Genomic DNA, 59,574 nt, shown 5'->3' on the forward strand with positions numbered 1-59,574 from the left:
GTGTGTACGGTTTGTCCGGGTTGAGTGGTACCACCACGTATTTTTAACCGTATGACGTGGGGGCGAGAGACAGTCAGCAACGGCGTGGATGGTGAACGGTGGATCGTAGACGTGACCGTCTGGTTACGAATAGACTTATTTCCACGGTCGGTGTCATTGGGATCGTGGCCGAGCAGCGGTTGCAGCTGCCTTGGCACGGATCTCTGATCGAGAAGCTAATGGCGAAAATTCATTGTTCCTGCGCGGATTCGTTGTTTCCTTTTTAATGAGACGTCTCGACTAATATGAGCGGTAACATCGCGCGCACGCAGGGCTTCGAGAATGTATTCAAGAGGTAATGCCTAGTCAGCAAGCGAAAAAAATGTGATCTTTGGAAATTTTTTTTTTAAATTAATGGACTTGTTTTACAACTAATTTTTATTGAAAAATGCATATATTGTGCAACTTATTGTAGCTTTTTCGGTATCAAAATATTTAAACATGAATGAGCTAACAGCCACTCTTCTGGAAGCTGTCTTTTTAAAGACGTTTTGCGGCGAGCATGAGTTCACGGTGCTGGATCATCTGACATTAAAAATTCAAAAAGATTCAGTTAATATATATGGCTTTATTTAGCAGGGTTTTCAAAAAATTGATTGTGGATAAAGTGGCAGCCTTTTAACGCAAAAATAGGATCTTTAGATGCTTACGTTTTTCGTTTTTCATTAAAAAGTGTTTTGATTAGAAACAAAAACCCTTCTGTGCCCGTTCTTACTACTTTAGTAGAACAAGTTTAACCATGTTGTTTGTTCTTTCATTGTTTCTAAGTATAATTAATTCATTTTCCTTTTCATTTCAGTGCTTATAACTGATTAATATCTAACCACAAGGATAGTGATCGTAGAAGAAACTGTCGGACAGAACAATACAGTTAATTAAGTCGTGTATTCTGAATATGTGCGAATCTCGTAAAGTAAGGCGTGGACAAGTCATCTCTGTCCTCGACTTCGACCTCGAACCCTTACCGCATTTTCCAAACAATTGAATTTCGAAAGACTTCCAATCACTGGTTAGAATGGAAATAATCTAGGATATTTTTTGTAGGTAAAGGTCGTTTTCGTTTACTATCCCCTTCGCTATTAAGCCTGCCCACATTATCTATTAGGTACAATGGATGGAGTAGTGAGTGGCTATGACCTACGACACATTTTAGGTCCTACATAATATCCATTCAATTATCTTATACATGTATTATTATCCACTGTAATTCCTCCTCTAAATAGCACACAGTATACGGTGATGTATATTTCATAATTGTTCAACAATTGAGTCTTAACACAACGTATATTTAAAATTTCATTCATCCGTGAATCTTACTGCCGCTGTATTGATATCGAATAGAACCATAAATGCAAAGAAATATTTACAGGAAACCAAACACGAAAATGGGTATTATTACTTCGATTTTAACAAATTTAAAATTTGTATCGCATGCGCAATTTGTTCAATCTAATTATTTAACGCTACACGAATTTGTTCAGGAAACTGTTGTTACGGTCTTTTTATTAAAAAAAAAAATACACCGTATTGAGATAATTCAGATACTTCAGACAATTCTGAACTGGACTTGTTTCAACGAAATTGCGCACAGTTAGATTGACAATTTCGGGATGACATATAGGTCTCTGAATTATACGTGCGAATGACTGCTGCGACCTTGCCCCAGGCTTTCAACAGTTGAACCATCTGCATAATTTGCATCGATCAATATTGCAGCAAATAATTGCGGGTCAATTCTTGGTTTCGCGTGCACACGATTTATTGAATGCTCAACATCTTCTTGGGCCTAAACGAAACGATTATAAAGGATACTTCCGGCGCAGTACGGTGTTCAGTAGAGATGACGAAATTCGATGACCGAAAACCTGTTCGGTCGAATATTGACGGGTCTCGTGTCGGAAAAGGAACAAGCCCGAGTATACATTTGATTACACGGAAAGCACGTTGAAAAATGTGCCCCACCCAGAATACTTCGTGAACCAAATGGACTTGGGCGCGTCCCGTCTCTTCTTACAGCTTTGTACAAACTTTTGATCAAAGTGATTTGGAAATTGGTGCAGGATTCGACGACAACAGCGGTCACTTCTTGGTACGCATACTTTCCTCGAAAGAATAATTATAAAAATGATCTCAATAACGTTTCAAGTTGTAATAGGCGGTGATACAGATATTATGTATATAAATAAACGATGACCACTTGTGATTCATACGTTCTGATATCAGTGTTCTGCATACTACCAAAACTGACTTCAAACCAGTTGTCATTAGTGACTCACACGTACACAGAGTCACGATGTGTTTCCTTTCTCTCCTTTTACTTCCTTTCCTAAAATCGCGAACCGTGCGACTCGATAAACAGCCAGGTTCGCAAAACAAAATTCGTTACCAAACAGCACACGATAATCGTTACGTAAGGCCCGCGCACAGCTGTAATTATCGATATTCAATCGAATAATATTCCCCGAATTTGTGACATACCGTCACGACTAAATGCTTCCCCCAAAGGGGGCCGTTTCTGCAGCTCTCTGGCAATTGACGCACGAAAGGATATTTGGAAAACAAATGGGAATCTATCCACACTATTTTTAAAAAGTGAAAAAAAAGGAACGAATGATTCGTGTCACACTGTAGAAATACCAGATGCCAGGTTATTTGGAAAAGTATTAATAAATCTCGACACGAGGGGATTTGAATGGCGATAACTTAATGATATATCGGTACATTTCGTTCTGGACAATTCAATTCAGTTTTTCGGTACCGGAAACACAATAACGGAACAATCGAAGACTGAGAATAATCAATGTAAACGTTAAATGAACTTTAACGTTGTATAATCAGGAATGTGGTGTATACTCGAGAAAAGGAGACCAATACGTTTTCAAATATTTACACGATGTTTTAATGTTCTTCGTAAAGATAACGCGCGGCGCCTGAAAGCCTCGCGTTCGTTTCGACTCCGCCGCGAAACTTTCCGAGGCTTCTCGATCATTTCGTTGAAAATCAACGACCAACTTCTCGTAATAAGTTTCTAACTTGGAACCCAGTAATTACGCAAAGTATTCGCAATGATGCAACGGAAATCTTCTGAAATTGTATAATACCCTGTAATCGAACCGCAAGCGGGGATTCATCCTGATATTTTCAATTTCTGTCGATTGTCACGTTTTAAAATTACAGTTCCCCAAAAAACATAATGTAACTTTACTTGCTTGCATATACTCGTTTTTTTCTTCATAGTATTGTTTAAACATATCCACGTAACAAACGAGAGTTTAAAATATCCTTCGGTTTTAAGAAACATTATTTCTGAAAAACATTTAAAGTAGCATTGTGTTAATATTAATAAGTTACGTTTAAGTAATATTTTGTTGAATATGTAATAGTTTTTACGAAACTACATAATGATTATGATTTGTAAAACATTCGATTGATTGAAGGATAATTAAAGGCCGACAGTGAAAAATTATTATTTATATTGCCAAATGTATTACACATTAACAGTTAGTATACAATAACAAAGAGAATTGTATTTTATCGTTTTTTCCCCCTGTTCTTCTGACCCTTGCGGTTCTTTTTGCCGTTTCTGTTACGCTTTCGTTCCAGCAATTTGCGTGCCTTTAGAATTTGCTCTGGTCGTTTCAGTTCTTTGTTTGACTGAATCTTCTCCTTCAGTTTTTTATTATGACGTGCCCAATGCGTATTAGCGGTCGTTAGCACTGGAAAGTACAGAAAAATGTTGTAGCGTCTATACATATTATGAAATTTTTCAAACATTATTGTGTCACATACGTTTTTGCATTTGTGCAGGCTCTTCTTCGTCGCTATCGTCGTCATTTGCGGCATCAACTTTACTTTTCTCTTTCCAGGCTGAATAACGATTCGTTTTATAACTAGCCGGAATCCAAACGCCTGATTCTGTTCGTATTTTGTTGATCTTTCGGTCCTTCAGGAGAAATAAAAAGGATAAAGATTTATAGAATTTATAGACAATATGAAAAATTTGTCAAAAATATAGAATGCATACGTTATTAATTGTGACCATTTTCTTCTTTTTCCTATCCCACTTCTTAATTTGTGTCTGAAGACGCTGCGATTCCTCATTATCTGCGGTTAGATCCATCTGAACTTTGTCTGCTTCAGTATTGAATGAGTTGACTGCTAATCTATAACACACACATATACATGTGGTTTATTTATTTACAAGAAAAAATAATTATTTATCTTACCCTTCTTCTGTGTGTCTATCTGGGGCAGCATAGGGAATAAAGAACTCTTCATCCTTTGTTGTAGATCGTTTTTTCTTTTTAGAAGGTTTATACAAGTCGTCAACATTTCTTTTCTTTGGCAAAATAACTGTGTTAAATGCTGAGTTAATCTCGTCATTTGTACTCGATGGGAGATTCACCGTTTTGGACTGTTCTATAAAAAGGGACCACCAAAAGATACCACTATTAAACTCATAGTTTTTATCAAATATACATTTCCCTATTTGTAATCGTATTTACCTCCTAATTTCTTTTTAGCTTCTAGTTCCTCTGCTTTTCTATGAAAATTCACAATACTTTGCTTATGAAGCGATCGTTTAGTTTTCATCACTTGATAGTCAGTTGAAGATGCTTTCGCTCCGATTTCGAATATTGTCTATTACAGACAAATATTAATACTTAACAATTAATTATATAATGGTTTATATAAATTTTATACATGTACGTACTCCCTGTGGTCTATAACTCAGCATCTTTGATAATAAATTTCTTGTGTTAGAAGAAACATCAGAATATTCTGGTATAACACCTGCTTCACCAATATGCAATTCCTTCACTCTCTTAATACTTTCAGAAGATGCTGCCGGTCGAGATCTAATATACTGTTTATATGCATTGTCACAAACTGTTTCCATATTTTGCTATAAATAAATTTTACGAAATATTACGATTAAAACACGCGTATCGAGTGTGGATTAAATACATGATTCTTTTTTAATTCAAATGTTATTTTAACGATGTTTTAGATGCACGTACTAAATCTGTGGAACTGTTCTGCCAATTTATTAATTGAGCAAGTTCTTCTTCTATCATTTCTTGTGGCATTTTACCTATAGCACCCTCTGTATTCTCCATAGATCCAGAGGGTGTAATAATGAACAAGGGACGACCAAGGAAAAGATGTAAATCAACAAGGTAAGCATGTTCATCTGGGCTTATAATATTGTATGCAGTTCCAGATCGACCAGCTCTTGCACAACGACCTGTTATCAAAACCGATTATATATAATCATAACTTTACAAAATGCTAAAGAAAATAATCGCTTACCTACTCTATGTACAAAAAGTTTTGATTTGGCAGGAAAATTGAAATTTATCACATTATCCAAATGTGGAATATCTAAACCTCGAGCAGCAACATCTGTTACTACGAGTGCCCTAACTTTGTTATTTTGAAATTTGGCTGCATTAATTTTTCTAGCCGATGGGTCCAAGTTTGAATAAATGAATGTGTTAGAAATTCCTGCCTTATCTAACACCTAAGTAATAAAATATACATAATGTATATGCTGTATGAAGGTATAGTCATATATTTTTTTTAAATACCTGATGAATATATTCTACATGATGCTGTGTTGCAGCAAATATTACTATTTGGGAATCACTTTTAATAACGCTCTTTAATAAACATAATAGTACAGCTAGTTTTTCTTCTGGCCGGCATACTATAAATGAAAGTGCTAATTGTTCAGGTATTTTGCTTTCTACATCTAAACGCAATAAAACAGGATCACTTAATCCTGCCTTTGCAAAATCAACCAGAACTTTAGGTAGTGTTGCAGAAAATAGTAATGTTTGCCTGGACTCTGGTAATCTGTTTGTAATTTCATTAATTTGTTCTCCAAAACCCATCTCAAATAACCTATAAAACAATTTATAAAATACAATTTGTGTAACTTATTAGAGTAAAGACATTATTACACTTTATTCTCACCTATCAGCTTCATCAAAAACAACGTATTCAATGCTATTCAACTGCAAATCCATCTCGATACATATGTGTAGAAATCTTCCTGGTGTTGCAACCAATATATCAGGACTTCCATGAATTGCAGTAAACTGATTTTCCATACTATCACCTCCCAAAATAACAGATGCTTTTAAGCCAGTGAATTTTCCTATTTCCTTTATGAATTTTAATGTTTGTAATGCTAGCTCACGAGTAGGTGATAAGATTAAAGCTCTTGCACCAGCTTTTGCTTGTCTTGCTTTTAATTTTTCAAACAAAGGAATTAAGAAGCAAGCAGTCTTTCCACTACCTGTTCTTGCCATAGCTACTACATCACGACCTTCCAAAGCCAAAGGAATAGTCTATAAAACACAATTTCATCAAACTTTATAGATGGACATAAGCATTAATCCCTTAATGATCATCTATCAATCTAATATATATAGGACTTAACTTTTACATACATTTATTCTTTAATGTGATTACATCATACTCTATTTGAAATAGTAAAGTTTTAGATAAACAGTAAAGTTTCTATTACATTCCACTTGTCATCAAGGAATTAATCATTTCATAATGTTTTTCATAAAATTCATACAATTTACCTTTCGTTGGATAGGTGTTGGTATTTTATATCCACGTTTCAATATTCCTTTTAACACTGGAAAACTAAGGGCCATGGACTGAAATCCTCCCGACTTTTTACATACTTTCTTCTTAATTTTTGTGATTTCATCCTCTTCATCATTTTCGTTCGCTAGATTGGGGTTGGCGAACCCTATAATATCTGTGTCTTTCATCCTAAAGCTATATAAATATATCAAAGTATATTTTAATGACTACAAATACTACAGAAATAACCTTAAGTGTGAATCACCTTGCACGTGCTTTCGTTGACAGGTTTCACAAGTAAATCACAATATATTTACAGTTTAAGTGTTGGATAATGTTGAAAATATTATTCGATTTTCAGAGTTACAGGTTTTTCAGTTTTATAACAAGTATCATTTCATTTGGCACACATCACGCACGTGTATTGTCAAACATCGTCAAATAATGCATATATTACAATCATATTACAATACACAAGTGACACAGAGTACTTAACTATAATAAAGGAATTCTGAAAACATCAGTTACGTCGTCTACAGGAATATGTCCTAACTACTGGTCAATAAGATATCTTAGGAACATTTGAGAGTTCCATGCACTCCATCAGCTTGTTGAAATGTTCTAAATAAATCCATGTACCTACATTTTATTGCATTTATTAATCTGTTTTCGTTCCTCAACTTTGAAATAATTACGTTTTATTTGTAAATTACGAAAATATTGGTTCCGTAATGTTGGTAACAGTTACGTTTTGAACGCGTTGAAGTGGAGGGGATCGGCCATTTTTGTCGCATCCTTCTTTTCGTGATAATTCAAGATGAAGTAAGTGAAGATTTTTAGCATATTAAATATCCATGAAATGTAGTGCAATCTTTAAAAATGTTTTCAATGTGCATAAATAATCGCATCATCCAAATATTGTTAATGAACATGTTGTCCATCTTTCCAGGATCGGTCTTTGCGCGTATAGTGGATATAAAATATATCCTGGTCATGGTAAAACCATGGTTAAAGTGGATGGAAAAGTAAGTGAAATTTAATTCATATATATTTATTGCAGTAAGTCTGAATACTTATCACCATAAGTGTTTAATACTCAATAAAATTAATATTTTGTTTAGTTTGTATTCATGTGTCAATTTTAACCTCTATGATGCTTTCAGACATTCACTTTCTTGAACTCAAAATGTGAGTCCGCACATTTAATGAGGCGTAATCCTAGGAAAGTTACATGGACTGTACTATACAGGTATTACTATTTTTGTTCTGAGAAATCTCTGAAATTAAAGAACAGATCTTAAAACAATGCAATGTTGTAGGCGGAAGCACAAGAAAGGTCAGGAGGAAGAGCAAGCAAAGAAGAGAACAAGGCGTACTCAGAAATTTCAGCGTGCCATTGTTGGTGCATCTCTTACAGATATCTTAGCTAAACGTAATATGAAACCAGAAATTCGTAAAGCACAAAGAGATCAGGCAATTAAGTAAGTACAGTTTGTTTTCATAACAACTATGTACATATATTTATTATTATAGTTTTTAATTGTTCAGAAATATTAATATTATAGACATCTGTTCCTTTGACGTGATATCTCACAACACGTTAGATTTCAGTATGTCTTAGATCAATTGGACTGCTTCACCCAGAATTGTTAGTTAATGTTCACACTGTCTGGCTTTTGCGGGTTCATACAAATTCTATAACATCATATTCTGTGACCTCTAAGTTCTTCAGTTACTTAATTTGCTTCGATCTCTGATTTTAGAGCTGCCAAGGAACAGAAGAAAGCAGCAAAAGCAACAAAGAAAGCAGTTGTTGCTCCTAAGGCTAAGCCTGCACCAAAACATAAAGCTGCGAAAGTAACACAAAAATCTGCACCACGTGTTGGAGGAAAACGTTAAATTCTGACACGATATAAATAAAATAAACTTTATGTTTAAAATATGCATCTTTCAATCATACCTGATTATTATTTTATACTAGTCTATTAACTCTTTAGGGTTAGGTGGGTTAAAAACTGTCCCACCTTTTGCTTAACGTTTTATGCATGGTGGGATATATTTTAACCCACCTCAAAAAGTTGAAGTTACTTATAGTCATACAGTTTGATATTTTATTTTTATATAATTTTTTTTATATTAAAAAAAATTCTGTGCAACTAGGGTCTTTATTTTCTTTAAAATCGTGTGCTTCAATTAAGCACTATTCCATTTAACAGTAAAGTACTTAAATTCCCATAACTTGTATCTTTATTTAAAACAAAAAAATTGTAAAATATTTATACTTTTTACACAATATTGTTTCAATAATTCATTAGTAACTTATACTTTTTTATTCAGTTCTTTCTTTAATACAGATAGTTTGGTCAAAGCTTCGTCTCTCCAGGCACGTCTCTCTTGAAGTTTGTTTAATGGGCACATTTCATTAAGCTCATTACTAATCTTTTCTGCCATCTCGCCTTCAAATTTAGGAGTTGGACCGAAAGTCATGCTGGTATCGTAGATCGAATTTTTGTATGTTTCGCAATATTTCTTCATTCCTGAAAGGACAAATATCATAAAATAGTTCAATAAATTTTTCTATTTTTTTCTTTGTAAGTAATAAAGTTTACCTTCAGCATTTAAATGTGCGGCTTCAAAGGCACCAAGGAAGGCGTATCGCATTCCAAGACCCTCGCTCATAACTGCATCTACATCTTTCGCGCTTAATACGCCATCAGCTACCAATCTCCATGCTTCGTTCAAAATCGCGTATCTAAGTGTACATGGTTTTTTTGGTAAATAGGTACATTCTCCTTGACACAATATATTAGTATAACTGCTTTACATACTGTATACGGTTAAGCGCAAATCCATCAAGTTCTTTATTAAATACAACAGGTGTTTGGCCTATTTCAGTCATTATAGCTTTCACCTGTGTTAGTAGTTCAGGTCGAGTCCATGGTGCAGGAACAATTTCTACCAGCGGCACATAGTATGGGGGATTCACCTATATGCATAGTACCACGAATAATTAATTATTCATAAATACTTTTTTTTACTATAAATTCAGTCGGTCTTATTTGAATATGTACATACCGGGTGCGACACAAGTAATTGACCACGATGTTTTAATTTCTCGCTAATCAACGAAGGGCGGAATGTAGACGTAGAAGAGGACAGAATTACTTTGTCGTCGACTATACTGTCAAGTTCATTGTAGAGTTTCAGTTTCATTGGTAAGTTCTCAGGTACACATTCTTGAACAAGCTTAGCCCCCTTTACAGTTTCGGTCAAATTTGATGACCCTATTTGTAATATTTTATGATTCGATTAACGAATATTCGGAAACAACTTGTAATGTCAATAGTAACTGCAATTTCAAGTACTTATGAATCATAAATAACAGGCAAACCTTTAATTAATTGAATTTGTTGATCCGCGGTAAGTGAACCTCGTAAAAGACCGCTATTTTCAAGACGTTTCAATTGCTGCTGAATGTCTTCAAGAGCCTTCGTAATTTGCTCTTGTACAATATCGTAAATAATTACTTCATATCCTACGCTTGCAAAAAGCATAGCCCAGCTACGACCAATTAAGCCGCTAAAATAATGATTAAACAATTAATACACTGTAAAATAAAAATTAATTAAATAAAATAGCTACTACCATCTTAGAATTACTTTATTTTAAATCATGTACCTTAAACGATAATTTTAGATTAATATTTGTGAGACGTATTACATGATCTTTGCTGTTATCATTTAAGTTTTCTGTTGTTATCTTATCTACAGTAAACTACTACAGGGTATCATTTCTTTGACATTTTAAATGAACAGTCGAATAAAATCGGCTTGCGATATATATACAGATTTCGAATTTTTATAAGTAACACGTTATAAAACTTTCAACATAGTTATCCTTATTAATATATCATATAATTATACATCCAGTTATAGTTGAATGAAGAAGTTATAGCAAATAATTCTTAAGAAATAACATTCTCATTTATTGTAGTTGGAAACGTACAGTCATAAGAGCATGGATACATTATCAATTAATATTACGTGAATGAGAACCACTGAAAAATATTAAATACAGGACACAGTATTTTAAATTTATATATATCCAAAATTAAATGTATATATTGATTGTTACTGATTATGATTAATAATAACATTAGATGCCGGAATAAAATACATTTGTAAATAAGCAAGTATAGCGTATGTTCAATAGAAAACTTGGAAATATAAAAAATTGTTTACATTTTAATTGTATTTGAATTAATGAAATCTTGTTACCTGCCAATAATACCAATTTTTTCGTGTTTAACCGACATCGTTAACATAAGATATAAAGACCAAAGCTCGCGACTGAAGTGTAACAAATGCGTTGCTGACACCACGTAACTTGCCTTTCTAATATATATATACACACAATATCTCACCAGGTTAGCCCCCACCACTCCAGTTCGATAGTGTTAGTCTGAAAGATATAGTCCCGTCTACATACGTTTAATTACCTCTTATGATACATTTGAGTATTATAATTGCCATCTTTAAACTCGATAACGTCGAAAATTTTATCAGGACATGAATTCTCGTTTAATAAAAATAAATTATCATTATAATTTAACAATTATCATTGATACTGTTATATTATTATGTATTTATGTACATGTACTATATATACTTCTTTGACAATACAGCACAAGTCTCTGCTACTAATGTCATGAATGTATGCAAAAATGAATGAAAATGGAAAAATCAGTATACAGCTTTATATTAGTTATGTATATGTATAGGAATATAGAATTAATTGAAAAGTACTCAGAATCATAAGTAAAGTAAATTTTTATTAAAATATGTAAATAATCATTTTAATGAATTGTTTGTAAGTTTTGGAACAAATATTAGGAATTTGTATTGTACGGAAATAGTACATATTTTTCTATTCATTTTTTTTTATGGTAGTAATGCTCTACTTTGAGTACGGAAAAAGTTGTCGATGAAATTCTTTGTTCCTTGGGTTCATGGTGACCATGTAGCTGTAAAAATATTTCGAATTAAGTTGAAATATTATATGCATAATAATATTGTATTTAAATGAATTCTAGCTGAAATAAATAAAAAAATGTATTCGTAATTAACAAATGAATGTTGTTACAAATCAAAATGTCTTCCTTATTTATACATAATTTGTGAAGTTTTATGTGTCATTCTTTCGTTGATATTTGCAATAAAACTTACGAAAGCCATAATGAAAGAAAGTATAATCTAGTAAGGAGGAATCGTAGTCAACGAAAGGTGATAGTTGCAACGATGAAAGTAATTGTAATCATTAATAGCAATATAAAAGGAATATTTATTATACGTTAGGAATTAACAGATAACAGAAGATTTTCTGTTCTGTACGTAAACGTGCACGGGGTTGTTGATGCGTTGATACGATCCTTCTTTACGGATAACTCCTCCCAACTACTCCTCCGTACAGAATGATTGGTTAACAACACTGGTGACACTGGGTTTCTACCGTTTCTACGACGGGGAAAAACCTACAACTGCACTCAAGGTTATATACTGACGCATTATCGAGATAAGTTGCGATATTCATGTACGGTGAGTACGCGGAATGTCTACAGACTCTTACTGGATAGTAACAATTTGTTCACTTTGAGAAAGTTTAGACATAACGATTTCTGTTCCAAAATTTTTGTTTATCAGTTTCTTTGTAACTGATATAGTGAATGTTTGTTTCGTTGCGTGGCATCAATAAAGCAGTACACAATGCCCGAGGTTTTCGAAAATTACATGGTCTTCCAAAATGTATCTGAAAACCAGGATTATTTTCCTTATGGACACGGTAATTTTTTATATTTCCCTGAATATTTAAAATGAATTTATTAATAAAAGTGTGTTTGTCTACACTAATACCGAATGATTGTCAGTTTGATCGTAATTTCAGTTTAATAAATAAATTAATAGTTCATTCAAAGAATGAAACTGGTGCATGGACACTTTCATATAACAATAATATCACACATCGTATCATTGGTGTTATAATATTCTTTTAATATTTACTTTACATTTTAATTTATCTTAATTGGTATTGAGTAATGTTGTGTGTATTTTTTTGTTTTCAAGATTTACAGACAATGAACAATCAAGGTATGTTTAGTCCATTTAATGGATCACAAGGAACAAGTGCTGCTTCACCTATATCATCTTCTTTATCACCAATGCATGATATTGATTGTATGGCGTCTTTGAAAGATGTTACAGGTATATATATACATATATATATCAATTTTTTAGTATTATTTATGAACAGTGAAAAAAACTGTGTTTAAGAAATGTGAAATTTTTTATGTTCTACTTTTTTAGTGATTGGTGAACCATATATTAAAATTTTGGAGCAACCAGTTGAAAAATTTAGATTTCGATATAAGTCAGAAATGATAGGAACACATGGAAGTTTAGTAGGCACAAATTCTGGTAGTAGTCGTAATAAGCATGCACCAACAGTCCAAGTATGTGCATTGATAAAATTGAAGCAATAAAGCAACTAGTTATGGATTGTTCAATTTATTTTATTTTATATGCTTCTTAGTTTTTTCAAGAACATGATACAATTTTCTAAAAATTATAGCCTTCTTTTAGTAGCTGATAGACCACTTTATATTTTTTAGTTACATAATTGTCCTACCAGTGCTGTAATACGATGTACACTAGTTACATCTGATGAGGGTCATAGAATACCTCATGCCCATAGATTGGTGCGTAGAGTAGATGGTGTTGATTGTGATGATCCACATGACATTAAGGTCACTCCAGAAAATCGGTTTATTGCAACGTATGTTATATTTTATGTATAAATTAGATTTGTGATATTACATCTATCTTAAGTAGCATCAACAATGACATTTACTATTTTTTTTATTGTTCTCCATTTGTTATTAATTGTAAAACATATAGATTCCATGGAATGGGAATTATACACACAGCCAGAAAACATGTTAGAGAGGAACTTATTAAAAAAATGCGGAAAGAAGCATTGGAGAAGAATAAAAGAAAACACGCAAGTGCAACTCTGAGTACTCGGGAAGAAGCACAAGTATGTTTTTTTTTAATAATATATGCAATATATTGTGATAGCTTAAATATATAAGCCAAATTTAATGTAGATTTTCACCTTAATGAACACTTCATGTTGTAGATCAAAGCTGATGTTGAATGCTACCAAAAATCTGTGAATTTAAACACTGTTGCACTATGTTTTCAAGCATTTCTTTTGGATGAACGTGATGTTATGATACCGTTAACAGAACCTGTTTACTCACATGCTATTAATAATCTCAGTAAGTGCAAATACCACTCTAAATATATTAAAATATTTTACATCGGAAAAAATTTTTTGAAGTAATATTTGTAATGTATTAGAAAGTGCATTGACAGGGGAACTTAAGATATGCCGAATGGACAAATATACTAGCAGTGCTGATGGAGGAGAGGAAGTCTTTTTACTTGTAGAGAAAGTAGGGAGAAGTGAGTATGCTTTTTTAATGTAAATTGTAGGAAAGAATGAGAAATGAATTATTTTTAATTCATACATTTTTTTATTACAGAGAATATAAGAATCAAATTTTTTGAAGTAAATGAGGATGACAATGAAATTTGGTGTGCATATGGACGTTTTTCAGAATTGGATGTACACCATCAATTTGCAATTGTATTTCGGTACTTCAGTAATTAGCGTATGTAAAGTTTTCGAAATTATGTCATGAGATAATTTTGTATATTTTGTTTTCGTAGAACACCACCATATAGAGATCAGAATATTACATCATCAAAAGAAGTATTCATACAATTGGAACGACCGTCCGATTCTGACTGTTCGGAGCCAATGAATTTTACTTATAAACCAAGTGATAGAGTTATAGGTAACTTAAATGATCAAAATGGTTACTACAAACTTAAAACAAAATTAATAGTACATTAATGCACAGGCAGGAAGCGGCAACGAATGTCACATTCTGGAAGTACTGAGTTATCATATATATTACCAACTTTTAATGTTGAACCAGGAAATATATCTGCAAACTTAAGTGGTGATAGTGGAGAAGTGTCTAAAGAATTACAAAGGATGTTATTAGAGAATAGTTCTTCACCAGAGGCAAAAGAGTTTCTTAATCATATGGACATTGAGGGTAAGCATGAAGCATGACTCCATAAATTGCGATTTTTAAAAATTATTTTCATATTTTTCACCAGCTAGTTTTTGCAGGTTATCTAAAATATGTTGAGTGCAATGATGAGAATATGTTAACCGCTGATGGTCCATCATCTAAACGGGTATGTATGCGTTGTTCTTTAATAATTTAACACCTCATTTAATACATTTCATTATGAAACAAATGAATAATACAACAAATTTTACTTTATAGTACGAAGATGACATAATGTTCCCTAAAAGTATACTTGTCGAAGTTACGAAATGCATAAAAATGGATTCAAAAAGTACCGAAGAACATGTACGAAAGCTACTTAGAAATCGTTCCACATATGGAGATTCGCCGTTGCATGCAGCACTACGATATGGTCAACGCGATATCGTCAAGTATATACTAATGTTGATAAGCACTGATAAGGATTGTAAGACGCTTGTCAATGAACAGAATAGCTCTGGAAAAGTAAATGTTTTTTCAATACGATCAATTAAATTAAATTATTTCTTACTATAATTACTTTAATATGTTTGGTTATTACATTTTATATTGAAAAATGAATTTTATTTACTAGACACCATTGCATTATGCGGTTTTACAAAATCAACCGGAAATTACAAAAGCACTACTGATGTTAGGAGCCGATCCAAATCAATCGGATGAACATGGATGCTCTCCATTACACGCTGCTGTAAAAAGTAAGTTGAAAGATAAATTAAAGTTTTATCATTTAATTATACATTTGTATACATTTTAGACCCCCAAGCAGCTGCTTGTGTGGACGCTTTACTGTCAGAAAAAAAAGTTGACACTGAAACTCATAACGATGCCGGATGGACACCATTGCACCTTGCAGCAGAAGCAGGTTCATATAATGCAGTATGTTTACTTGTTCAAGCTGGGGCAAATGTAAATAATACTGACATGTCTTATGGTCGTACTGTGTTACACATTGCCGTAGAAGGTGGACACAAAGAAATTGTTGAATATTTATTGAAAAAGGTATAGTCTTAATCTTTACTTCAACGAAATTACAATAACGCTTTCAAAATATCTCGGGACCAGTTACTTAAAAGTTGTGAAGTAGTGAACCTGACAAGAATATAAAACAAGGCCCATCAAGAATAAGTTAAAGCATTGTCGTATAACATATCGCTGTGACAACTATTAATTTAACATTTTAAATTTCTCTCATTTTCATTACATTGTTATGAAACTTTTATGAGATTTTTTTTATGAAAATTAATTCATACATAACCTTGTGTGGACAATTTTGAGTTACACTTATGTGGAATATTATTCGTTTAATAGCACGTACTGAAAGAAGTATAATTTAAAATTATATAAATATTGTTGTACTTGGTCTCATTTCCATGTAAATGTAATAACAAATAATAAAATTTTTATGTTGCATTAGAAGTTGTCACACAGGTCCATTGTGTGGCACCACTTTGAAATTTTAAGTGACAAGCATAGTTGTTAAACAAGTCACTAGTAGATTGTCATTTAGAAATTAGAGGGATGTACAGTTCTACTACATTTCTTATAAAAATAAAATGTTCGACTCTTGTAAGCATTATTTACGCAAATTAACGTTACATTACATTTTCCTAGACAAATATAGCCATAAACAAAAGAAACTTCAGTGGAAATACTGCCTTGCACACTGCTGTTGTATATTCTGGAGTAAGGGCGAAAGAATTGTGTGCACTGTTAATCAAATATGGGGCCGATCCACACATTCAGAATCATAATAGAGAATTGAATGATGTATGTGTTTCTTTTAAGAGTATATTTTTAATCATGTTTTATCCGAAAACCATATTTCTTTCACATACTCAATGTGTTCTGTTTGGTATAATTCCAACAGGTGGAGAAAAGAAAAGGATCACATATACATGTGAAACAGGAAGTAGACTCTGACGATGAAACCACAGAAGAATGTACTGGACAATCATCGTTTGATTTGGCCATGAGTAAACCAGATGTAATTTGTTACATTTTTTATATGCGTATATATATGTTTACTAGTCACACGGTAAAACGTTCTAAACAATAAAAATGTGTTTAATATAGATTCTGCAGCTTCTTAATAGCCAAACTGGAGAGGTACCAAACGAGATGGGTTTGGTTTCCACGAAACTGGAGGTGGTAGACGAGGAATTACAAAAAAATTTGCTAAATACGGAACAGAAAGAAAAATTATCTGTTATTCTGGATAAAACACAAGGGTGGAGACAACTAGCAAAACGATTAAAATTTGATTATTTTTTAAAGACACTTCAACAGTGTTCATTGAGTCCATCCCTACTTCTTTTAAATTATATCGATGTACGCTATAAGTTTGTTTATTGCAGCACACCATTATACTGTAACTTCTTTTAATAATGTATAAAAAAAATTATTTTTTAGGTTCAGACAACAATGTCTTTGGCTGATATGGAAAGTATTTTAAGAGATATTGGAGAGAACGAAGCAGCAAATTATGTTAATGAAATCTCATTTACACATCAATAAAATTCATTTATTCATTGATAAATCACAATGTTACGCATACAACACATACAGTAACAATATTGTAAAATATATGTAAATTTTTCTAATTCTACAATGATTAAGTTCTTAGATCTTATGTATATAAAAGTATGGTATAAACATAAAATATATATATATAAATTAATACATATTTTTTAAATTTATAATCCGCACGTTATATAAATAGTTCACAATTTACATTACATAATAGTTAATATTTTTCTTCTCATTATACATTATTATACGATAGGTGTATTTAACCACACATCTGCAAATCCTTTGTCGTTACAACCTATTTATTATTGTACGTTCTTTTGAAAATAAGGAAGTTAGTTTGTATCAAGTAATTTTTACTATTATATACCTATGTTAGCGGATGTTCACAGAAAACATCCTGAGTATATTTTTCTATTCATTTACAAAAAAAAACAATACTTACTTTTTAATACAAATCGTTCGGTCGGACCCGTTCGGACCGACTTCAAAGTAAATATGTATGCATAGGGAAACAGCTGTTTCGTGCAATGTATTACACTAGTGACACATCTCACTTTACCAGGAAGAAAAAACACTTTATGAGATATTGTGGTTATACTTATACTCTTCTGTTGATGTTTTGTATTAATATCAGTTAAATGTATAATTATTATCATATCAAAAGTGAGCATTGAAATGAATCATATATTTACGGGAGGCGGATCATTTGTAGTTTCATGAAGAAACGATATCGTGTCAATTTAAATAGTATTACAGATAAAGTATTATTTTTGAAAACGTACGGTTAATTTAATGCAGAAAATGGATAAACTAAGGAGAGCACTAAGTGGCAATGACCAATGCGATGAAGAAAGTGGTATTATTACTCAGGTAATTAGTATTATTTTTAATAATATTCGTTGCATACGTGTAATTTTATTTTGCTATTGTATAAAACTATTATTTGGAATGCTTGCAATTGTTAATGGAAGGCTGATGTGGACTTTACGGTAAGAATGTGCACTTAAAAAAACATAATGTAGGATTTCAACATTTTTTATCAATATTGTTTATTATTAATAGTAATCTCGATTAAAAATAAATTAACATTTTATTTTTAGGTTATGGACCAAAGTTCATTAAGTTGGTCCACTCGAATAAAGGGCTTTGCTATTTGTTTTATTATTGGTATACTCTGCTCCATCCTTGGATCATTTGCTTTTTTTTTAAACAGGGGATTTGCAGTATTTGCAGTGTTTTATACAATAGGGAATATTGTTTCAATGGCAAGGTAAAATATCATAAAATTTTCTTTTTATTTCAACATTTTTTATCTAAACACTCATACAAATATATTTTTTTTCTTGAAATTCCCTGTAAGTAATTTAATGGTTTATTCTGATCATTAAAATATTTCTTTTAGAATTCTTTCAATTTTCTTCTATGTTTACTTTATAGAATAATTATATGTATAAGAATATATGCAATGTATAATTATTTTGAAAGTAAAATAGCGATTTTGTTTGTAGCACATGCTTTTTAATGGGTCCATGCAGTCAATTGAAAAAGATGTTCGCTGCAACAAGAGTAGTGGCAACTGTTTTAGTGTTTGTGGCAATTGGAATGACATTATTTGCAGCTTTACATGTAAGTATAAGATTATGAAATTTCAAAGTACATGTGCCTTTAATGATAACTTTCAACTAATGTTTATATTTTCAGCTAAAAAATCCTGGATTAGCCCTTTTATTTATAATTATTCAATCATTGGCAATGACATGGTATTCCCTATCTTATATACCATATGCACGTGATGCTGTTAAGAAGACTGTGGAATCATGTATCACGTGAAAGAAACCAGCAAAAGACAGTGAATACTTTACTTAAAATATGTTCACAGTTTATATTGCACATGTTATGAACTGAACTACAAAATTAATTTAATAATGTGAAACATAACAGTAACATACCAGATATAAATAAGCTATCATGCATTTTGTAAATGCTAAATGTTTATCTATATTTCAATGACAATACAATGGAAATGTTTTTTGACTATAGACTCAATATTATAATATTTAGTAACAATACTATAAGTGAATGAAACTATATTGCTTACATAAGATTTATAATATTTCAATAACCTTATTTCTTTTGAAATGCTTGTTATGTGATTGTTGTACAGCGTCAATAATTTTGTACATTAAAATGAAATTGAACCAATCCTTCTAATATAAATTTCCGTCTATCGGTTATATTTATATACTAGATGTGGAAAAAATTTGTTTAAAATAATTAATGACTAATGACATGGTTACTTTATTTGTACACAATTTCTTTCTTCATACTGTTTTCCTAGTAATATAAACAGCCATATCTTACATTTTTAAATTTGTTGTGGCAAACCTACTTTTGCAAACCTACATTTTTGTGAACAATTTCTTTGTGATTCATCGTGATAATTTTCAATATTTCTTCATTTTTCCAAATACGTTTTCTTTCATAAACGATTACATAGTTATGGACAAATTACAAAATTTGAGAAATCGAGCACCAATGTAAAGTATTAGCAGAGCTGGTATTAGTAGGTATTAGTAATATAAATTTCGTTATATAATATAAATAACGATAATAATTAAATAAAATCACAAGAGCCTATAAATAAATTATTTGTTATGAATATCAAATTGTATACATTTTATAAGATCTTGAAATATTATTAACCGTATTTCGAGAATTGAGACTTTAATTTAAAAATTGAACGTTAAATATTAACGGACCAATCGTGCATCCTCATCGTTTCGTCCGCCAATCGTACTTCCATGCCGTCATCGTCGTACAAAGAAGAACGTTCTAATTGGACGAAGATAAACAATAATTTCTTTTTCGTCCTCCGATCACTAGCAACAGGTTCTATGTAAGTACAAAGAAACTTCACGAGCAGCCATTGTACATTTGACGCGCGGGTCGCGATCAGTTCATAAAGTGTCTGATAATTCATGATTTGTTTCATTTAATCTTCTAATATTTATTGACGTATTCACGGTAAGCAAAGCTCTTTAATTCGGACGGCACATTAATCTGTATTTTAAGTATAATTTGTGAGACATATAGAAATGTTGCGAAAAAATGGCAAATAACCGTTAGAAGATGTAGGTTTAAAAACAGCGTGTTATTTAAACGTGATTTATAAGATAATAGACACATTTTTACGAATTTCCTTGTTCTGTGTAATGAATTGATTGAAAATTTTAGTATTCTTTCTTGAAATTTTACTACATACCGTGGAGTAATATTAAGATGTTAGACAGTTCTCTAGTTTGTCTTTTTTCACAACGTTCTATAATGTAATTAATTTACAAAAAATATTTTTTTATTATGTAATCTCTACGTTATCGACTTATTATTATATATTTTTACTTTTTACAGAGAACATACATACCAATTCTATTAAAAAAATGCCTGCACCAGAGATTGAGGGTCATCAGGGCCGCAAGGCTAACTTCAAATTCAATTCTAAGCATGAAGTAAGTTAATTGAATTATATCTTAAATGAAAAGTCAAAGTATAAAAATTCAAAAAATGTGTTACTGATCTGATAGGCACTAAATTGGATACAAGTGCAGATAAATTCATTATGTTATCATTTATTATATATAATCATACAACCTGCTATTATAGGAGGCACGTAGAAGGAGAAATGAAGTATCCGTGGAGTTGAGAAAAGCTAGGAAGGATGAACAATTATTGAAACGCCGTAATCTTAATATAGGGCAAGAACCACAAAGCCCCACTAATGAGACAACTTTGTCACCCCTTTCTACATCAATAGACGAAATTGTTGCTGGTATGAACTCATCAGATCAAACAATTCAGCTCCAAGCCACACAAGCATGTCGAAAAATGTTGAGCAAAGAAAAGAACCCACCTATAGATAACATGATAGAACGTGGAATTGTGCCACGCTGTGTTGAATTCTTGGACTATCATCACAAGTACATATACATCACAGAAACTTTATTTTACTAAATATTAAAGTTAATAAATTATTTATTGTTTTTCTTTTAATTGTTTTTAGTCCTCCATTACAATTTGAAGCAGCATGGGCACTGACTAATGTAGCGTCTGGAACATCGGAGCAAACCAATGTTGTTGTAAAACATGGTGCTATACCAAAATTAGTTGCATTGCTCAAATCTGCATCACCCAATGTTGCTGAACAAGCAGTATGGGCGCTTGGAAACATTGCTGGAGATGGACCAATGGCTCGTGATCTTGTTCTTGGTCATGATGCCATGCCTCTCTTATTGGAATTGATCAAACCCGATACTCCTGTATGTAAATCATACATAAATTTTGCGTGTACGCTATTGATTAAAGATTTGAGATAACTTATTCAATGAGTTGAAAACTTGAATGTTTTAATGACGATTTTAAGTTAACATTTTGAACTAGGGAGATGCTATAGTTGTAAGAGGTTGACATATTTTTTTGTGTAACTTATGAATATCAAATGATTCCAAACATTTAAGCTTTACAGTAGATGCAATTACTATCGAAACTTATTATTGCTGTAGGTGACGTTCACTCGTAACATCGTGTGGACATTATCAAATTTGTGCCGCAATAAAAATCCGCCGCCTCCGTTTGAAATTGTACGAAGTGCACTGCCAGTATTAAACCGTTTACTCAGTAATACAGATAAAGATATACTTTGTGAGTGAAAATTAGTATTACTACTATATACTGTTTAAACATTTAGCATTTCGAAATTAACCAGAAATTTAATGTTACAGCTGATGCTTGCTGGGCTCTTTCATATCTCACTGACGGTTCGAATGGCAAAATACAAGCGGTCGTGGAGAGCGGAGTTATTCCAAAACTTGTAGATTTACTTGCCTCAAGCGAAGTAACAATTTTGACTCCAGCACTTCGTGCAGTTGGAAATATAGTTACAGGCAATGACATGCAGACAGACGCGATAATATCGGCAGGAGGTTTACAGCATTTGGGGGTATTATTACAACACCATCGTATTAATATTGTCAAAGAGACAGCATGGGCTATTAGTAACATTACAGCCGGTAATATGGATCAAATTCAACATGTCATCAATGCTGGATTACTACCTCCTTTAATAAACGTTCTACAAAATGTATGTAAACTGTACACTGTTTGCGTTATATGTAGTAGTTTAATAAATGTAATAATTAATCTTATAATTATTATGATACAGGGAGATTTCAAATCTCAAAAAGAAGCAGCATGGGCTGTAACCAATTTAACTTCAGGTGGATCTATACAGCAGTTAGCTCAACTGGTACAATTGGGAGTGCTAGTACCGTTTTGTAACTTGTTAGACGCCAAGGATTATAAGACTGTGGTTGTTGTTTTGGATGGCTTGACTAACATATTGAATGCAGCGGAGAAAATGGGAGAAGTTGAACGGGTAGCTATAATGATAGAAGAAGTCGGCGGTTTGGATAAACTCGAGGCTCTTCAGCAACACGATGTAGAACAAGTGTATCAGAAAGCTGCTGCCATGATTGATACTTTCTTCTCGGATGGGGTAAGCAGATTCTACGAAATCTTAACATTTAATTAATAAGAACCAATATTACACGTAAAATTATTATTCGTAGGATGCTGAAGAATCAACATTAACACCTGCAGCAGCCGATGGTCAGTTGGAATTCAAACCAACCGAAGCAACGCAAAAAGGTTTCAGTTTTTAAGATCGATCATTTTCTATAAGTTCAGTATATAGCGTGTGTTTCAGATCGTTTTGTAAATAAGTATACAATTGTTCGTCATGAAAGATAAACATTAGACAAATTTCTTTGTCTTTATCGCAATTTTTCTTTTTATTGATATTTTATGTGTTCCATGACAACAGCTTCATTTAATGTTCCTTTTCATAGATAGTTTTAAAATTGTCGAATGATATATTACTCCTTTTCTTCGTTCCTTAGAATATTGGATTATTTTTCCTATACGAATTACGCGTTTTGTGATCATTGGACCAATCACTTTCAATCAATTTTATTGTTGTGAGTTTTTCTTCAAATCAACAGCATTTTCAAGAACAATTTATTTTCAAATCTAAACGTCGTTGATATTTCATTTACCAATTGTTTTTAAGTTTCTATTTTTATTTACAAACAAAGTATCGTAAGCAGCATTATTCATCACATTTTGTATGTACTTTTTAATAAAATTTTGATACAAAAGTCGACAGGTATACATAATACTTCGGTTCCTTCTAAATAATATTATGCATGTACAGAGTACGTTACAATGATGTACAAGGATTAAACTTAAAATTACCTCTAGGCAGAAATTAAAGTTATTGTTACAGTTCTAAACATTTAAAATTTAAACTAATATAAAATTAATTTTTTCAGAACTTATTTCTTATTATGAATAAATTTACATATTACGTACTTAGCCGTTTTAGGCTACGAAGACTAGATGAAATTGTAGCTTGGATTATTTTATTTACTTAATATCTAATCACGAGTATTTCACACATAGCGCATAGTGTTATACTTTTTTTTTCAAATAAGTTCTGGAATTGGCAAGTTGTATTTTTACCATACAAATATTTTCGCATTATTGTTAAGTACTACGATAGCAGTATTAAATGCCACAAAATATTGACGTAATTATGTTGCTCATTAAACTATTTTAGTATTTCCTCTCTGTAGGCTGTTTCGGCTCTGTTCCCTGTCATTCGGTCGTGACTTGCTGTAGGTATATAGAACCGAAGCAAGGACCGCTTACTTTTAGTTAGCTCCAATATATGGTAAAGGTAACGATGTGTTATAAGCACAACCATAGAGAGGAAATATTGTTTTCCTAGCTAGAGAAAAAGCATTTACCACATACATTCAATTCAAATTTTTTTTAATATTACTATCGATCATGAATAAAATCACTTTGATCGTTCACCAAGAAGTGATAAACAAATGCTGCTTTTTTCCTGTCAATTGTTGCTTGAACAGTACGACTCCTTTGATTTCGATCATCCCTACTTCTCGGCGGATCTCTTAAGAATATCGATCCAAATAGTGTCGCTACAAATAAAATTGTATTCGTGTATTTATCTATTACTGTACTAATTAGTTTTAATGAAGTCTTACCAAGAGTTTTGGCATCCAATTCATTGTCTTGCGTGTGATTCAATAATTCTTTTAAAAAATAGCATATATAAAGAAATACTTTTCTTCTAATCTCTGGCAGCTGCATCACAATCTGTAAAATAATTACAACAATGATTAATTAGTATACACAGAACATTCTTTTCTGTATACATTATTTTTTATTCGTTTACCTGTTTGCATTGTAAGTAATTTACTGCTGCAGATAAGCACACGCTGTGTAGATTATATGGAATTAATGGTTCAGCGGTTGATTCTAATAGTAAAAGTAATGCTTCTGCTACAGAGTGTACGCTACCAGCTTTATAATTATTAAGGAATTATAATGATTTTATAAATCATCGGAAGCGATTATAATCTTTTCGATATTTAAGTTTTACGTTCAGAAAAGGATACGCATTGGGTCTTGACTTCCATTGTCTAACCAATCTCTTATAGTTATAATTTCACTGTGAAGTCCCGGTGTTTCAAAAAGTCCCGGTGTTTTTATACCATGTCGATACAATCTGTCAACTAAAAACCATATTTCCTTCGGTATTTCATATGGATCTTGAGAAAGATTCTTATTATTTTCCTGTAATGTAAAGATATGAGAAAGTAATTTATTGCTATGTCTTCATTTAACTTCGTGTTTTATGTAATCGGCTTACAAGTTCCATTAATCTTCCAATAGGAATTTCTCTAATTGGCACTCGAATGTGGACTAATGCTTCTATTGATGATCCGAAACAACTTCTTTCGTAAGTACCTGAAAAAAGTGATCCATGTTACTTTCTTCGTTTATTTGTCATTAAGGTAAAATAAAATTGTATTACCTGTCACAGTTATAAATATATCCTTTCCACTTTCGAGATGTAAAATCAAGATATCATACAATTTGTCTTCTCCAGAGTTTAATTTGCAAGCCGATCTTTTATCGACATATATTTCAAATCTAGTGTCACACTTCTCTCCTGAAATACAATTAAGACCAAATCATAAAACAGGCTGCTTATATTTAAGGAAAATTGACGATACAAAAATTGTACCTGGTTTTATAAAACCTTTATAGGGTTCAATATCTAACCAATCTTTGCAGTAACTAGTATCGCCTAATTTCTTTATGAATTCAAACTGAACTGGAACCTACAAACAATATAATTATTATCTGTATAAAGGATTTATCGTTTTAATATTAAATCTACTTACCTGACCAGTATTTGCAATAATAAGTTCTTTGCTACTAGGTTCTAGAAATTTCAAGGTATCAAATATGATTTCGGTGGTATCAACCATTACTTGTGGCAAAAATTCGTTTTCCAGTTTATCAAGTTTTTTCATGACTTCCTCATGAATTTTACGATATTTTGCCATGTCTATAATTCTGATCTGCAAATGTTTAAAAAATGTGAGACTTATTGAAGCGTACTTAACAAGTTGATAAATTTAAACATTTATAATTACCTGAGAATCAAAAATAGCACTGACTGGTTTGTGATCAGAGATTTTTAATTCAGGATGACTATTGTACTCAATTGACGTAATTGCTGCTCCTTTCCACAGTATACGATCACACCATGCTGGTGCTCTGCCCTTCTCACTGTAATTTGTACATTTTTATATAAAGAAAAAGGTATATAAATGTCGATATAAAAGCAATTTTACCTTGAATCCCAATTATCAGTGCCTGGATCATATTTATACGTTGGCTTAAATGTAATTTCGGCTTCATGGAATCCTTGTAAAACACGATTTAATTTTCTTTGTTGGCACAGTTGATCTAAATCCAAAAGAGGAGCATAGTTCTCTGCTTCTATATGTTGTTTAGCAACTGCAACGTCCATATCTGTTATTCGATAATTCAAGTCTCCCAACCAGTAGATCTGGCTACATTAAAAATTTTGTTGTTTAACTACGACAATACTAGAATATGTTCTATAAACCAATATTTCACTCAAATACATACTCATGATCTTTAAAATTTTTCGGTGGAACATATTTTGAAAAAGACAATCGTGCACATATGTCTGCATAATCTTGATTTCGTCTTTCATATTCTTCACAATGTGCTGCTAAATGAGCATTAACAAAGCAGATAGATGTGTTGTGAATAGAACAACTTACTGCTACTCCTCCTTTGTTACCCTATCGGAATTGTTTAAATTATAATTAATTATATATACATATTAAACTTCCAATTTTCAAATTCTATTGGAAAAAGAGTATTACCATTTTACCCATAATACCAGTGCCTACAGTATCAACTGATACATCTTTTATAAATGGTACATGACTATTTAAAGCATACATGAGTAACATCATACCCACTAATCTCACAATGGCCACTTGTTCGTATTCTCCATCTGGATGAAGAGATTTTGCTACAACTTGCCTAGAAAAATAATATTCGTACGAGTTCAAATATATCATTTAACGAATTATTCTACTGTTTCATGAAACATTTAATTATAATTTCGGCACCTCCACTCTTCTTCTCTTGGAGTATCATTGAAAAGAAATGCTTCTTTGGTTAAATCTAATTCTTGGAATCCAATTACATACACATCTGGTGGTGTTTTATCGTAACTTAGCCATTCATGCAATGTAATACTATTTGGTGGTTGTCCATTTACGTTCCATGTACCAATAAATATACTGTAACAAATGAAGATAAGAACACGAACAACATTAAACTAAGCTCAATATATAAAACACAGGGTAACTAACTGGAATGTTTTACTGTATGTATAGTCATCTTCCTTGCATGCCATTTGATAATGTACTAACGCTTCTCTGGCAGTTACTGGAGATTTGCCAGAAGCAATGCTACGTCTAGTTACAACTAAAACTGGACTTTCCAAATCCACCAGCTGGAAAACAATTTTTTAAATTAGGATTTTCATTAGTTTAAAAATAAATATAGTTATTTCCATATAAAATGAACCACATACAGGGTCAGTAACATCTTCTACTTCCTTATTAGTGGCACTCAAGTTACGTGTACTTCCTGTTAACTTTTGAATCCATAAAAATTCTGATGCTGGATTATTTGTTTTCTGATATACTAGAATCATTGAAATATTCGTTAAAAATTAAACATAAAATTCAGTTATAATTTTCAATTTTACCCTCTATAGCTCTGAATATTTCAGAGACTAAGGTACTGGTTCCCACTCCAGGCGTCATTTCAAATACTAAGTGTAATTTCCTTGATGTCACATTAAGATAAACATCTAGACTATCTTGCTGTTTTTCATCTGTATCTTTAAATATATCATTAAATATCACGATATTATAATTATCATTAATAGTAACATCAAAATTACATACTAATGTTGCATTTGAAATCCTGATCAATGGGTAACACTCTTTCTATAGTAAGGTCACTGTAACCTTGGGGTGGTGTTCTGGAAGTGATTAAAACAACCAATGCATGAGTTCTTCCTTTATTAAGGAGTGCTACAATTCTTGCAGCTTTATCCCAACCCTGAATTAATGACGCTTCCATTGTCTTTATAACTGATTAAGGTCTTATATATGAATATTTTGTCTTATATACTTGGAGAAAAAGATACAAAAGGATACAATTATTACAGTCTCCCCCGAAATGAATTTTGATTGCACAATCATAGATTGCTCTTGTGATGTCATATTTGTTCATATAGTATTCTGTATTCTTCCCAATACTTTGTACAATGTTTTTATATGGCATGGGAAAGCTATTCAGCTGAATAATAAAAATGTTAATAAGTCATTTTATGCTGTACATACTACTTTACCAGATAACATAATTCTGTAATGTTTGCCACCAACATTTATTTATTCACTGCCACCAATAACAGAACAACAAGTAACAATAATGCACTTGCTTTGTTTATATTACTAACAACGTAGTGAAATAACTTAACGTTAGTAGCAACAGAGCTATTATAAAATTAAGTTACTATTATTTAAGTTGATTGGTTTTCGTCATAAATCGTATGAATTTTTCACGTGCATAAAATGCGTCAGCTTATTGCACTCATTACTAAAAAATTTAGCTATCGCTGCATTTTCTTATGGGGACTACTTCCTGATACTAGGATTCGTCCTAACACTATTATCAAAGCATTTGTACTATACTATTTAATTTATCACTGAACAAATATGAGTGACAGATAATTGTAATTGACTTTAGACATGATTCAATTTGTTTCACTAGTGTGCGTTAAAGGAGTTAGTAGTGGCAATCAGTGGCGATTTTGATAGTGCTTCTGAATGTGTGTCCTTTGTATGTGTCAGTGGTATCAGTATATACATCCATACATAAAAGTGCACCAATGGGAATTTTTTGACACATGCAGATTGCAGCGTGTCTTTTCACATTAAGCGAAGAGTCACAAGAGGAGTTTATTATATAAAAATTCTATTTTCATTGTTCGCAGTATCATAAATTCGTTATTGATTAGTTTAGTATTTCCTGTAATCGATAAAAGTTTATGTCACGGTATAGTGTTACATTATTAAAACAGACAGCACCTTCACGAGAATATGTATAAAAACAAATTAGGATTTCTAAAGAATAAGGAACTAACTGGTGGCATCATCTTTTGATAACTGACTGAACTAATCCTTATTTCGATCACAGACGAGATCTAATATGTGTAGGATCCTTGACTATACCGTCATAGCATATATAGACGAAGCATTAGCTACCTATGATAACCGCCCATTTTTTCTACTGTACCCCTAACGGCAAACGGCATAAGCTTGGAAAGCGTGTAATTTGAAATATTGGAATGTTCATACTGTGAATGTTTCATAGACATGGTCGTGAACGGATTTTCTTCCGTCCGTTCGGTGTAAAGTGGACGTATTAGAAAGAAGTCTTGGGTTCCCGTCCCGACGGACCTATTGGTTTTTTTTCGCGTACAAAAAAGTTATTGCGTTTAATATTGTTTTTATTAATATGTATATGTATTATTATGAACATTTGAGTCAATTGTTTTATTATTCCATTGTTATTACAACAGTTTAACAGTGACAACGAACGCATGTATATTTTTAAATATCGGATTAGTAGTATATTTTTATTCTATGTTATTACATGTAAGTGAGTAATATGTATCAAAAACGTAATCGAAACACAGATTTTTATTACACCACAAACATTGCATAAAAGATATGTTGACATTACATTGACATTTGTAATAATTATGGATGTTGCGAGGAAATCAATATTATTGACATTATGGAACATATAACGAAATATCACTGTAACACTTAAAAAAGTTTTAAACTTCCATTTATATCATTGTTCTGTGAAAATGTTCATACTTCCAGCAGCATTCATATTCCAAACAAAGAGTTTACAGAAAGTGAATGTTCTATCGTACATGAAACTTAGATTATTTTAAAGCTAAATGTAAGATAGAAAACCGTTGCTAATTATAGGAATACGTGAAACTGAATAATGACGTGCAAGAAGTTATTAAATTCAATAAGTTCAATAAATCAATAAATTCATTCCCTGCCTTCATTTTCCTACGATTGAAAGAAAGATATATAAAACTGAAGATTGCTTCCCATCTTTAATTTCTATTACTCTAAATCAGCAGGGTCGTTCTTGGGTTGTTGGCCGCCCAGGTGCAAAAACAGTATCGCCGCCTTTATTTAATTAAAAATTTGATGTGCAGTGTTTACTTTTGTATCCTGATTTTCGGATGTATGAAACACTCTTATAGCCGAACTTTTGTTGAATTGAATGTAATTCCCGAATACACCATTCTTATAAAGTAGAGGGAGCAGAAAGTCTCTGATTTTTGGTTACAATATTGTTGTATTTTTAAATTTGCGTCGTCTCCGAAAAGGCTACAATGTATTTATGTAATATACTATTCAGTAAGGGAGAATAAGTTCTCTCAATTGTAGTTACATTTCTGTATAAATAATAAAAAAAATAGCAATTATTTTCTACTTTTTAGCGCATTTCGAAGTCGATCCATATTTTTTTATAACAATTTGATTAATTATGATTCTTAATCTGAAATTAAACTCCGTTTTCTGCACTGATGAAACACGTCCATCGATATCGTTTCCTAGACGACGAAACCCCGCGCAAACGGTAACAGAACAGTCCTCGACACTGTACACCTTGGACAATCAACCACGGTCTCGCCTAGTACCACGTAGTACCAACACACTGTCCCCGACTATTTCTACGTCGTTCACCTTTCGTTATCGGTGGTGTGTGATCCAGTGTTCCAGTGGATCCGTCGATTGGAAAATGTCCGTTATCGAACAGTCGACCGTCGGTCATGAAATCATCGTGCCGGCAAGTTTGCCAATAATTTTGAAACAATTTTGCAAGGCGGCCATACGAACGCAACCGTACGATTTGCTGAAGTGGTCGAGCTCGTACTTTCGAGCGTTGGCGGACGGCGAGGAACCACCGACTAAATTGAGACTCGAATATCCACCGCCGAGCACCGTTTCCGGATTGACCCTCGGTTTTCTTAGGATTTTACTCCGACAGTTCGGAGGTAGGGCAGATGTCACAATTACTGCCACCACTTAAGTCTGTAGCCTAACTTTATTTAATCATTTCATACGTTCTTTAATTTTTGTGATCGTAGACTTTTCCTGTTACACTGGCTTAAACTTCTATAAAGTCACCATGTTTTTTGATGAATTCTTATAATTATTCATTTTACATAGTAGCATTTTGGAATATAATTAAAGAAAACGTACACATCGGTTTCAAAAAATAAATATAACATTTATTTAAAAAAAAGGGTAGTGTAAGTGTTTCGATTAACGAATAAACTTTTCAATTTAGTTTTGCTGTTTTAGGGAGACTGACGGAGGGCCACTGTATGAATCTATGCCGGTTAGGGATTGATTAAGTCAAACAAATTTATCTCTATTTAGAAATCCCTTTAGTAACTGACCACCTTCCGTCTAGTAATCAAAATCATCCCCCTCTAAAGAGTTATTCGGTTAGGGATTGGATTATAGTATTAATTATTTTGTTTCGTTCGGTTATTTTCCGTTGATAATAAGTATCCGTGCCGATACGGGAACAAAATTACAAATATCTGTCGTGTGTGGATTACAACGAATCGTTGCAGATTACAACAAATCGTTGCCTGTCGAAACGATCCTACGACGATGGGACTGCTTGTGCCTGGATCGACGGGAATTGAATCTAATCATGATGATCGGGAAGTTTCGACGAAGGTGTCAAGTGAAGAAGTTTCTGGCGATAGCCGTAGGCCTTTTAGGATCCAGTCTTTTCGAGACGATGGTCCTGATTTGTGAATTATTCACCCTTGAACCGGAAGGCGGATCGGCCATGGTCCCTGTTACGTTGTTCATGGAAATCTATGGGTATGTTCGATGAAGTAGAATAACACAGTGTGTAAAAAAATGTCTGCTGATAAGAAGCTTGATCACTGTGATAAGACATTGACCCTTGAAACACCCCGAATCTTCTTTCTATTGTAATTTGTTGTGGCACAAGAACCAATGATTTGTAATCGAAACTAGAAGAGGATTAAGAATATTAATTTCACTTTAAATTATTTGTCGTCGCATTGGTTTTAAAAAGAAAAAAACTTTCACTATCGTGGAATCGTGAACTGTTACAGGTAAGGATGCGTTTCCCAAAACGTCGAAACCCGGGTAAGGAAAAATATGAAATCGATGAATAAATCCCGAATATTCGGTTCAAGGTGCTTCATAAATGTTCGGCGATCGGTTTTTGCATTTAAGGATAGAAAATATAAGCAGATTAGCGATCGATGGTGATCGTAGAAGTGCAGATCGAGAGTACGTGATTCTTTTTCCTTTTTCAAATTTTATTTTTTAATTACTTATTATAGTATTATTTAGTGGTAGTAAAAAGCAGGAATTGCTAAACTATCGAGTGTTGGTGTTACAAAAAGAACAGGTGAATACATTGTTATATTTGTGTTTTGTTTAACTGTGGTCAATAAAGATTCAAATTTTTTAAACAAAATCGGCGCATCAAGTTTCGAGAGTTTCGAATTTCGAAATCTGACAAAGTTTCGGATTCGAGTTCCGAGAATTGAAAAATTAGATTCCAACCCATCCATAGTTACAGGAATTAATATTCGATTTTCCGTTGTATGCGAAGATAACAAATTACAATTCTGCTGAACGTATATGATGATTCTAGTTAGAATTCAATAACGATTTTTTCGGTTGAAACGTTGCTTCTTTTTGCAATCGTTTAGATACCTAGCAGGACTTCGATGCGACGGCAGCGTAAGAGATTCGTCGGACGATGATCCGACGGAATTTATCATGTGTAGCGAGGCGAACGGCTTTGGATCATTAGCCAGTCAAGATCCCAACGAAGGAAAGTTCTTCGTGGATCGTGTTTATTCGGTCGCAAGCCAAGACACGGAGGCGGACGTGAATTTGGATCTGGAGTTGGTGTCGAAGGAGGACGTTGATTCTTCTAGAAGTACTTTCCATCAAGGTTACATTATTATTGTTAGAAGTGTTTTTCTTTTATATATTTTACACAGAGGCATGCACTGTCTTTTCTAGCTGATACAACACCGAACTTGAGCGAGAGTTACAAGAAGATGACCGACGACAAAACAGAACAAGAATCGTCGAGCGAGGGAACGCTGAAAGTCGAATGTGACAATGAGACTTCCGGTGGGGACGCGGAATCGAGTAAAAAATCTCCGTTGAACGAAGAAAGAAAGTCGAACAAAAGTGAAATCGCATCCGAAAAGGGCACGACTGGTAGTAGTACCGCAGGAGGAAATGCAAGTAAAAATCGACGGGTGTTCAGTGCAGATGAGAAGAGAAGAAAGAAGAAAATTCTAGATTCGAGGTTGCTCAAATACTATCCGAACGTTCCTGGTGAGAACATAAAAGGATGAATCATATGAATTGTACAGCTCTGGTTCTTTTAGTTTTTGCTAATTTTCTTTCCTTTTTTTAAGCATAATTTTACTGATATTACCACTGTGATTCTGACGTTTCTTTTTTGTTTTTATTAATGTCAGGTATTGGACCTCGTCTTTCAGCCGAGGAGGTAGCAAGCGTAGCAATATGGATGAGCGAGTGTGCAAGAGTACAGGAAGGTATGGTTGGCCCGCGAAATCTTCGACACATGAATTGTCCATCTTTAGATAGGCAACAACAAAGTTCGAGCTCATGACGCAGTTCGTAATTATGCAAATTATGTTTTACGAATTACATAATATAGAATGTATACTGTCTGGTTACAAAGAAACATAATAGGGTTTTCTTTACGTACACATTGAAAGTGTATTAGGAACGTTATTCAATAGGATTGTGTTCGAACTATGCTTTAGAAAGTAGGAAGCTTGTTTAAACGTTTCCAATCTTGCATATTGTTGAATATTTTTTATCTTTAAAAGTAACGAGTAAATTTGTTCGGAACACTTTAGCGATATCGTTGTATTGAATTGTTTGAAATTTTTCAGACTCTCATCTTATCAGTTTATTCCTTTTTTTTTTATTAACACAGCAATATACAGAATAATCAAATGTAAAAGTCACAGTACCGTGTATAAGGTTAGCATGCTATCGAACGGTATTAGTATCATAACATTACTCTGAGCAGTGATACCTTTCACAGATACCAACAGTTGTATACCTTAACCGCATCTTCGTTGATACACTTCAGTTAAAAGAGGTAACGTACAAAATAAATTGTACAAGTGTTGAATTTGAAAAGACGTTTAGCAAACCGACACTTCCCGTTGATTGTACTTAAACGTTTTAATAAGTACAAATTTGGTATAGAATAAGTCTTTAACGTTTGTTGGGTGATTTAACTTTCTAGTAGAATGTTTCGATGCGCTCCGGAAATAGGGGGTAATAAACTAAACACTAAATATAATTGTAACAATGATCAACCGCTTATTTAAAATTTACAATCACTAGTTGTTATTATATAATAAATTTATCGAAAAATTTGTCAGATCTATGCTTTTACTTCTTAAAAAGAAACATCAGTACCTAGTCAATATCACAGGAACATTTTACTTAATTTTAAAACATGATGTTAAAAGTCTATCGTATGCATCTCCTTACATCGAATCTTACAAAAAAATATCGCTTCTTGGCAATTATTTACGTTCTTTACAGAAACAGTATATAAAAATGATGGTAGTGATTTGTTTATATAAATCATGGTACTTTTTTAAAAGTGGATGGACACTCAAAATTAAATCATCTAACGAGAACACCACAAAAGTATAAATTATTTGTAAAAATAATAACAATTTGTAAAAAAAAAAAGAAACATAGAGTGTAAAATTTTATATAGAAAATCTAAGATAGATTTTCAATTATCCTATTCGCAGACTTACCTGTATTTGCGTCATTTACACCAAAAGGGTGGGCAGTGCTCTTATTCTAAACAATCGTCGCACTTGATGATAAAATAAATGATAGAAAGTTGTAACGAGCAATAAAACGATAAGACATAGTAGTAGATTCCTAGCTCTTGTGCGATTGGCTCTCCACTCGAAAAGTTCGTGCCGATGGGTGAAAAGATTTCGATATTGCAGAGGTAATTCGAACGTACTGCGTAATGGGTAAAGTGAACGGTAAAAATCATTTAACAATGCTCGAACAATTTCATTTTCTGAACGACGAAGAGGATCCATATCATCGTTTAAACATACAAATTTTCTAAAATCAACAATTACTTGAAATTCTTTGGTTATTTAAAATTACCTAGAATTAATAATAATTAATATATAAACTTACTTTGGATCCCTACGAATTTCGTCCAAGAGCTGCACAGTTAGAGAGACATTGCTTGTCAACATTTCGAATATCTCATTTTTCCCTGCCTTTATTACTTCATGTGGATAGTGTTTCCTTTCACCAAACTTCACTTCGATCTTATTTGAAACTGTTTTGCATTTTGCTATTAATTCTTTAGATACAACTGGCTGTGAAGGAAACATAAGGTGTAAACAATTTCATTCAACGTTAGTTTGAAAATTATGGAGGTTAATAAGATATATTTACAAGAGATGAGTCCAAATATCTTTCTCCAAGCGGTGGATTTGATATTTCTGAGATCTTCATGACATTTGAACAATTCGTTATTGCATTTTCAAATTCTACAACTAGACTATAATCAAGAGGTAGTGGATATAATCTGGACAGAAGTGTTCTAATTTCTCTATCTGACCAAGTCCTGGAAATTATAGTAATAGTTATAAGAAATAAGAAACAAAAGCCCATTAAATTATGACTGGTGTTTCACGTAATACTGTACCCTGACTTGTCTGTGTCAAATGCATCAAATATCTCTTCAACTGGCACTTTACGTTTTTCACTCGTTAAGAAATAAAAATAAGAGAACGCAAATTGCATATCTTCAGAGTTTCTAACTTTGTGACTAGATGTTTTCTTGAATTCATATTCAAATTTTTTCTGCATATCAGCAACGATCCATTTGTCTATTAAATGAGGCATATGAGCAGGTACTCTTCTACGCTCGAATCCATATGCCATATTGTATATCTTATTCACATATAACAGAGATTCGGCATATGTATCGAGTTGTCTAGTTCTAAGTTTCCACTGATCAGAATAATTGGGTTTATTATTTATGTTGACGGTACTATTAATTTGCAGTAAATTCAAAATGTCGTCATTTAAATAACGTTTTAGCTGTATACGTCTTTCGGTAAGGTTCGAATTCGGAAATTTCATTTTATTTAACATATTCGATAACATTGCCTTTTGAGTGGATAGGATTTTATCAGTTCCACGTTGGTTAATGAATCTTTCAATATGACTTGTGTACCTATTGGTTTTAAAATTAAAAGACTTATTTACATTGAGCTTCGAGTGTACAGTCTCGTGTGGCAAAGTTTGTTGAATTACTGCTTCTGTACTGTTCGGCACAGAATTATTTTTGTTTCTCAATATATTTAAAATTTTCAATCCATAATTAGTATTATCTTGGGTATCCTGTAGAAATTTTTGTGGATAATCTTCTTCATCAAGTGCTTCACTATCTGTAGGAACTGGTGTACTATCACAGTCTCCTCCTATAAATAAATTACGAATATTAACTCGAATATATTTTCAAATTATTAAATCGTGATATGAAATCTAAAGACTTAAGAAATAAACAGCAACAATTACCATCAAATTCACAGAGCGTTGTATTACAAGCAGGATCACACGATCCATCACCTACCCAAGCCCAAGGACAAACATCTGAACAGTCAGGAACCCACCACGCAAGATATACTTTTTGGCCACCTGCTTGTGTAACAAAATCTTCTGGCCATACTTCTGCTCCTAACATCACATCATCATTGAAATATAAAAACTTATCTGAAATTCCAGGAATTCTGCAGAAGTGAAAGGTAATATATCAAATTCAACACAAGTAATAATTAGCTGATACAAAATCTATAACTTTGATATTACCTATGAATATGACTTTCAATAGCAGGACTAGAAAATGTAGGTAGATCACTTTTGTTTAAAAAAATGTCCTCATGAGTAATTAGGGTGACTCTAGGATTATCCATATCCAACCAACTGGGTATTTGGCCGTTGGTGACAATGTACACATGTCTGACCCATGGTGCATACATTTCCAGTGAACGTAACGAATATCTCAATTCATCTTTGTCACTAAATCTAGAAGCTGCCGTGTTAATGTCCAAAATAGGAACATGTTCTTTGAGACTCTTTAAAAAAGTGGGGTCTGAACCATTTACCCAAGTATATACAACATCTATTGGGACATGCTGACACAGTTTCTTTTGAAAAGAGATACCCAATATATTATCATTAAATGAATGAAATACCGCTTCGTACTTTTCCTTACTCCAAGCAACCCAAATCTGAAATAGTATACTCCAAATCATGGACTGTATTATCACATAAATTTAGCAATTTCATTAATTACAAAAGAAGAATGAAACAATGCAATCAATTCGATGACAAAAAACGGAACAGCAATTTTCAACAATCAGTACTGTCAGAACAATAATGTAATATTATGGGTTTCCTAACCTCTCCGAAGTGAATGATGCCGATAAAAATGCAGGTAAATGCCATTAATATCACCAACAATGAATATTTGTACGAGAGTAAATCGTAACATCGACGCTGTAATAATTTCCATGTGCTCATTATATTAATGAAGATTCTACATGCGATTGGCATCGCTAAAACCCGCTTTACGAATCCATATAAGTATATGTATACTACTGTTTACGATTGCAGCTGATTCCGGCTGATTTCAACCATCGAAGTCAATTATACCGGTACAAAGACTAATTGTAAGAAATAAATGCAGCGCGTGGTTCATTTTTACTCAAATATGCGCAGACTTCAAATCTTTTTTACATATTATTGAGCACTGAAGGGACTTATTTCACCGTACGTATATTTCACCCCCTTTAATCTTACTTTCACCCTTTAGGGTCAAGAGAGAAAAAACAGATTTGAGCTGCATTTGATTATTATATCATGACTTTCGCAATTGATTAACAATAATAATCATTAATCACTTAATCAGCACTGCAATAAATTAGTAATTACTTATATCTTTTTTTATTGTTCATAATTATGGACTTTAAAATGAACGTTAAGTAGAAAAATATAATGAACACATTCTTGTATTTTCACTGAATAACAGGAATTAATTTTTAAAAATACACTCCTTTATATAATACTGTCCGATAATCATTCGGAAATAAAATTACTATCCAAAGTATTACTTTTAGAAAAATAAAATAATGTTTCATAATATATTTAGAACGAATTTATTGTTAGTTATAAATGTAAATATATTGAACGGAACAAAAAATATAAAATGTTAAAAGCCACATTTTTTTAATTTGCTAGAATAATTGTCAATACGCATAAGGAACTTCAGTGAAATTCATTTTTAGATTCCTCGTCTCTTTTAATTAGTTTTACGTAATTTTCAATACTTGTTGCGACCCAAACCGTCATAAACAGGGATTCCTGGACAGCTGTACTTACATCACGTACAAAACATTCGCGGTTTTGGCGCTGACTTCCAGGAATCCAAGAGACAATATATGTATACGCCAAATCTCACTTCATCCAACTCATACTACCACCTTTTGAACCACTTATACCAACCCAAATTCTGCATTTTCCACCAATCACGAGTCGATCCGTTCCAGCAAGCATCTATGTATAGATTCACTCATTCACTAGCAGCACATTCAACCGTCAACAAGAACACATTCGACCGTCAACAAGAACACATCGATCAGTCAGAACACACCAGTACACACATACACATACATCGCATTGCTAAGTTTATATTAAAGTCTAATTGTGTTACTAAGTTGTGTCAATCATTTAAAAAACACATATTACCACACACCATCACACCATCTTTCCAACGAGTTCCGCGGTATTAATTTATCAAAGAGCAGTGGCTAATCACAAGCTTATCGCGAGTACGCCGCATCAATACTTTTAAAGAGGCAGAATGAACATGCAAGTAAGTTTTTTTTGTTAATACATTTTTATTTACAAATGTGTAATGGAATATATCATTGAATGTAATCTACCTGTTTGTATAACAATCGTACATTGCCATCGATATATTAAGATGTTTGAATATATACTTATGCATTTACTAAAAATTATATTTTTCGTAAAAACTGTTCTTTTAACTTTTTTCTTTCAGTATCCAACTATCGTTTTGTATTGTACGTAAACATTTTTATGCATCACGTCATTAGTTTTTCTTCTTTATCATACGGTCTGTCAAACATGAAGTATACAAATTCTCCGTTGGTAATAGCGCCTACAATTGTTTCTCATTATTTTAAAATAACGGAAGTAACTTATGTATGTCATTATTCGGGTAATAACAATCTGTCTTTTAAAAATTGGTTCTCATCGCCTAAGGGTTTTCATTAATTATTTTAAAACTTTCTTTATGCGATAACTTAAGAACTAGGCTTTACGGTAGCTTTTTTAAAAAACTACTGAGCAAACAAAGTGTTTCTATTTTTATAATTTTAAAAACATTTATTTTAGCTACAATTGAAATCGATATCGTAGTTATTATCATAAAAATTTAAAAAGTGGGGATTGAAGGGTTGATGGTTCGTAAAAAGTAGTCATTTAGATCTTATCACGAGATACTGTAAATTATAAAACAGTCTGATATGTTGTAGGAATATACATTAAACATTTTGAGTAAGATAGTTTGGAAAAAGAAGTCTTTCTCATCCAGTGCGTTCGAGAACAGTACCACAACAATTTTTCAAGCTTATTGAGCTGTATATTCCACGATATGAAAGTAAGAACGGAATATCGAATAAATAAGCCATGTGCACTATAATATCGCTCATCACAGTATCTAACAAACACTAATAACAGGCAAGTAATGAGAGATAATATATGAATGATACTAGGATGAAGCGGTTGATAATTTTTTTTTCTTCACAAATTCACACTTTTTCACGGCCTGAACAAGAATAACCGAATGTTGTGGTCAATGACTGAAGCGTTTTATCAGTACCACTAACACGATTATACCCGACACTTGGATGAAACGATGTAGAAAGTAGAGTCTGAAATGAAAGAAATTATTCATTAATGTTGCATTAACAGTACGCTATTGTTATTGTACGTTACAACGTACTGTTATTACGTTTAGTTTCTTTTTTTCTTCAATTGTGTTTCGAAGAACTTTTCCGATAAAAGTGATTGTTATTTTAAAAATTACCAAATAAATATTTGTTAACTTTACTGAGACCATTTAAGGTCAATTGTTCATTTAGATCCTCTAACGTGGATAAACGGTATGCCACGTCGACAATAATAAATTAGATGAATAAATTTCAAAAAGAGGAAATAGAAATCATTTATGATACACAATTGTTGGGATACGTACATTAACATTCGCCTTTGCATGTTAGTGTCGGTCGAAGGTTTTTCCTGCATAATGAACTTCTTAATCCCGGACACGTAGTTACGTACGAAGATGTCCATGTCATAATCACGCAAGTCGACGTTGAAGTTATCATAATCCTTCAGTGCTTTCAGTTTCTTCGTTAGATCGTCCATATTGTCTCTGTGGAACTTCCATTGGTTCAAACCGAAGAACGCCCCAGTCTGTACGATACGATTAACATGCGTGACGTATTTGTAAACCCTGGAACAAGAATTTTATGTAGTTTTACTTGTTCCACGTTTGCTTCTGTGTCTGGTTTATCGAACAAGTATACAGAATATAAATAAAACAGGAAAGATCGGTTCCTGTACGATCTAAAATCTGCTTAATCCATAGTTATTTAAATTTGAAACGCCATTTATATTTAAACTGTTTACACTTAGGGAATTACAAATTTATACGGGTTGATTTACAGAAATTGATATTGTAGAGACATAAAAAATAAAAAATTATATTAATCTTTATCAACTCCCTACGGGTTTCGAATCTACTTCGACCCAATCATGTTTTCGTTTGTTTAACGTTGTTACGATTTTACAACACTTCTCTCACTTAATCTTAATCCCGTTTCTTCAGAAGTATTCGTAGGGTTGCGAAACCTATGACGAGACTGTTACTATTCTAAGTGTTCCTCCTTCCTCGATGTTATTTCGAATGTATGATTGGATTGAGGATCGTAGCAGGATTGTTAAATCGTGAAATAGAATTTCTTAATTGCTCGAAAACTACTCAAACATTCTGATTTCATCGTAATCATAAACATTATATGTACGCAATTACTTACCAGGGCTTCTGACCCACAAGTCTAAGAACGGAATCCATGAGAAACGCTGGGCAATAATAGACAATGAATTTAAAGAATTCATATACAGATCTGTATTTCACGTTCGTCACGCCTGGATACCACGCGAGATGCGTCGATGGCGTTTCAACGGCGTATTTTAGGGTAAGGTTCCAGAAATGGCCCCACCTAAGAAAAGAAAACATTATGGTTGGTAAATAGGTTAAACAAGAATCGGTGCTACCTATTTTCTTGAAATACCATCACATGTTTATGTAATTTTTATTTACTTATCCTTGTTATCTTTACTTTTATCATCCTTGTGGGATAAATCTTACCGATAAGTAGTACCAATAAGTAATCCACTATTTCTTTTCAGTAAACTTGTAACATTATTTAGATATAAAAAAAATTTCTACCATTTTCTTCTTTCACAGTAGTGATAAACATCGAAGAAAAAAGACAAATATCAATGAAATTACATAGACTTCTGATTAAGTATCGAATTTAACAAAATATCGCGGACTACTTATTGGGACATCCAATAGAAAGGAAGACTAGATCGAAATTGATTTAATTTCAATTTTCACCCGCGCGTAGAAAGATTTTTCACAGAAGAATCGAATTATCCAAAATCGACCCATGGGGTTAAAAGGGTTAATTTCGGAACGGAATTTTCATAATTAATTTGTTTCTTGTTGTACGCTTCATTACCTCGGGGGATCCTTACAGGTGCAGTTGTAAATCGGAACGGAACTGCTCCGCTGCATCGTGCTGTGCCACGCGACGCAGATCAACGTGTCGATAACATAGTCAACGGGAACCACGTCGAGGTACATCTTCTTGTCGCACATAACTATTCTGTAGATACCTTTGAGGATTTCTTTCATGAAACCTATAAAATTGAAACGAATGTTTATTTAGCCACCTGAATTGGTAATCGATCTACTGTGAATGGTTAGGAGAGTATCGATTTTTATGGATTAATTTGCAAAAACTAGAATCGAATAGAAAGTTTGCCTTTGAACTTTTTACTATATTGTGGCTTTAGGTAATTGTGTACACATCCAGTGAAAAGTGTCCCACAATTTTTATAAACCCGCTCAGTGCATGATTTTGGTATTTTGTTCAAAAATTGGTTTCATAAAATCAAGAACTAGTAGTCATTTTAAGGCAATTTAAAATATTACAAAATTTTTTTATACAGGCTGTCCCAAAAAGATGGGACAAACCGTAACATACATATTTCTCATGCAATTACAAATCGAAAAGTCTTTAATCGTTTTGTAATATGAAGCTCTATTTCCGAGATATTAGTAGTTAAACGAACTCACACGTACGCGCAGACACAGTCAAGAAGCGCACGACCCAATCAATGGCGTCTGCTACTTGAGTGGTCCATCGCTCAGCTGATTGGAGTTCGTTTAACTGGTAATATTTCGAAAATAAAGCTTCAGATTACAAAACGATAAAGGACTTTTCGATTTGTATTTGCATGGGGAATATGCATGTTGCGGATTGTCCCATTTTCTGGGACACCCTGTATAGACAATTTATTTGCTCACGATAAATAACAGCACTAGTAGTCACGGTAACATAGTTTTTCTAATGTTTGGATGTCATTTAAAGAAATTTCATACTGCCAATCGTAAAAAAATGTTCCAACTATTGTCAATAAAGTGATAAAATAGGTGTCTAGGTTAATATTGGTGGACTGTAACCACCTGTCTCTGATGAATTGCTTTGTTTCTTAACTCTTCTCGGTAAATATGTATGTGTGTGTTTTATTTTAGAAAGGGTGGGTAATAGTATGTATGTCGGAGAATGGTGTTGTGATAATTTTTCTAGTAATGTCTGAAGATTATAGTAATATATAGAAATTATCAAATTTCGAAAACAATACCCGTGAGTCCGGCAGAATTGTCCACCCATCCAGGGTATGGATCCTTCTGCGACGCGGCGACTATGCTTGGCCTGACAATAGCCACTGGCAGATCAGAAGCTTTCAATACTATCAGTTGCTCCGTGAGACTCTTGGTGAAGGTGTACGTGTTCGGATGTTTCTCCAAAATTTTCTTCTCGATCACATTTATCGTGTCGTTGTCCAAATTGTCGCACATGTCTATCATCGTGGAAGGTTTCACCTCTGAGCTGTAACGAAATCAAATAAATGGGAATACTCGAGGAAAGAAAACTGAAATCGCAGACGTGGAGATATTTGAGGAATGAAAATAAAAGCCGAAAGAAACGGAAATACTTGAGGAAAGAGAAAAGATACCGAAAATATTGAGATACTCGAAGAAAGCGAATGGGAATCATAGAAGTGGACGTACATGAGTGATGGAAAATGGAAAACGAAGGAATGGAATTATTTGTGGAAAGAAAATGGAAAACGATAAAGCGGAAATACCAGAGAAAAGAAAGCGGAACCTAAAGAAATGGAAATATTTGAGGATAGAAAATGGAAAACGAAGAAATGGAAATACTTTTGGAAAGAAGACGGAATCTGAAGAAATGAAAATATTTATGAAAAGAAAACGGGAAATGATGAAACGGAGATACCAGAGGAAAGAAAGTGAAACCTAAAGAAGAAATACTCGAGGAAAGAGAGAATGATACCCGAGAAATGGACACTCACAAATAAACAGATTCGCTGATTTCGTTCCGGTTCGCGTTACTGTAAGCTGTACTGACGTGGACCAAGCTGACTAGGTTCTTTATGCTCTTGCACAGTTCTAAAACACGATCAGTGCCCTTTGTGTTCATATTTATCGCCACTTTTAACGGCTCATCGAATCTCACAGTGGCCGCGCTATGAAACACTATGGTCACTTTTTGCGTTAACGTTTCCCTGTCCTCCGGCGAGAGACCAAGATCCGGTAAAGTCACGTCGCCCTTTACCGGCCGGAGTTTTTTGAACGCAGCTGGATTCTCCGTTCGAAGTTTCTCAAAGATCTGCGAACGAATTTCTATTATCAAGTAATGGTCGTTGCACCTGTACAACCGGACATTTAACAATATTAAATTATGATCGAATGTGTTCTAGAATGGGTCAGAATCTAATAATCGAATATTAATAATAAATAACAGAGCCTAATCATTGAAATACTCTACATTATTTGATTCTTAATCGTGATAATGGAAGATTAAATTACGGGATTCTGTAGCAAATGCTTCAGTCTTTGATCGACCGTCTGGTCCTTCTTCGGGCGAATCAGTAGAAAAATCGCCGCTAGGCTGGAACAAGAGCGCAACAGCTTTTCCACAAGTGCTTTTCCCAAGAAACCTGTCCCCCCGGTAATTAGTATCACCGAGTCGTCGTAGAACGACTCGATCGAGTTCCCGTGGATATACGTTCCATCCTTTCTGTGTTCCGCCTTCGTTTTTACGACGGAAGTGGTCATTATGTGAGACATTAGGTCCAACGATGACATCCGATCGAGATATCTGCAATAGAGAAACAACAGGCGATATTTAACTAGTGGAAAGATATTCTAATATAGTCTTGTTATTAGATGCCCACTTGTTTCACCCTGCTGTTCTCCTCGGCTTTACATGACCGGAAATGAAGATAATGTTTCAATAGGTATTATGTTTGTAAATTTTTAGTATCCAACGTACTTAAATTTTACGTCTCATTTTTGTGTATTTCCCATTTTTTCAGAACAAATCACCTCGAAATTTGAAATGATTGAAGGGATACAAACGTGTAGAATAAGTGAGAACAGCAGGGATAAAATGTTAAACAAAGTGTGTCCTAGATTCTTTGGTGTAATACGATCACTCAAACTCCTTTAATTACAGGTAGAATCGAATCAGAAGTTTTTCTTGTTTCAAATTTTTCTTTAACAAATTCAGAACGATTAAATGTGGTCTTATTGTTAGACCAGGAAATCACTGATTCATGATAGTATTGAGTGTCTAGTTTACTATTAACGATCATTCGATTTTTTCTAACGAATATTAAGTATCTTCTTGCTTATTGCTACAATATTCAATTCAAGTAGAATTATTTTCTAACGATTTATTACTGGTTGTTTATTGAGTACTGTAGATTGAAATGGCATAACGATGAAAATTTTGATCAGTCGTACATTAATGGTAATCGCTTTTGATGAATAACCGTTTGCAATCTCTTTCGAGCGAATCTGTTACCTTGTCATCGAAAAAGATATTAATAAATAAATTGTTATGGTAAGCAATATATTTGATTTCGTCGAGTAAGAACTTAAACATGCTTTATTCCAATAATTCTAAATTCTCTAGAGTCGAGTTTTTGCTATTATACCGGATACTCTGATGGGACACGTTATGCGTATACTGCTCAATTAATCTCGACATTTGGCTACCTTTTCATTAGGGAGTCAATATCCATGAATCGTTAAACGTCCATTAATATTAGATAGCGTGTAGTTTATAAGGAAATGTCTCCTTCCTTTTTACTAGATAATACAATAACTAATATTATTTACTATCCCCCATAATAAAAAATCGAGAAACAGCTTCAAAATTCGAAGATAAGGTCCAAATATTAATATTAATGAATAAGTGACATTGAGTTAACTGCGTTGGAAAATTAAAATTCACATTTGGAATGTTAAAACTGAATATTCAAGTTGATCGCAAGCGAACACAAACGGCCGCGGTAATAAATTCTCGTCACGGGAAATAAGTATCCATTTAATAGCCAACCAACTTCCACGCTCTCCCCACGTGGCGAGTAATCCGTTAAACGAAAAACGATTTTACACTACAGAAGCTGCGTTGAAAGTGACGCCAGTTCGCTTCGTATAACGCTTTCTTCTTATAGGACAAGGTCACCATGTGTTAGTTCCTCTACAGCTTTCTTTCATTGACGGACATCGATTTTGTGTAACTTTGCCACGATGTCAATCGAGACTTGAAGCGTCTAATTTTTGATCCATAAGCATTACAGTGGATGATCAAAGTATTATGAACAGATGAAGAAATGACATATTTTATGTTTTCGTTGTTATTATGACTTCAAGTATATCATTTCTTTTTTTTTCTTAACATATAGATACACAAATTAACTACATTTTGGTACGTTCGATTATTTTGTCTAATCAATGTACAGCAAGATGCACACTTGGAACAAGCTTCCAATTTTTACTATCGTTGATAATTCGTGAGTATGGCTTGTTACTACCGATTTATCTGCTTTCGTTGATTGTTATTTATTCTGACACTGTTAAATTATATTGTGCCAAGAAAGTACTGCAACAACAAGACGAATTCAAACAATTACAAATGCGAAAGGTGACGTGACAAAAGATTGATGTATATATATATATTTTGAAAAATTATAGAAGATGAAAAATCGTTGCCATATGTCACTAAAAACATAACAATATATTTCGTAATAAAGAAGGTATTAGTATAAGTGTATTTTCAATTTCATTCTTGATCAAAATTTAAATGAGTGGTAATTTCGAAGTGTTCAAATACTTTGATTACCCACTGTAGGTGTGTCCAAAAGTAACGGTCGTTTCTCTATTATACTTAATTATTTAATAACACACGATTATGATCTCTCTATTAATATTTAATTGTTTAATAAGAAAGTATTATTAACCCCGTAATGGTAAGGTCCGGTTCGAATCCGACCCCACTTTAGCAAGAACGACTTTCAAAACCCACGTTACCATTCGAGAGTTAATAATAATTGGTTAATAACAATTGTCAGAGACTTTGTTAGTCAGGATGGTTTCCCTAATTTTCTATATCATGTTGCCATTTTACTGGGAAAAATGTGGAATTCCACGTGGACGAGGTAAAGTGTAACCAGAATATCAAGTTAAAATCGAAGGTTATTACTTTTCAATTACACCTTATACATTAGGATTTCGCTTAGCCAAATGAATGTTTTCTGAGCACCTTGCCTTACTGAACACATTGTTGCGTGACTCTTATATCCGAATCCGTGCTTCGAGGCGTGCCATTTATTTATAAGTTTGTGTCGTTGCGGCGAATGATTACTATATCGAGCTGAAGTAGTCCAAAAGAAAACTGAGAAAATTGAATACCTGAGATTGACACTGTCACAGAAAGGATCATATAGCTATGAATAGACCGAGGATTTTTATACAAAATGATGTTTTATAAAATACTAAAAAAAAGGGGAGGAAGTACAGGTGTTTTTTTTTAATTATCTTATTGAGTTCAGAATAAGATAGAAAATCAAAATCGTTGCATCTGCAGAAAGTTTTGCCTCTTGCTGCACAGAGTACCATATTGGAGAACTGTATGATCCATATTGAACTACTGTCAAATATGACGTAACTTCAACAGAAAAGAATTTATTTATTTATTCATATACGGGTATGTAACCCTTTAGTATACAACCCAGTTTGAATTAGTCAATTGTAGATAACAATCTGTTGTGTATTGTATGCCATTACAGGCACAGAACAAGCCCAGAAGCTTGGGAACTAAAGAAGTCCAACGATTCGCAGAATTTATTGACATTCATAATTTTATGGCACAGAACTTATTGACATTCACGATATAAAAATGGCTGTCAAACAAAATGGCAACACTTATTTTACGACACCCTCTATTTCACAAAGCCCTACAGTCTATAAATGCAAAAAAACCGCAGTCTACTTATGAAATCGTCGAATACACTGACTAAGACTTACGCTTTGTGTTATGAAACTACAGAAACAAAAAATGAATTATCATTCTCAAGTAAACATTATTACTCTCGCAGTATACCTTGTCAACATAGTGATGTTAAAGTACATTTTCTATGCTCGGAATGTCAGCTCTTATTATTTGAACTGATAACCAGTGATACGAAGATCAATAAGCAAACTGTTCGAAATGTCTTGTTATCCTTGGATAAATGTCCTACTGCACTTTGGACAACTGCTACCCAACATAATGTCACGTTAAAAATTGATAGTTTTATTATTTTCGTGAGAGTGAAAAAACACTATTGAGAATTTTGTAGAGATCGATAATAGTAATGAGCGCGAAGAGATGATCCTTGGGACCATTTGCAGAAACACATCGCAGCCGGTGTTTATTCACGGTGGGGAGAACGTGGTGTACCGTCTTCAGGAAGAATTGATCGGCCCGTACATGGACATTCTAGGTATCGATCGGTCCACATTCTACATAACCTACATAGAATGGGCACATGTCATGGACGACTCGCCATAGGTTGCTTTTGATATTTGTCGCAGTTGATTTTCGCGGATCGATGCTTCGTCTACGGGTCATGAAATGCGCTGAATATCCAATTTCAAGGGCTCTACCCCCCCTTAAACCCTTTAAAATCTGAATTTTCTTTGAAGAGTAAAGAAATTAATTTTAATTACGGTTTAGATGATATTTTGTTCAAAATCAATATTTATATGTCCCATAGTTTTGTAGATATTAAATGTACACAGATGTGTACATTAGGACACAAGTATGACACCTAAGAGAGCAGAAATGAGGACAGAAACATACACAGCACTTTATAACACTTAATAATAATAATGTATTAACACTCGATACCGAAGAAGACAGGTGGCAAATTGTACTGCTTTCAGGTTCAATTATTTTATCTTTCAGGTTTGTTATTCCATTCTGAAATCACTGAACCTACTAAAAACATTCGGAACTTTAAAAAATTCACATTTATAAGAAAAATATGAACCTGTAACACACTGTACCTAAGGCTTGGTGTGAATTTGTAAGAAACTTCGTGTACACAAATGTGACCACCGGGTCTGAAACGGTTAAACCATCAATGCCAACCGGTACGTAAATGTATCAGCTTACAAATCATTTTTTGTATGGTACCAAGTGGCAGTAGTTGTTCAATAATCATTTGAAAATCGGTTGAAAAAGAAAGATGAAGGTTCATAGTAATGGGTTACATAATTGTCCAGGAAGCTTTTTGTTAGGAATATTATTTGTTAAATTATTCATTCCTTTAAAGAGAAATATTCCTATTAAAATGATCTTTGGTGAAGGTCACGTTTTATTCGTGATTTTTATGAAATCAACACGATGCCAAAAGACTTTAGAGAAAGATTTTTCTACTATAGATTACGCCTGTGTTAATGCTTTTAGGGATATTTTCTAATAGGGCGTGAATATTAACGACTGTGTTTTTCGAGAAATAAACGAAAGTGATAGTATTTATTATAGGAATATTAATAATCGAACATGTAAAGTAATTTGTAGACTGTGTTGAAATTTTATATACGTAAATGAAATAGAAACTTGTTTCCCATACTAAACATGTTTTATTATGTTGATAATAATATTTTATTTTTTATTTTTTATTTCGCTGGATTTTTACATACATAAACATCCGTAGTCTACTAATCAGAATTAAAGAAAAAAAAATACAAATAGCAAACAGTAGTCTTTTGTCATGAGGCTTTTTGTCTTTCGCAATACGCCTTTTCGTCTTTTAACAATAGACTGTCCTTCGACAGTTCATTCATTTTGTCGTATTCACGCAGTACGGATGTCAGGTCCGAGGATATTTCGTCACCGAAAAAGTTTTCGCTTAACGCTTATTATCGGACTCTCAAAAGTTTCTTTAGCAGAAGGTCTTTTTTTCTGACACGAGTCAGAATTGGAAAATTCCGACACCAAATTTTTAAAAACACCACCATGAAATTATATTATTCATTCGTCACGATAATGCATTATATATTGATCTGATAGCAAACAACAAGACGTTACTCTTCGGAAAATAATATGGAATAAAGTAAAACGATATTCTAATCGTTACAAGTAGAAACAGTGAGTGATAGACAGACAAGTGGATTTCCTCGAAATCAAACATTCTACATCTTATACTTTAATTCAACTATGCAACATTTTACGTAATACAATGTGCAAAGCGAAAGAATTAATATACCAAAAAAATTAGAAAATAATCGACATAATGTAGGATGTCGAGCGGGGAAAAGAATCGGACACGTCTTAAATATTGAAGTCATTTATTCTCCTATGTTCGACGGATTCAGCTGACTGCCTCGTGTCCTCGCATTCATTCTTTATATCTATGCTCTCACAGCACACACATACACGCTGCCGCCGAATTCGTCTAGTGACTATCGGCTATTGCGTTTAGGGCGGTATGGGTCTTTAATCGACGCTGAAACGCAAGATTCGTCGAAACTGGCGGCTCGACAAAATCACGCGCCGACTCGCTCTTTGGTGACACCTGATGCGATCGCGATACGCGCGGTTCTTGCGACCGTCGGTCCGACGCGGACGCGTAGATTCCTTACAATAATAATAAAAAGAAGATAATTTATATTAACTTTGATAAATTAAAGGATTTGATTGAATTGTTTGAAGAATTTGGAAATTGTTTTTGTTGAATTGTTTTGTTTTTAAATAAAGTGCATCTCGACCGATTCTATATGAATGTAAGGGTAGGAAGAACAGTGATCCATGTGCAGATGGTGTTTCCGAAATTGTATTAGAACCCGAAACTATCGATTCTACATGGAAAAATAAGTTGAAAGTATAGAACAGGATTTTTACACACGATGCTTCGATTTTGAGAAAACTCGACTTGGCTAACGCGTGTCTGTTCATTGAATTCTGTTTTTACTTATTGTCGCTGGAAAACTTGATTACCATGGTAAGGAAACATCGTACGAAAACATGTTATTCCACATTTTCGACTTATTTTTGCATGTATAATCATATTTTTTCGGGTTGCACCACCATCTCGGGAACACCCTGTATACGTGGCGAATCACTTTCTCTCTCCGCCACCTTCGTAAACAAAACTTTACGTAAGCGAGGTTGGCGTTTGATCCTTTCTAACCGCGCTCAAGTCTCAAGTGCACGTATTTGACACTGTCATTGGGGGCTGATAACCAGTAATCCACTTGGCACAATGATACCTCGGCACACGAGGAGAAAGCGGGAAAAAAGATACAAGGAATAGAAACAGGAACATAAATAGGAAAGGAAAAAGAGACTTGCTCCATTTCACTTTTGTTTCATTGCTGAACCAGCAGCATGTTCATAAACTCGATAAAATATGGTCGAATTCTATGTAGATATTTTGAACTTTGAACATTTGTGTGTATACAAATGATCATTTTTTATTAAAACGTATGTATTTCGACTACACGTCGGTGTACCTTTCGTTTCGAGTAAAAGAGAAATGTGGAAAATAATCGAGACAATGTTTCTTTAATTCACGAAAAAGATTATCTATTTATATATATTTTCTCAAATATATTATATTAAAAGATTATGTATGTATGTATGTATATATATATTTTTTTTTTACATCCCCTGGAATGCGTTGCGATAATTCTTTAGCATTGTGGGAGTTCTCCAATTAAACGCAATACGGTCTTTGAAGTTTATAAGACAGATAAGTTTTAAAGACAAACAAGTCGATTACAATGTTGAAGACTGAAACTCCACGTTTTCAGTTGAGAGATTCAAGTATTCCCTCCGAAAATAAATAAAAAAAGAAACAATGAAAAATATAGGTCTGTTTTATATCGATATGTTCGTCTTCAAGATAAGAAGATACAACACATATATCAGTCTCGTAATTATGAAATAATGATTTAAGGGTCTGGGCGTTAAAGGGTTAATCGGAAGTACAATTTTCTATCAGTTATCGGGTATAGAATGCGTAAAATGACGAAAAATAAGATAGTCTACGGAGAACTCACCGAATCTGACACGGTGATGGAATTCGTTTCCTCGCGAGGTCACAGTTTTCCTTGATCTTACGAAACCGACGGGAACGGCCGATCGATCGCCGGTTCGATCCACACGCGCGGATTTTCGTGAGGCACGTAACCTTCGGAATTCGTAAATCCAGGGTTGCGTACCCCGAAACATCGCCCTCGAACTGTTACTTTCACTCGTACACCTTCCCGTCACTCTTCTCTCTCACGCGATACGTGACATCCTTTTTTTCTCAATATTTCATATTTGTTTTGTTTTGAAATTACACGCGTAATAGATTTCTATAAACGTCATCCACCAGAGAAGTTCCCTTGGTGACAGAAAGTACGACACTGGCTTTGACGTTCTTAGGTGGGTTCTACGCGACTGACAACCGGTAGATGCCGACACTCGTAAGGGTTGCGTTTTCAACGTAGGGATCGGATTAACATGATTTACGAGTGAACGTTGTAGATTGCGTTTGAAGCTAATAAAATTTTACATTGTTTATACAAATGTAAAGTTTTCTAGCTTCAATTTACCGATATTGGAATTGAACAGAAATTTTTTGTATCTTGTTAGGAGTTTCAGCAGGTTAAACACGTTGTTACGTCTTTTGTTGTACTGAATTCGAGACTATGAAAAAATTTTATTCTACGTTTTCGATTTACTTTTTCGTGTAAAATCGATTCGATGCAGTTGTAAATCTTAATTCGATTTAGTGAAGGATTCTGCGACTAGATGGTGCCACTTATAAAGAATCACGAGTTAGGGGTTGAATTCATCGCCAATTTGCATGAGGTGTGTAACAATACTAAATGTTACAGAATATAAGTACTTTCTTGAAATTATCATTCGAACTATCTAATAAATTTCATAGTACTCTTCTACTGTGTATCACATTTCGAAAAGCTTGGCGTCACACAAATGTAAATGTTTTTTATCTTCCATATTTGAGAAATAGAGATACAAGAAGTAATCGATAAAATGTCTATTTGTTAATTGCATTTTATTTTTTCTTCTGCTTGGAAGAATTTCCTTACCGAATCAATAAAAAGTCGGACGTGAAAACGAATGTGAATATGAAATGTAACGTTTTATGATACACGATCAAAGATACAATCGTAATTGATCTAATTAGAAAACTCGAAATAGACCAATTAAGAAAATGCTTGCTGTATATACCAAGCATTTATTCGTATTTGGAATAACTCCAAGGGAACATAATCACCGGAGGCGTGTACCATTTAAAATAGGAATTCACAATTGAAGACGCTGGAACCACCTGTTCCACAGATTTAATTACTGTTCTGTTTGCTCTTCTTTGCTGAAAAGATGCTCTTCAGGAGACGTTAGAGATTAATCTTAACGAAATTCGCTGCCCTTAATTGAATGCAAATTGCAGTAAGCTTTTAAGTATTCGCGCGCAGCGTCACAGGAACGAATTTCCCGTTGAGACACGATAAATTCATCATACGTCTGACGAAAAAATAGAGGATGCAATTACTTTCGGCTTACGCAACAGGCAACATTCTTTTGATGAATTCTTAACGCTTCCTGTACCGTTTAACAAACAGCATAATTTGTCTTTTCTGGACACTAATTTTATACTTTTGAAGCAGTTATGTACGTGAGTGAAAAAACCTGTTTATAGAATTAATTCAAACGAAATATTAGGAAATGAAATAGCTTCAATTAACTTTTTCCCGTTATTTCGAACCAGGCGAAACATTCTCAACTGTAAACATAAATATGTATTTCCGTGTCCTTGTTAAAAAAAGTCTCAAAAATTCTAAATTCGCACATATTTACCAACAATTCGATTATAATGTTAAAGACGTTAAAAATGTTGTAACTTTCAATATTTGTTTATTTATTTAGTTATTTAATTATTTAGTTATTATACGGGTTTAAACACAGTATGCATACATAACAATTAAATGAAAGTAAAATTAGAAATAGTTACAGCAACATATTGTACACTAAGGAATTAATCGTAATAGAGAATTTTTAATTAATCATTAACTTAAATTAAACAGTTCTTAGTGCCCTATGTAAGGATTCCTTAAAGTAATCAATAGAGTCACTGAAAAAGTCAATCTTATCCATAAATTTCTTGACTGATATCAGCATTCGATTAATTGAATCACTTGAACCATATTTAGTTTTCACCGTAGCATAATAAAGTATATGACTCTTTTTAACACACCTTGAGGGAGCAAAAAAATGTATAAGCTGTAACAATTGAGGACATGCGAACTGACTATCTATAAGCTTGAACAAAAAAGAGAGATTCTTGACAACTTTGCGATCAGCCAAAGAAGTCATATTGAGTGTGTTTAGCAGTGGTTCAATATACGTTTCTGATAGATCTTTATAAGCTAAATATGATTCTGAAAAAAAAATTTATTGAAGATATATAGTAATTATACGATAATAACAGTGATGAATTCTATGCTTTCTTTCTAAATAGGTGAATAATCTTAAAGGTTGACATCATTTATCTAAATCAATTCCTTTACAGAATTATAGTAAATGCTTCTCTATTTTACTGTGATTTCTTTCATTATCTGGAAATGTAATCTTCTAGAGTGATCATGTTATATATCAAGTAGCGGACTATTCGGTTCAAGTCTTGGACCAGTTTGTCGAATTTCCACTTCGTCTTCGGTTCGAAAAACGGTTTTCCGGTGCTATCGACCAGCGACGTCGGGTCAAGGGAAAACGCAGGCTATGTATTGCGTGAACGCTGCACCGAAGAAAGTTCTTCCGCGTTTCCCGAAGAAAGGACGTATGCTGGATTATGTAGTAATTTCCGTGCAATCTCTTTTTCTTCCTTCGGTCGCATTTCCTTCCCGTTGCTTTCACGGGACCTGTTTGCGTTCTACATGTTGTTTTGCCAATCGAAGATTCACTTTTTACCAGTGATTTTATACGTAACCAGCCGTAAAGTAATACTTGGAAGCTTTTACAATCACTTGCACCATAAAACTGTACTTCGACACTTAGAAAAAAAAAACGCGTGTTGAATTGCTGAAGTAAAATTAACGACATTCTCAGACGCAATTCAACAGAAAGTGTTGGATATTTGAAGTTACAATGTACCATCACTACACGCAGTGAAGATGTACCTTAACGATAGCAAAAAGAGCCCTGACCACTTTCGTATACTTATATCACGAAAATAGTTCGATATAAAATATGACAATGTAAGTAGGATGTAAGTGCTTGAATTGAATGCAAAAACGGAAATGTGGGGATAAATTAACTCTTTAAGTTAAACAGACATTCCGTTGATTCTACTTTTCGTGTGAACCGCTATGTGAAACGATCGGTGAATGGTCCAGAATGAAAATTTAGCAACATTCAAAAGGGTCAAAAACAGATTTCTACAACTTATTACTAACCATGCAAGATTTCATCCATTATTTTTCTTCTTTCGTACCATCAATCTCAGTAAAAAGATACCCTAAAAAAATCACACTTTCATGAAGATGTCGAGAACACTGTCAGTGAATGCTCACGTTGTCAAAGAGGATCCCTAAAGTGTATAAAACTTTTCGCTTATTTATCTAACTACGATCATGAATACAAATTATAAGTATGAAAATTTTGAATTGCTCGAGCTGCTGAATTCTGTTTCTGGACCACTTGTGCTCGAAACGAGAAAGTCGATGGTGTCTTTGCTTACCGGTCACTGGTCGCGCACACTGTCCAAAGGAAAGAGCCAGCAGCGACTTTGGCGAACGGTGGATTTCGCGAAGCTCGACTCCGTAACACCGTTCTTGTACAACTGGGTTCAGGGCCAGTGTCGGTCTCCCCTAAATATACTTACCTGGCCGGCTACCACTAATCGTCCCCTACTACTAATCCATAAAACGAATCATTATCGGAAACGTGTACTTTGTACAATGCAAATCAGTCGTCCATCTGGCATTGATGTTACAGGTGACCCTGTCCAACAGACTCGCCAGTTTCGCACCTCCGCTCCTCTAAAGACACGGAAGACTTTCTGTTTATTTTTTGTCTTCTTTTTTCTTTGGACACACATTGGAGAGACTTTTTTCATACATATGTTTATGCTTTGTTATGAGGTTTCGACGGCGAGAACCCTAGTAGTATTTATGGTTGGCCAACGGTATCTAACAGTTGGGAGTTAGTTGGGATATAGTTAGTGTTTTTGCCTACAAATTTCCAAAATAGGGCCTACGACGAAAAAGTTATGACAATTTGCCAACGAATATCCAATGTTGGGCCTACAATTATTACAGTTGGTTAATTAACAAGAAAGTTACAATTATAATACAATATTGACCCACTCAAAGTTTGCCAACATTTAAATATCGTCACGTCAGAAACATTGCTACCACCAAAAACTTGTTGTTATATTTTAAATTGATTTTTTTGTTTTCTTATTTATTAATATACTTACAATTTGTTACTGTCGCGCAACACGTTTGATATTTGACATTTTGTGAAAATAGAGTCAGAAATTGGTTGGCCAATCAATAGTGCATCAAAGGCCCATCAAAATGCCAACAGTAATTGCTACTAGGGAAGAGAATGATTTGTGGAACGAAAGTTCAAATTCGACGGTATTTTAGGATTCGTAAATATCGATGTTTACGGACCTAGTGTGCAGAAATAGTGTGCAAAAACTTACTTACAATGTTACAGATTCTATTGACCTCGAATCCAGGTTGGAATTTAATCTTGTTTTTTAATTCTTGTACTGTGCTCTAGATAAACGTGTATGTTAGAGATGCATTAAATTTACCGTCGAATGGACAGAGTTGTCAAACGTAGACGTAATAGTGAAAATGCTACAGCATTTCTCGATAATGAAGAATCTATTGTAGTTCTATTTTACTGTACGGTGTTTTAAATAATTGTTTATGGTAGAAATAATTAAAGTATAGTTAAGAAATAATTATTCGTTGAAAAGGAAATATCGTCAAAAAAAGGATGGAAGTATTGAAGGTGATAATTTACTAATTTCACGATAGGTGATTACTGGATTATAGATTTTATGCATTTATAATATGCATAAGTTGTAAAACATAATGGTGCAAAAGTTATAATATACGTCATAGTGGAACAGAATTTCTTTGAAATGAACAGTGGGGTCCCAAATATCACGATATTTTTGTGATTTCACTGCTTTCAGAACCATTTTCAAATGCTACCAAAATGGCTACTTACAAGGATGGAGGAAGAACCATAGAAATCAAAAGACCAACTAGAATTTCGGTACTATATCACACTAAACCACAAATATGTATGGAAATTCGTATTTTCATATACTAATTCAGAATAAAAGTAGAAATCGATTACAAATTTCTTTACAGAACTTCAATAAAATTTGATTGTTTATGCTGTTCTGCATATTGTGTTGTTATTATAAATGCATATAATGTGCAATCTAATTATAACGATAGTATTTTAACGTATAATGCATCATTCTATGGGTCGTCATTATTGTATATGAAAGTTGTATTATAGTCAATGCTTGTCTATAAATTAGTTATACTGTAACATGATTCCAAGTTGAACCAGCGAGTGATATTTTTCACGCATAATCGAAATAGGAAATCTTTGTAGTATATATCAATACTATAGTATTGATTTTGAGAAAAGCTGGCGTAATAAAGATAAAAGTTTATTCATAAAGATATCAAAAACTACTGCAATTTGAAGGCCAACGTTTACGTCATGTACGCGTCATAATGGATTCATGAAAATGTGTATTCAACGTAAACATATTGCTTCAAATAAAAAATATTTTACGACACGTGTACAGTATTAATACTGTAGACACGTTTTACAACAACAAAAAAATGAACACTCGGACAAAAACTGATAATATAGTATAATACGTCGCTATGTACCATGAAGTACGTGCTCGAATCTAATCGAAACGTTATATGAACTTTAAATAATTATATCTTAAACATTAATTTTTAAAGCTTTATATTTTAGCAATTATTATATCATGATTTTTCGTTTCTTTTGATTAATTGCGTTTAAAACTAAGAATTCACTTTGCTAAATAGTTAAGAACTTCAGAGATTGTGAAAGGAATATTCTTCTTGCTGACATCCTGAAGAATGATAACCAACCGGACACACGCGTTGAGTTGTCACAGTTTTATCAGGGGAAGGCAATCTGCACATTGCTACTATCGAGCAAATAATATTTCCATTCATTGTGCCGGACTAACAGCTTGTGTTTCTCTAATATTCTATCTTTATTTGAATTTCTTTCAAAATGCCCACGAATTTAATAGACAAAATCACAAGCCTTATTGAATTTCGCGTTACTTTCGAAACAATTTCACGGGAATATCATGAAAATGACACAAAATTTGGAAAATAAAAGACAGGATCAACGTGATATAGATCTTTTATTTTTCTGTCATCCTTACGAAGTCACTATAATGGAGAAATGATGGAATAAACATACATCAAATTCATTTATATACATACAGGCCACATGCATGTACATTTCATTATTATAATATGTATTTCTTTTAAACTCTCTTTATTATTGATACCTATTTACAATAATAATTATAAATAGTTGTACAGTAATGTCTCGACGAATGTGACGAGGAGCATTTGCGCGAGAAACGATCGTGGAAATGAATCGTTCGGTTTTCCTCTTCCCAACTCGATCAATCTCGCTTGGTTGCACTCGTGATGAATACTTTCAGAGAAACATCCGCGTGAGTACCTATTCTTCCTCGATGGAATTTAATATCGAGACCCGTAACTGAGGAACATCGAGTTCCTTGACACAGTGCACAGGTATTACGCTGATCTTATCAATCTTATCGGACGATATCTGTTAGCGTTACGTCGATTCGCCTGTAATACTTGTGACACATAAGTGGTGACGTCTCCGTGACGACAGCGTTACTGAACTTATGCCCACGTGTATAGTGATTTAGCAAAACTGAAGTGTCACGCATCGAACTCGATAAGTTCTCTCAAGAAACAATCTGTGAGTAGTAGAAAATTGATGGTGGACGGGAAGACTGAATTTTCAGATGGTAGTTTTTACTGATTATAAAGCGTACAATATAATAATCTTTGAGTTTTGTAATATCTATACCATTTATAACGTATCGTTTTCAATTTTAAAAATTGGGAAAATGGTAATTAATTAATTATATTAAAAGGAAAATACAGATTTCACTTGTGAATAAACAATATTAAGTAAATGAACATTTCTAACTAATGACGCGACAATCGTTTGAATATGAAAAAAATCAATATTTAATCATTTGCTTATTTTAACCCTACTGTTCTCCCTGGGTTTATACAACCCGAAATAAAGATTGTATTTCGATAGGTATTATATTTTTAAATATTTGTCTTTACCATCCAACGTATTTAAATTTCACGTTTACTTTTTTGTGTATTTTCCATTCTTTAGAAACAAATCATTTCAAACGTTGAAATAATTTTATTCAAACGGATACAAACGTGAACAATAACAAGGAGAACAACAGGGTTAATAGTTTAATTTACTTGGTTTTCTATATAATGTTCATTCACTGGTACGTGTTCATTTACTGGTTGCATCCACTCCATCTTCTCGACTATCCATCCAGGAAAAATGGGGAATA

At 33.3% G+C, this 59,574-nt stretch overlaps 10 protein-coding genes across 11 annotated transcripts; 5 read left to right on the forward strand and 5 right to left on the reverse strand.

Annotated features, from left to right (window-relative positions):
* Positions 1-3,570: 3,570 nt before the first annotated feature.
* Positions 3,571-7,089, reverse strand: LOC107193640 (ATP-dependent RNA helicase DDX54). The gene is made up of 12 exons (XM_015583129.1): positions 6,911-7,089; positions 6,639-6,840; positions 6,019-6,395; positions 5,631-5,946; positions 5,353-5,563; positions 5,061-5,287; positions 4,754-4,945; positions 4,545-4,680; positions 4,266-4,458; positions 4,064-4,202; positions 3,829-3,982; positions 3,571-3,755 (listed from the first exon to the last, which is right to left on the reverse strand). Exons 2-12 carry the CDS (start codon positions 6,831-6,833, stop codon positions 3,571-3,573), a joined length of 2,325 nt encoding a protein of 774 aa, XP_015438615.1. The 5' UTR covers positions 6,834-6,840; positions 6,911-7,089.
* A 326-nt stretch (positions 7,090-7,415) lies between these two features.
* Positions 7,416-8,571, forward strand: LOC107193678 (60S ribosomal protein L24). Its single transcript, XM_015583169.1, has 5 exons — positions 7,416-7,467; positions 7,595-7,670; positions 7,809-7,894; positions 7,965-8,126; positions 8,409-8,571. The coding sequence occupies exons 1-5, from the start codon at positions 7,463-7,465 to the stop codon at positions 8,542-8,544; spliced, it is 465 nt and encodes a 154-aa protein (XP_015438655.1). The 5' UTR covers positions 7,416-7,462; the 3' UTR covers positions 8,545-8,571.
* A 384-nt stretch (positions 8,572-8,955) lies between these two features.
* LOC107193689 (lambda-crystallin homolog) lies at positions 8,956-11,096 on the reverse strand. 2 transcript variants are annotated; one of them, XM_015583182.1, is made up of 6 exons: positions 11,069-11,096; positions 10,037-10,224; positions 9,721-9,929; positions 9,474-9,631; positions 9,255-9,397; positions 8,956-9,182 (listed from the first exon to the last, which is right to left on the reverse strand). In XM_015583182.1, the coding sequence occupies exons 2-6, from the start codon at positions 10,197-10,199 to the stop codon at positions 8,965-8,967; spliced, it is 891 nt and encodes a 296-aa protein (XP_015438668.1). In that variant the 5' UTR covers positions 10,200-10,224; positions 11,069-11,096; the 3' UTR covers positions 8,956-8,964. The 2 variants fall into 2 exon arrangements, with proteins under 2 accessions (XP_015438668.1, XP_015438667.1); XM_015583181.1 differs by lacking the exon at positions 11,069-11,096 and adding an exon at positions 10,923-11,007.
* Positions 11,097-12,219: 1,123 nt separating this feature from the next.
* LOC107193668 (nuclear factor NF-kappa-B p110 subunit) lies at positions 12,220-17,399 on the forward strand. The gene is made up of 18 exons (XM_015583157.1): positions 12,220-12,483; positions 12,765-12,902; positions 13,005-13,150; positions 13,310-13,473; positions 13,596-13,734; positions 13,837-13,978; positions 14,061-14,165; positions 14,246-14,357; positions 14,433-14,560; positions 14,627-14,827; positions 14,905-14,972; positions 15,065-15,310; positions 15,420-15,543; positions 15,603-15,847; positions 16,460-16,615; positions 16,716-16,832; positions 16,922-17,176; positions 17,258-17,399. Exons 1-18 carry the CDS (start codon positions 12,408-12,410, stop codon positions 17,360-17,362), a joined length of 2,667 nt encoding a protein of 888 aa, XP_015438643.1. The 5' UTR covers positions 12,220-12,407; the 3' UTR covers positions 17,363-17,399.
* Positions 17,400-17,871: 472 nt separating this feature from the next.
* On the forward strand, positions 17,872-19,213 carry LOC107193686 (vesicle transport protein SFT2B). The gene is made up of 4 exons (XM_015583177.1): positions 17,872-18,247; positions 18,478-18,647; positions 18,886-19,003; positions 19,079-19,213. Exons 1-4 carry the CDS (start codon positions 18,170-18,172, stop codon positions 19,205-19,207), a joined length of 495 nt encoding a protein of 164 aa, XP_015438663.1. The 5' UTR covers positions 17,872-18,169; the 3' UTR covers positions 19,208-19,213.
* A 1,098-nt stretch (positions 19,214-20,311) lies between these two features.
* On the forward strand, positions 20,312-23,312 carry LOC107193677 (importin subunit alpha). Its single transcript, XM_015583168.1, has 8 exons — positions 20,312-20,401; positions 20,786-20,883; positions 21,038-21,351; positions 21,435-21,690; positions 21,934-22,072; positions 22,153-22,511; positions 22,593-22,925; positions 22,999-23,312. The coding sequence occupies exons 2-8, from the start codon at positions 20,815-20,817 to the stop codon at positions 23,089-23,091; spliced, it is 1,563 nt and encodes a 520-aa protein (XP_015438654.1). The 5' UTR covers positions 20,312-20,401; positions 20,786-20,814; the 3' UTR covers positions 23,092-23,312.
* Positions 23,313-24,271: 959 nt separating this feature from the next.
* LOC107193642 (type II inositol 1,4,5-trisphosphate 5-phosphatase) lies at positions 24,272-28,180 on the reverse strand. Its single transcript, XM_015583130.1, has 18 exons — positions 28,081-28,180; positions 27,826-28,006; positions 27,624-27,758; positions 27,447-27,559; positions 27,223-27,365; positions 26,977-27,150; positions 26,725-26,887; positions 26,462-26,640; positions 26,161-26,382; positions 25,960-26,095; positions 25,705-25,884; positions 25,545-25,641; positions 25,332-25,469; positions 25,167-25,264; positions 24,913-25,090; positions 24,690-24,817; positions 24,499-24,610; positions 24,272-24,432 (listed from the first exon to the last, which is right to left on the reverse strand). Exons 1-18 carry the CDS (start codon positions 28,144-28,146, stop codon positions 24,272-24,274), a joined length of 2,604 nt encoding a protein of 867 aa, XP_015438616.1. The 5' UTR covers positions 28,147-28,180.
* A 2,580-nt stretch (positions 28,181-30,760) lies between these two features.
* LOC107193643 (ropporin-1-like protein) lies at positions 30,761-33,676 on the forward strand. Its single transcript, XM_015583131.1, has 5 exons — positions 30,761-31,016; positions 31,605-31,863; positions 32,733-32,965; positions 33,052-33,375; positions 33,522-33,676. The coding sequence occupies exons 1-5, from the start codon at positions 30,761-30,763 to the stop codon at positions 33,674-33,676; spliced, it is 1,227 nt and encodes a 408-aa protein (XP_015438617.1).
* A 1,195-nt stretch (positions 33,677-34,871) lies between these two features.
* Positions 34,872-37,695, reverse strand: LOC107193724 (N-acetylglucosamine-1-phosphotransferase subunits alpha/beta). Its single transcript, XM_015583229.1, has 7 exons — positions 37,543-37,695; positions 36,949-37,370; positions 36,658-36,869; positions 35,780-36,560; positions 35,527-35,698; positions 35,260-35,447; positions 34,872-35,181 (listed from the first exon to the last, which is right to left on the reverse strand). Exons 1-7 carry the CDS (start codon positions 37,693-37,695, stop codon positions 34,872-34,874), a joined length of 2,238 nt encoding a protein of 745 aa, XP_015438715.1.
* Positions 37,696-39,688: 1,993 nt separating this feature from the next.
* LOC107193725 (putative fatty acyl-CoA reductase CG5065) lies at positions 39,689-55,726 on the reverse strand. The gene is made up of 8 exons (XM_015583230.1): positions 55,636-55,726; positions 44,417-44,708; positions 43,900-44,216; positions 43,165-43,412; positions 41,976-42,156; positions 41,265-41,450; positions 40,421-40,681; positions 39,689-40,097 (listed from the first exon to the last, which is right to left on the reverse strand). The coding sequence occupies exons 2-8, from the start codon at positions 44,693-44,695 to the stop codon at positions 40,019-40,021; spliced, it is 1,551 nt and encodes a 516-aa protein (XP_015438716.1). The 5' UTR covers positions 44,696-44,708; positions 55,636-55,726; the 3' UTR covers positions 39,689-40,018.
* Between the last annotated feature and the right edge of the window lie 3,848 nt (positions 55,727-59,574).

This window comes from Dufourea novaeangliae, unplaced genomic scaffold (assembly GCF_001272555.1).
Source record: "Dufourea novaeangliae isolate 0120121106 unplaced genomic scaffold, ASM127255v1 scaffold25, whole genome shotgun sequence".
In the NCBI taxonomy this organism is placed as follows: domain Eukaryota; kingdom Metazoa; phylum Arthropoda; class Insecta; order Hymenoptera; family Halictidae; genus Dufourea; species Dufourea novaeangliae.

What these genes read in the sequence shown, in the direction of transcription:
- LOC107193686 (XM_015583177.1), top strand. Translation starts at nt 18,170, where the DNA reads ATGCAGAAAATGGATAAACTAAGGAGAGCACTAAGTGGCAATGACCAA. An exon ending in AAAGTGGTATTATTACTCAG is followed by an intron (nt 18,248 to 18,477) that starts GTAATTAGTATT and finishes TTTTATTTTTAG; the next exon opens with GTTATGGACCAAAGTTCATT. An exon ending in CATTATTTGCAGCTTTACAT is followed by an intron (nt 19,004 to 19,078) that starts GTAAGTATAAGA and finishes TTATATTTTCAG; the next exon opens with CTAAAAAATCCTGGATTAGC.
- LOC107193678 (XM_015583169.1), top strand. An exon ending in ACATGGACTGTACTATACAG is followed by an intron (nt 7,895 to 7,964) that starts GTATTACTATTT and finishes GCAATGTTGTAG; the next exon opens with GCGGAAGCACAAGAAAGGTC. An exon ending in CAAAGAGATCAGGCAATTAA is followed by an intron (nt 8,127 to 8,408) that starts GTAAGTACAGTT and finishes CTCTGATTTTAG; the next exon opens with AGCTGCCAAGGAACAGAAGA.
- LOC107193725 (XM_015583230.1), bottom strand. Translation starts at nt 44,695, where the DNA reads ATGTCATCGTTGGACCTAATGTCTCACATAATGACCACTTCCGTCGTA. An exon ending in CTTGTGGGTCAGAAGCCCTG is followed by an intron (nt 40,682 to 41,264) that starts GTAAGTAATTGC and finishes TTCTTGTTCCAG; the next exon opens with GGTTTACAAATACGTCACGC. An exon ending in ATGCAAAGGCGAATGTTAAT is followed by an intron (nt 40,098 to 40,420) that starts GTACGTATCCCA and finishes CTTTCATTTCAG; the next exon opens with ACTCTACTTTCTACATCGTT.
- LOC107193640 (XM_015583129.1), bottom strand. Translation starts at nt 6,833, where the DNA reads ATGAAAGACACAGATATTATAGGGTTCGCCAACCCCAATCTAGCGAAC. An exon ending in TGAGTTATAGACCACAGGGA is followed by an intron (nt 4,681 to 4,753) that starts GTACGTACATGT and finishes TGTCTGTAATAG; the next exon opens with ACAATATTCGAAATCGGAGC. An exon ending in GATAGACACACAGAAGAAGG is followed by an intron (nt 4,203 to 4,265) that starts GTAAGATAAATA and finishes TGTGTGTTATAG; the next exon opens with ATTAGCAGTCAACTCATTCA.
- LOC107193677 (XM_015583168.1), top strand. Translation starts at nt 20,815, where the DNA reads ATGCCTGCACCAGAGATTGAGGGTCATCAGGGCCGCAAGGCTAACTTC. An exon ending in AATTCAATTCTAAGCATGAA is followed by an intron (nt 20,884 to 21,037) that starts GTAAGTTAATTG and finishes CTGCTATTATAG; the next exon opens with GAGGCACGTAGAAGGAGAAA. An exon ending in ATACTTTCTTCTCGGATGGG is followed by an intron (nt 22,926 to 22,998) that starts GTAAGCAGATTC and finishes TATTATTCGTAG; the next exon opens with GATGCTGAAGAATCAACATT.
- LOC107193724 (XM_015583229.1), bottom strand. Translation starts at nt 37,695, where the DNA reads ATGCCAATCGCATGTAGAATCTTCATTAATATAATGAGCACATGGAAA. An exon ending in ATTGAAAGTCATATTCATAG is followed by an intron (nt 36,870 to 36,948) that starts GTAATATCAAAG and finishes TCACTTCTGCAG; the next exon opens with AATTCCTGGAATTTCAGATA. An exon ending in GATATTTGGACTCATCTCTT is followed by an intron (nt 35,448 to 35,526) that starts GTAAATATATCT and finishes TTTCCTTCACAG; the next exon opens with CCAGTTGTATCTAAAGAATT.
- LOC107193668 (XM_015583157.1), top strand. Translation starts at nt 12,408, where the DNA reads ATGCCCGAGGTTTTCGAAAATTACATGGTCTTCCAAAATGTATCTGAA. An exon ending in GTACTCGGGAAGAAGCACAA is followed by an intron (nt 13,735 to 13,836) that starts GTATGTTTTTTT and finishes TTCATGTTGTAG; the next exon opens with ATCAAAGCTGATGTTGAATG. An exon ending in TTGAATATTTATTGAAAAAG is followed by an intron (nt 15,848 to 16,459) that starts GTATAGTCTTAA and finishes ACATTTTCCTAG; the next exon opens with ACAAATATAGCCATAAACAA.
- LOC107193689 (XM_015583181.1), bottom strand. Translation starts at nt 10,969, where the DNA reads ATGTTAACGATGTCGGTTAAACACGAAAAAATTGGTATTATTGGCAG. An exon ending in AAAATTGGTATTATTGGCAG is followed by an intron (nt 10,225 to 10,922) that starts GTAACAAGATTT and finishes TCATTATTTTAG; the next exon opens with CGGCTTAATTGGTCGTAGCT. An exon ending in ACAAATTCAATTAATTAAAG is followed by an intron (nt 9,930 to 10,036) that starts GTTTGCCTGTTA and finishes TATTACAAATAG; the next exon opens with GGTCATCAAATTTGACCGAA.
- LOC107193643 (XM_015583131.1), top strand. Translation starts at nt 30,761, where the DNA reads ATGTCCGTTATCGAACAGTCGACCGTCGGTCATGAAATCATCGTGCCG. An exon ending in TTGTTCATGGAAATCTATGG is followed by an intron (nt 31,864 to 32,732) that starts GTATGTTCGATG and finishes GCAATCGTTTAG; the next exon opens with ATACCTAGCAGGACTTCGAT. An exon ending in GGACGTTGATTCTTCTAGAA is followed by an intron (nt 32,966 to 33,051) that starts GTACTTTCCATC and finishes TGTCTTTTCTAG; the next exon opens with CTGATACAACACCGAACTTG.
- LOC107193642 (XM_015583130.1), bottom strand. Translation starts at nt 28,146, where the DNA reads ATGACATCACAAGAGCAATCTATGATTGTGCAATCAAAATTCATTTCG. An exon ending in ACTGATAATTGGGATTCAAG is followed by an intron (nt 26,096 to 26,160) that starts GTAAAATTGCTT and finishes TACAAATTACAG; the next exon opens with TGAGAAGGGCAGAGCACCAG. An exon ending in TTGGAAGATTAATGGAACTT is followed by an intron (nt 25,091 to 25,166) that starts GTAAGCCGATTA and finishes TTTACATTACAG; the next exon opens with GAAAATAATAAGAATCTTTC.